This window comes from Arachis hypogaea, chromosome 13, assembly GCF_003086295.3.
Source record: "Arachis hypogaea cultivar Tifrunner chromosome 13, arahy.Tifrunner.gnm2.J5K5, whole genome shotgun sequence".
Taxonomy (NCBI): domain Eukaryota; kingdom Viridiplantae; phylum Streptophyta; class Magnoliopsida; order Fabales; family Fabaceae; genus Arachis; species Arachis hypogaea.
The window spans coordinates 111,798,823-111,870,911 of NC_092048.1; the positions used below are offsets into that span (position 1 = coordinate 111,798,823).

General features: G+C 39.5%; 1 protein-coding gene and 1 non-coding gene across 2 annotated transcripts; both read left to right on the forward strand.

Moving 5' to 3' along the window:
* Nucleotides 1-24,198: 24,198 nt before the first annotated feature.
* LOC140177674 (uncharacterized) lies at nt 24,199-24,522 on the forward strand. The gene has a single exon (XM_072210823.1). The coding sequence runs from the start codon at nt 24,199-24,201 to the stop codon at nt 24,520-24,522; it is 324 nt and encodes a 107-aa protein (XP_072066924.1).
* Nucleotides 24,523-51,142: 26,620 nt separating this feature from the next.
* On the forward strand, nt 51,143-51,250 carry LOC112739359 (small nucleolar RNA R71). The gene has a single exon (XR_003170297.1). It is a non-coding gene; the product is annotated as a small nucleolar RNA R71 (small nucleolar RNA).
* Nucleotides 51,251-72,089: the final 20,839 nt, after the last annotated feature.

Here is a 72,089-nt window from a genome sequence, read left to right on the forward strand (position 1 = left end):
TTTTCTGCTCGCTCCTGGACTTCGTCTAAGGAGGTAGGATACTTTTTTGATATAGATTGGCTAAAAGGTCCCTCTCGTAAGCCATTGATAAGCCCCATGATGGCGGCCTCTATTGGTAAACTTTGTATGTCCGTGCATGTTTTGTTGAATCTTTCTAGGTAGTTGCGGAGGCTCTCCTGATCTCCTTGCTTGATCCTAGTAAGCTGGGTACGTGCTTGGCCTTATCTTTCTGGATGGAGAATCTGGCCAGGAACTTTTTGGCCAGGTCATCGAAGTTTGAGATGGACTTCGGAGGTAAGTTGTCGAACCATCTGATCGCCATTTTCGTGAGAGTTGTTGGAAAAGCTTTGCAGCGAACCGCATCTGAGGCATCGGTAAGGTACATTCTGCTTCTGAAATTGCTAAGATGATGGTTGGGAACTGTAGTGCCATCATACAAAACCATATCCGGGAGCTTGAAATCTTTTGGGATTTTGGTCTTCATGATTTCCCTGGTGAATGGATCCTGTTCTTTGCGTGAATTTTCCTCAGGAGTGGTCCGAGGAGCTTTTGATTTGAGGTCGGCCTCTAATTGCTGTAGTTTTTCTTTTAGTTCTCGACGTCGCCGTACCTCTGTAGATCCTTTCCGATCTCCCGTTGTTGCTGGGTTTCTTTCTCAAGTTGCTTTAAGCGATCTTGAAGTGCTTCCATGGCTCCCGGATTTGGTGACTTTTTGTCCTCGTTTGATTCCGAAGTATCCTTTAGCGTAGTGTCCGCATTCTTGTGCGGTGTTCTGTTCTCCAGATCCGAGTCGTGGTCGTTGTCATGGCCGTCCGCCATGGTTTTGGGATGACTTTCAGGTTCCCCGGCAATGGCGCCAATGTTCCGAGGGTTACCTGAAACTGGAGGTCGATCTCGGATGAGATCTTTGTACTGGTCGGAGATGACGTGTCCGGCTGGCTGGTGGCGGCCGGAGATGTTGTGTCCGACTTGTTGGATTTGCTACACTGCTGATCTTTGGCCACCGGAGGGTGGGGGGTACCTGCAAGAAACTCCGATGCTTAAGTTAGCACGGGTATTAGGCAGGTTTTTATGTAGAATCAGAGTATGAGTTATACCTGGGTACTCCAGTGTATTTATAATGGTGAGATGTGACCTTTGGATAAGATAAGTTAGTTATCTTATCTTATCTTATCTTTATCTTTTGGGTTGAGGTCAGCGCATCTTCAACGGAACCGCCCTTCTCTGTAGGCCTGAACGACCTTTGGATTTGGGTCGTATTCCTTGAATTGGGCCCTTTTTGGGCTTTCCTGTCGATTTGGCCGAGTTCTTCGTAAAGAAGTCGGTCCGCTTGACCTAAGGAGGTCGGTCGCTTTATTACTGAACATCCCGGTTCGGACAGCTCGACCCAGGGTATGAACAACTTCCTCGTTAACTAAGTTAATGTGGGAGTTAACGTGGCTCATAGTGGCTTATGTGGGCTAATTCCAACGTTAGTGACAATGTTTGGTGTCACTAACGTTGGCGATAACGTGGCTTATTGGGGCTTGTGTGGGTTCCTTCCAACGTTAGTGACAATGTTTGGTGTCACTAACGTTGTCGACCACTTTGTTTTCTCACATTAGCTTCCACGTTAAGTAGGTTAGCGTGGAAGTTAACGTGGCTTATTGTGACTTGGCCAACGTTAGTGACAAAGTTGAATGTCACTAACGTTGGCTTCCCCTTTACTTCTTAACGTTAGAGGCCACGTTAACTAAGTTAACGTGGCCACTTATGAGCTTGGTCCAATGTTAGTGATAATGTTAAGTGTCACTAACGTTGGCTCCATTTCCTTTCTTCCACGTTAGAGTTCACGTTAACTTAATTAACGTGACTCTTAACATGGGCAATGATGGCTTCGAGAGCGTTATTGGCAATTACTTTTCTCATTAACTTTGCAAGTTACTCCCATTCCACGTTAGTGTTAACGTTAGTGTAACTAACGTAGCCACTAAAGTGGTTCTTCTTTGCTTCTTTTGTCCTGAAATCAAGCAATAAAGTGCATCAAAGTTCTAGTCCAAGTCATGGGAAATGCAACATCCAATTTGTCCTTAAATTCATGCAAAATCCTCATGAAATCATGTAAAGTGCACAATGTATGCTTGAATCAAGATGTAAGTGAATATCTACCCAAAACTAGCTTATTTCCTAAGGAAATGCATGAAACTACCCTAAAAACAGTAAAAAAAGGTCAGTGAAACTGGCCAAAATGCCCTGGCATCAGTGACCAAAAGGCTTGGAGGAAGGTTGAAGAAAGGGGATGGCAGCAATGGAAATGAAAGAGGCCACGCACCAGAAATTACAAAAAACGCTCCCAGCGACTTCTGAAGCCCTTTTTGGCCCAGATCCAAGTACAGAAAGCACAGATTAGAGGTTATAAAGTGGGGGAATGCATTCCTTCAAGGGAGAGTCTCCAATTATTTACTTTTGATGATTTAGATGTAGTTTTTAGAGAGAGGTTCTCTCAACTCTCTCTTAGGATTTAGGATTAGGATTCCTTTTAATTTTATTGCTTCAATACCAGGTCCAATATTTTCCTTTAAGTAATATCTCTCTTCTATTTTTAATTATTCCAATTCTCTTATTTGTTAATGTTCCAATTTAGCTTATGAATCTTCCCATGTTAAGATTTGAATGTTCTATTTAATATATTTTAAGGTATTTCAGTTTATAATTATTTTATTCTATTTATGAATGCTTTTAATTTAATTTAGATATTTTCTTCCTTTTGGCTTTGGTTAAGTAATTGGTAATACTTGAGTTGTCAAACTCAGCAGTGGTTGAAATTGGCAGATTCCTAATTGATCTAGATCGCTCTAAAGCTAGTCTTCCCACAAGGATTGACTAGGACTTGAGGATCAAGCTAATTAGTCCACTTGACTTAACTAAGTGGGATTAAAATCCAATTCTCATCACACCTGATAAGGATAACTAGGATAGAAATTCCAAATTCTTATACCTTGCCAAGAGATTCTATAGGTATTTATTTATTTTACTTGTCATTCAAATTACTTGTTCCTTACATTCAAAACCCCCAATTTACAATCTTCATAACCAGTAGTAAGAACATACCTCCCTGCAGTTCCTTGAGAAGACGACCCGAGGTTTAAATACTTCGGTTATTAATTTTAAAGGGGTTTGTTACTTGTGACAACTAAAATGTTTGTAAGAAAGGACGTTTGTTGGTTTAGAAGCTATACTTGCAACGAGAATTTATTCTGAATTCTAGACCACGCAAAAGTTCTCTCTTCAATCCCAAAGTCCAGTATGCAAATGGGTTTCTTCTCAAGACCCAGGGCAATCAACAGAGGCTATATTCAATCCAATTCCATCAAGGCCAAGGGCCCAAATTCAAGGCTTAATGATCATTAGAAGGAAGTGTGTAAATAGAAGCTAGTTTGATTTAGAAGGGACTTTTTATTTGACCTTTTTCTTCTTTTAGAAATTTCACTTGCAATTTTGAGAGTTTTTACTTTGATTTTGGATCTTAGAGAATTGGGAGGAGAATTGAGTTCTCTTCCTCTGGGATTTCTGGTTTTCTTTTCTGCAAAACTTTATTTGAATCTTAAGTGGAGAATTGAAGAAATTCTATTTCAATCTCACCTTGAGATCTTTTTGTTTATATTTTTTCTGTATAATTCTAGAAACTGAGATTTGAATCCAAATTCCATTTACTGCTCTCATCTTCTACGTCTCTTGCAATTTACTCTTCTACTTCTTTTTGCAATTGTTCTTGGTTGGATCAAGGAAGGACTTGAGATCTAGACTTGTTTTCTAGTCTCCTCCACCCCTGAGATCTTCAACTTTCTTTTAGTTATTACAACTAAGCTACATTTCACTTTTTGTTTGTCTTCTCAAGCAATTATTCTTCTCTTGTTCAGATCTGTTGCAATTTAATTCATCCTTTACTTTTCTGTTTAATGCCATTTTACTTTCTCTTGTTTAATTTCTGCAATCCCAACTCCCAAATCCTTTTATTATTCGAGCCATTTATATTTCTTGCACTTTAATCTTCAACCATTTACATTTCTTACAATTTAAGTTTCTTCAATTTACATTACTTGCACTTTAAGATTCGGCTCTTTTAATTTTTCCGCACTTTAAATTCTTGTCAGTTATCCCTCTCCCTTTAAATTTCTTGCAATTTAGCTTCTGTTGGATACAAATTACTCAAATCAACTCTTGTTCGCTTGACTAAATCAACCACCTAACTAAAATTGCTCAATCCTTTAATCCCTGTGGGATCGACCTCACTCACGTGAGTTATTATTACTTGATGCGACCTGGTACACTTGCCGGTGAGTTTTGTGTTGGATTGTTTTTCAAACATCAATCTTTCACCCACTTATTCATGTAAATTCCATGGTTTTACTGTTCTTTCCTTATTTTATGATATATGTGAGAACATGTTTCTTACGCTTTAAAAATATTAAAATTAATTATCCTTTATTACCATTTGATGTCGTGATCTGTGTGTTACGTATTTTCAGGTTTCATAAGGTAGGAATGGCTTAGAAGACAGAAAGGAAACATACAAAAATGGAAGGAAAGCACAAAAATGAAGTTTTGAAGAAAAGGGCAGCGACGCGAATGCGTGGACGATGCAGACGCGTGCCTTGAACAGAACGCAAATGACGCGTACACGTGACATGAAAAAACTCCAGAACACGCGAACGCTTGACCCACGCGCACGCGTGACGGACGCCACGTGTAGGAATCTGCAGAAAACACCCTCAGCGATTTCTGGACCCTTTTTCGGCCCAAATCCAAGCCGAAAACACAGAATATAAGCCAGAGAATGGGGAAATCAAAAGAGAGAACAACGAGAACAATTGACACATACATTTATATTCACAATTATTAGGATTTAGATGTAGTTTTCTAGAGAGAGAGGTTCTCTCCTCTCTCTTAGGATTAGGATTAGGATTTAGGATTTATGTTATGATTAGGCTACTTCTCTTCAATCACAGGTTCAATGTTCCTTTAATTTATTTTCTGCTTTATTTATTCTATTACTTTAATTGTTATTTATCTTTTCAATTTGGCTTATGAACTCCATGTTAGAATTGATTTCTTATTTAATACACATTGAGGTATTTCAGATTTATGATTGCTTTCTTTTATTTATTATATAAATAATTTAGATTTTTCCCATTTTGGCTTTGGTTGAGTAATTGGTAATACTTGAGTTATCAAACTCAGCATTTGATTGAGATTTATGAATTGCTGATTGAATTAGATCGCTCTAAAGCTAGTCTTTCCACGGGAGTTGACTAGGACTTGAGGATCAATTTAATTAGACCACTTGACTTTCCTTTATTTAGTAAAGGTTAACTAAGTGAGAGCAACAAACAATTCTCATCACACCTGATAAGGATAACTAGGATAGAAATTCTAAATTCTTATACCTTGCCAAGAGATTCTATAGTTATTTATTTATTTTACTTGTCATTCAAATTACTTGTTCCTTACATTCAAAACCCCCAATTTACAATCTTCATAACCAGTAGTAAGAACATACCTCCCTGCAGTTCCTTGAGAAGACGACCCGAGGTTTAAATACTTCGGTTATTAATTTTAAAGGGGTTTGTTACTTGTGACAACCAAAACATTTGTAAGAAAGGACGTTTGTTGGTTTAGAAGCTATACTTGCAATGGGAATTTATTCTGAATTCTAGACCACGCAAAAGTTCTCTCTTCAATCCCAAAGTCCAGTATGCAAATGGGTTTCTTCTCAAGACCAAGGGCAATCAACAGAGGCTATCTTCAATCCAATTCCATCAAGGCCAAGGGCCCAAATTCAAGGCTTAATGATCATTAGAAGGAAGTGTGTAAATAGAAGCTAGTTTGATTTAGAAGGGACTTTTACTTTGACCTTTTTCTTCTTTTAGAATTTTCACTTGTAATTTTGAGAGTTTTTACTTTGATTTTGGATCTTAGAGAATTGGGAGGAGAATTGAGTTCTCTTCCTCTGGGATTTCTGGTTTTCTTTTCTGCAAAACTTTATTTGAATCTTGAGTGGAGAATTGAAGAAATTCTATTTCAAACTCACCTTGAGATCTTTTTGTTTATATTTTTTCTGCATAATTCTAGAAACTGAGATTTGAATCCAAATTCCATTTACTGCTTTCATCTTCTACGTCTCTTGCAATTTACTCTTCTACTTTTTTTTGTAATTGTTCTTGGTTGGATCAAGAAAGGACTTGAGATCTAGACTTGTTTTCTAGTCTCCTCCACCCCTGAGATCTTCAACTTTCTTTTAGTTATTACAATTAAGCTACATTTCACTTTCTGTTTGTCTTCTCAAGCAATTATTCTTCTCTTGTTTAGATCTGTTGCAATTTAATTCATCCTTTACTTTTCTGTTTAATGCCATTTTACTTTCTCTTGTTTAATTTCTTCAATCCCAACTCCCAAATCCTTTTATTATTTAAGCCATTTATATTTCTTGCACTTTAAGTTTCAACCATTTACATTTCTTGTAATTTAAGTTTCTGCAATTTACATTACTTGCACTTTAAGATTTGGCTCTTTTAATTTTTTTGCACTTTAAATTCTTGTCAGTTATCCCTCTCCCTTTAAATTTCTTGCAATTTAGCTTCTGTTGGATATAAATTACTCAAATCAACTCTTGTTCGCTTGACTAAATCAACCACCTAACTAAAATTGCTCTATCCTTTAATCCTTGTGGGATCGACCTCACTCACGTGAGTTATTATTACTTGATGCGACCTGGTACACTTGCCAGTGAGTTTTGTGTTTGATCATTTTCCAAACATCAATCCTTCACCCACTTATTCATGTAAATTCCATGGTTTTACTGTTCCTTCCTTATTTTATGATATATGTGAGAACATGTTTCCTATGCTTTAAAAATATTAAAATTAATTATCCTTTATTACCATTTGATGCCGTGATCTGTGTGTTAAGTATTTTCAGGTTTCATAAGGCAGGAATGGCTTAGAAGACAGAAAGGAAACATACAAAAATGGAAGGAAAGCACAAAAATGGAGTTTTGAAGAAAAGGGCAGCGACGCGAACGCGTGGACGATGCAGACACGTGCCTTGAACAGAACGCAAATGATGCGTACGCGTGACATGAAAAAACTCCAGACCACGCGAACGCGTGATCCACGCGCACGCGTGATGGTCGCCACGTGTAGGAATCTGCAGAAAACACCCTCAGCAATTTTTGGACCCTTTTTCGGACCAAATCCAAGCCGGAAACACAGAATATAAGCCAGAGAATGGGGAATCAAAAGAGAGAACAACGAGAACAATTGACACATACATTTATATTCACAATTATTAGGATTTAGATGTAGTTTTCTAGAGAGAGAGGTTCTCTCCTCTCTCTTAGGATTAGGATTAGGATTTAGGATTTATGTTATGATTAGGCTACTTCTCTTCAATCACAGGTTCAATGTTCCTTTAATTTATTTTCTACTTTATTTATTCTATTACTTTAATTGTTATTTATCTTTTCAATTTGGCTTATGAACTCCATGTTAGAATTGATTTCTTATTTAATACACATTGAGGTATTTCAGATTTATGATTGCTTTCTTTTATTTATTATATAAATAATTTAGATTTTTCCTATTTTGGCTTTAGTTGAGTAATTGGTAATACTTGAGTTATCAAACTCAGCATTTGATTGAGATTTGTGAATTGCTGATTGAATTGGATCGCTCTAAAGCTAGTCTTTCCACAGGAGTTGACTAGGACTTGAGGATCAATTTAATTAGACCACTTGACTTTCCTTTATTTAGTAAAGGTTAACTAAGTGGGAGCAACAAACAATTCTCATCACACCTGATAAGGATAACTAGGATAGGATTTCCAGTTCTCATACCTTGCCAAGAGTTTTCTTTATAATTATTAATTTATTTTTCTTGTCATTTAAATTACTTGTTCCTTATTTCAAAAACCCAAAAACATACCTTTTTCCATAACCAATAATAAATCATACTTCCCTGCAATTGCTTGAGAGACGACCCGAGGTTTAAATACTTCGGTTATAAATTTTATTGGGTTTTGTTACTTGTGACAACCAAATTTTTGTACGAAAGGATTCTCTGTTGGTTTAGAAACTATACTTACAACGTGATTATATTTTCATAAAATTCTTTACTAGCAAGAATCCAATCGTCAAAATGGCGCTGTTGCCGGGGAATTGCAAACGTGTGCCTTATTATTGGTTATTGTAAATATTTTATTTTGCTTGTTTATTTGTTTTTATTTGTTTTTATTTTTATTAGCTATTATTAGTTCTCACCCCCGTCGCTTTGAGTCTGGTTCCAATGTTGTTGCAAGGAATGGAAATTATAACAGGAACATGCATCATGGTTAAAACAATCAAAGATGGACGGAGACACGAGGATCTGATCAACACTTTAGGCAACAACACTGGTGCACGAAATTGTGATCCTTAACAACGGCGCCAAAAACTTGGTGCTCGGAACGTAATTCACACACTTTGTCACAACTTCGCACAACTAACCAGCAAGTGCACTGGGTCGTCCAAGTAATAAACCTTACGTGAGTAAGGGTCGATCCCACGGAGATTGTCGGCTTGAAGCAAGCTATGGTCACCTTGTAAATCTCAGTCAGGCGGATTCAAATGGTTATAAAGTTTTAATAATTAAAATATAAATAAAATATAAAATAGGATAGAGATACTTACGTAATTCCTTGGTGAGAATTTTAGATAGGCATATAGAGATGCTTTTATTCCTCCTGAACCTCTACTTTCCTGCTGTCTTCGTCTAATCATTCATACTCCTTTCCATGGCAAGCTTTGTGTAGGGCATCACCGTTGTCAATGGCTACTTCCCATCCTCTCAGTGAAAATGGTCCAAGATGCGCTGTCACCGCACGGCTATTCATTTGTTGGTTCTCGATCATACTGGAATAGGATTCAGTAATCCTTTTGCGTCTGTCACTACGCCCAGCACTCGCGAGTTTGAAGCTTGTCACAGCCATCCCTTCTCGGATCCTACTCGGAATACCACAGACAAGGTTTAGACTTTTCGGACCTAAAGAATGGCCACCAATAGTTCTAGCCTATACCACGAAGACTCTGATCTCACGATCAGAAGGCTAAGAGATACACATTCAAGCTTGTTTGCATGTAGAACGGAAGTGTTTGTCAGGCACGCGTTCATAAGTGAGAATGATGATGAGCGTCACATAATCATCACATTCATCATGTTCTTGTGTGCGAATGAATATCTTAGAGAAGAAATATGCTTGAATTGAATAGAAAAACAGTAGTACTTTGCATTGCTTCATGAGGAACAGCAGAGCTTCACACCTTAATCTATGGTGTGTAGAAACTCTATCGTTGAAAATACATAAAAACAAGGTCTAGGCATGGCCGAATAGCCAGCCCCCATAAAGGTCAAGGATAGCATAAAACTAATCAAAGATCAGACTCCTAACATGATAGTAAAATGTTCTATTTATACTAAACTAGTTACTAGGGTTACAGAAATGAGTAAATGATGCAGAAATTCACTTCTGAGCACACTTGGTGTGTGCTTGGGCTGAGCATTGAAGCTTTCACGTGCAGAGGTCTTTCTTGGAGTTAAACGCCAGTTTGTAACCTGTTTCTGGCGTTTAACTCTGCTTTGCAACCTGTTTTTGGCGTTTAACGCCAGAATAGGGCAGAAAGCTGGTGTTGAACGCCAGTTTGCATCATCTAAACTCGGGCAAAGTATGAACTATTATATATTGCTGGAAATCCCTGGATGTCTACTTTCCAACGTAATTGAGAGCGCACCATTTGGACTTCTGTAGCTCCAGAAAATCCACTTTGAGTGCAGGGAGGTCAGAATCCAACAGCATCTGCAGTCCTTCTTCAACCTCTAAATCTGATTTTTTGCTCAAGTTCCTCAATTTCAGCCAGAAATTACCTGTTTTTGGCGTTTAACTCTGCTTTGCAACCTGTTTCTGGCGTTTAACTCCAGAATAGGGCAGAGAGCTGGCGTTGAACGCCAGTTTGCGTCATCTAAACTCGGGCAAAATATGGACTATTATATATTGCTGAAAAGCCCTGGATGTATACTTTCCAACACAATTGAGAACACGCCATTTTGACTTCTGTAGCTCCAGAAAATCCACTTTGAGTGCAGGGAGGTCAGAATCCAACAACATCTGCAGTCCTTCTTCAACCTCTGAATCTGATTTTTGCTCAAGTCCCTCAATTTCAGCCAGAAATTACCTGAAATCACAGAAAAACACACAAACTCATAGTAAAGTCCAGAAATATGATTTTTATTTAAAAACTAATAAAAATATACTAAAAACTAATCAAATCATACTAAAAACTATGTAAAAACAATGCCAAAAAGCGTATAAATTATCCACTCATCACAACACGAAACTTAAATTGTTGCTTGTCCCCAAGAAACTAAAAATCAAATAGGATAAAAAGAAGAGAATATACTATAAATTCCAAAATGTCAATGAAACTTAGCTCCAATCAGATGAGCGGGACTAGTAGCTTTTTGCTTCTTGAATAGTTTCGGCATCTCACTTTATCCCTTGAAGTTCAGAATGATTGGCATCTATAGGAACGTAGAATTCAGATAGTGTTATTGATTCTCCTAGTTCAGTATGTTGATTCTTGATCACAGCTACTTTATGAGTCTTGGCCGTGGCCCTAAGCACTTTGTTTTCCAGTATTACCACCGGAAACATAAATGCCACAGACACATAACTGGGTGAACCTTTTCAGATTGTGACTCAGCTTTGCTAAAGTCCCCAATTAGAGGTGTCCAGGGTTCTTAAGCACACTCTTCTTTTGCTTTGGACCTCGACTTTAACCGCTCAGTCTCAAGTTTTCACTTGACACATTCACGCCACAAGCACATGGTTAGGGACAGCTTGGTTTAGCCGCTTAGGCCAGGATTTTATTCCTTTAGGCCCTCCTATCCACTGATACTCAAAGCCTTGGATCCTTTTTATTACCCTTTCCTTTTGGTTTTAAGGGCTATTGGCTTTTTGCTCTTGCCTTTTGGTTTAAAGAGCTTTTGGCTTTTTCTGCTTGCTTTTTTTTCTTTCTTCTCTTTTTTTTGCCATTTTTCTTTTCTCTTTTTTTTCGCAAGCTTTTGTATTCACTGCTTTTTCTTACTTCAAGAATCATTTTTATGATTTTTAAGATTATCAATAACATTTCTCCTTTTCATCATTCTTTCAAGAGCCAACATATTTAACATTCATAAACAACAATTTCAAAAGACATATGCACTGTTCAAGCAATCATTCAGAAAACAAAAAGTATTGTCACCACATCAAAATAATTAAACTAGTTTCAAGAATGAATTCGAAACCATGTACTTCTTGTTCTTTTGTAATTAAAACATTTTTCATTTAAGAGAGGTGATGGATTCATAGGACATTCATAGCTTTAAGACATAGACACTTAAACACTAATGATCATGTAATAAAGACACAAACATAAATAAACATAAAGCATAAAACCGAAAAACAGGAAAATAAGAACAAGGAGATTAAGGAACGGGTCCACCTTAGTGAAGGTGGCGTCTTCCTCTTCTTGAAGAACCAATGGTGCTTTTGAGCTCCTCTATGTCTCTTTCTTGTCTTTGTTGCTCCTCCCTCATAACTCTTTGATCTTCTCTAATCTCATGGAGGATGATGGAGTGCTCTTGGTGCTCCATCCTTAGTTGTCCCATGTTGGAGCTTAATTCTCCTAGGGAAGTGTTGATTTGCTCCCAATAGTTTTGTAGAGGGAAGTGCATCCCTTGAGGCATCTCAGGGATTTCATGGTGAGGAATTTCCTCATGCTCTTGTTGAGGTCCATGATCTCTTGTGTGCTCCATCCTCTTCTTAGTGATGGGCTTGTCCTCTTCAATGAGGATGTCTCCCTCTATGTCAATTCCAGCCGAATTGTAGAGGTGGAAAATAAGGTGAGGAAAGGCTAACCTTGCCAAAGTAGAGGACTTGTCAGCCACCTTGTAGAGTTCTTGAGGTATAATCTCATGAACTTCCACTTCCTCCCCAATCATGATACTATGGATCATGATGGCCCGGTCTATAGTAACTTCAGACCGGTTGCTAGTAGGAATGATTGAGCGTTGAATAAACTCCAACCATCCTCTAGCTACAGGCTTAAGGTCCAGTCTTCTCAATTGAACCGGCTTGACTCTTGAGTCAACTTTCCATTGAGCTCCTTCCACACATATGTCCATGAGGACTTGGTCCAACCTTTGATCAAAGTTGACCCTTCTAGTGTAGGGGCGTGCGTTTTCTTCCATCATTGGTAAGTTGAACGCCAGGCTTATATTTTCTGGACTGAAATCTAAGTATTTCCCCCGAACCATGGTAAGCCAATACTTTGGATTCCGGTTCACACTTTGATCATGGTTCCTAGTGATCCATGCGTTTGCATAGAACTCTTGAACCATTAGGATCCCGACTTGTTGAATGGGGTTGGTGAGAACTTCCCAACCTCTTCTTCTAATCTCTTGTCGGATCTCTGGATATTCGTTCTTTTTGAGCTTGAAAGAAACCTGTTCCAGGGGTTACCTGAAACTAGAGGTCGATCTCGGATGAGATCTTCTGTACTGGTCGGAGATGGCATGTCCGGCTGGCTGGTGGCGGCCAGAGCTGTTGTGTCCGACTTGTTGGACTTGTTGCACTGCTGATCCTTGGCCACCGGAGGGTGGGGGGTACCTGCAAGAGACTCCGATGCTTAAGTTAGCACGAGTATTAAGCAGGTTTTTAGTAGAATCAGAGTATGAGTTATACCTGGGTGCTCCAGTATATTTATAGTAGTTGTAGAGTGACCTTTTTAGATAAGATAAGTTAGTTATCTTATCTTATCTTATCTTTTAGCGAGGTCAGCTTATCTTCAATGGAACCGCTCTTATCTCTATAGGCTTGGTCTGCCTTTGGATCTGGGTCGTATTCCTTGAGTTGGGCCCATGTTTTGGGCTTTCCTGTCGATTTGGCCGAGCTCTTTTGGGAAGAGGTCGTATAGTCTGACCTGAAGAGGTCGGTCGCTTTGTCGCTGATCATCCTGGGTCGGATAGCTCGACCCAGGGTATGAACAGTGCCCCTGCTCGAGCTCGGTCTTTCTTTTGGAGTTCGAGTCTTGGTTTTAGGACTTCGATCCTTCTCGGGTGAAGCTGAACTCGAGCATTTTGTCGACTTCCTCTTTTGTAGAACCTTTTTGAATGTAGAACGTTTTTCTCTAGAAGCGCGCGCTTTTGTATTAGCGCCTTTTTATGAGGAACGTGCGAGGGTTTAATTCCCCAATTAATTTGGCATTAATTGCCCCGTTTCCCTTAACTTCTTTATTTTTGAACTTTACACTCAGGAAACGGTTTCTCTTCTTCACTCTTTCTTCGTAACTTCTCCCTTTACTCTCTCGCTTTCTGTTTCTGGATTTGAGTCCATAGCTCCTTCCTACGACGCTTGCTTTGTTGCTGTTTTCGTGGAAGAGGGGTGATTCTGGATTTCGCCTTCCGTTTTTCTGCTTTCTTTTGCAGCTTTTCTTCCATTTTCCAGGTTTGGTTCTTCTTCCTTCCTTCCTTTACGCCATTTATTTTGAGAAAGTTTTGATTTTGGCTGGAGAAAGTTTGGATCTTTCTACCATTGCTTATGCCTGATCATGGTGTGTTCTGTAGTTTCTTTGCCTCTTTGCATGATTTTTCGCTTTTCCTGTTGCTTGCTGTTTTTAGGGCTTCTGCCTGTTGTTAGTGCTTTTGGTTTCGAAGCTTTGAGTGATACTTTTGTTTGATCCTAAAAAAGGAAGTATCTTTGACGCTTTCTACTTGTCGTGCTTCGATGTTTGGGGATGCATGCTTGTTCTTTACTGATAGACTGTAGGAAGATAGTGGTTTTGATGACTTTCTGTGCTTTTTGCATTTTGTCTTTCTCCTATGAAAATGCTCGCTGTTTGAGGTCTTCTATTCTAATTTTTGAGAGATGCTGGAATGTAAGCGGTAGTTTTTTCCTGAAACGGTGCTTTTTTACTGCCTCCAAAGGATGCCCCAGAACTTTGGTTTGAGTTTTGGGGTTTTCCTTTCCTTTTTGTACTTCTGTATCATATTAGTCGAGTTGTTTCACCCTTTGTCCGAGATGCTTTTTAGTATTCCATTCTTCTTTTCTTATTGTAGGATTAGTTGGTCTCATGTCTTCTCGCAATAACGTTGTAGAGATGTCTTCCCAGGTTTCTGAGGGCATGGCCGATTGGGTGGACTCAATGGTTCTTATGTGTGTCTCTTTGGTTGATTCCGAGTTTTGTGCGCAGCTTAGGCAGTTTCATAGGGTCTGTAGTAGTGCAGGTGATGAAAAGAATTATAAACTTGTCCCTCCCTCTTCTGAAGAGAGAGTTTGTTTCTCTACTCAGGTTGTTAGAGATCGCCCTTATTTTTATGCTTATGACTTCTTCTTTGGTCAGCTGGGTATCACCCTCCCTTTTACTGAACTTGAGACCAACCTGTTATGGTCCTGTAATGTTGCTCCCTCTCAACTTCACCCTAATTCCTGGGGTTTCATGAAAATTTTTCAATTGTTGTGTGATGGTTTCGGTATTCCTGCCTCGCAATCTCTCTTCTTCTATCTATTTGTTTTGACGAAGCCTGGAGTAGTAAAAAAGAAGGCAGCTTGGGTCTCCTTTCGATCTTCCCAGGGGAAGAAGGTCTTCTCCATGTTTGACGAATTGTTTCGCGATTTTAAAAATTACTTTTTCAAGGTCTGAGCTGTTGAAGGAGCTCGGCCCTTTTTTCTGGATGAAAATGATGAGCCCGCCTTTCCTTTGGAATGGCAAAAAGATGTGAGAGTGTCCAGATACACGTGGGAGATGTTGGATGAAACTGAGCGAGCTTTTGTGACCGTCTTGGAAGAACACTGGGGTCAACCTCCCCATCTTGATACAAAGAAATTTTTAACCAATCCTTCTCTTCTTCAAACCGAGCTGGGTATTTTGCGTTCCTGATTTTCCCTTTATTATCTGTTTATATTGCTTGTAAATGCCTTTCCAACTTGCAGCTTAATTTCTTACTGTTGTGTTTTATTTGCAGAGGCAATGAAGAATAATGAATCTATGAAGGCTTTTAAAAGAGCACAGAAGGCGACTGCTGCTAGAAACATCTCGGCCAAGGCGGCCGGGGAGAGATATTCCCAAGTGCATGTAAAGCCGTCCATGTCGAGTTCTCCTGGGGCGAGGAAGGTGATCCCCACTCCCCGAGTTCGTCTGGCTGACCCTCCACCAACTTCTGCCGCTCCTTCTGGCACTCCTCCCAATAAGAAACAAAAAACGGCTGAGCCTTTCAACTTTGATGCTCCCGACTTCAATGCGATCGAATTCGTGGATCAGCAAATCGGTCCCTACAGTGCTCTTCCTATGGACGATGTGTCTATCCTTCGCCATTTGGAATTTATGGCCTGAAACAATGTAAAAATGGCGTATATAGGGGCTGCTTTGTATCGAACTGCTCAGAATATTCCTCTTCATACCACCAAAGAGTTTATGGAGGAGGCGAAGCAGGAGTTCGACCGGATGAAGGTCCTTAAAGAGGAGCTAGAGGTAAAGGTTGCCAAGTTGGAGAAGGATTTGGAGAACGAGAAGGCAAATTCTCTTGCTTTGGGATAGCTACGTCTTATCGGGTGGTGATACGTCTGAGGGGGGAGCTGGAGAGTGCCCGGAAAGATTACTCTGAGCTTCAGGGTCATCTCGTTGGCAGTCTGACTGCTGCTTACGAGAACCTAAAGGAACAAGTTCGGGTTATTGCTCCCGAGGCCGACCTGACCCTCTTCAGCCTGGATAACATTGTCAGGGATGGCAAGATTGTCCCTGATGACGAGGATGATGATGTTGAACCTCCCCCTGTGTCCTCTGCCAAAGTGTCGACTTCTTCAGCTCCTCCAGTTGTAGCCGATCCGGATTGCCAGATTCTGAACAAGGAGGATGGAACTGTGGATGCTGTGCCTATTTAGACTCGCCCTCCTTCTCCCCCTAATGATGCTGCCAAGAAGGCTCCCGATATTTGCTAATTTCTCTCTGAACATTTGTGTAGCTGGCCCGGCTTGTGGGCTTTTAAACTCTTTATTATTTTGTTAACTGTTGACACTTTCTAGTCGCTTGCCTAGCAACTTTTATTTTGAAAAACAAAGGTAGCTTTCTAGCTTTTTGAGGTAGATTTTGGTGGCCTCTGAAGCTTTCTAACTTTTGTAGATTATATCACGCTTTTTTGCATTTAACTTGGTATCTCTTCTAGTTTTTGAGAGTGTTGGAATGTTGCGGCTCTGCCTTTTTGGATTGCTTTGTACTTATTGTTTGTAGCTTGGATCCTTTGAGGTTGTGGCTGTGTGGGTCCAACTTGTTTTTCGGTTTTCTCGCTTTTGCTTGTATCTTTAGCACTTTCATAACCAATTTCTTTACGTTAGTCCTCTTTCCAGTTATTTTTGTAGTCCTCTTTTTTAAATCTTTGCCAGATCTCTTTTTAAGGACTACTTTTATAACTTGGTTTTTGTAGGAGGCCGACTTCTTTATGTCGTTCTCTTCTAAGTTATTTTTGTAATCCTCTTTCTTGGACCTTTGTCAGGTCTCTTTCAGGGATTACTTTTATAACTTGTTTTGTAGGAGGCCGACTTCTTTACCTCGACCTCTTCTAAGTTATTTTTGTAATCCTCTTTCTTGGACCTTTGTCAAGTCTCTTTCAGGGATTACTTTTATAACTTGTTTTGTAGGAGGCCGACTTCTTTACGTCGTCCTCTTCTAAGTTATTTTTGTAATTGATGACAAGTCATCATATACCCTTTTTAATAGTCTTTTTCTTTATTTTCATTTGGTTTTATGCACTTTCTTGCATTTTAAGAAAGCAATTTGGAATGAAAATGCATAACTTCTTTGAATCAAACAACCACCATATAATTGATGCTAAATCATGAGGTTTAGGCCAAATTTAATTGCAGTTTTATGATTTGTAAACCTTGTGAATTTGGTGATACTTTGATTGGTTGTTTTGATTAATTGTAGGTGAAGAAAAGAAGAAAAGAAGAAAAGCGTGACCTAAGAAGCGTGGTTCAAGGAATAGAAAGTGTGGCCATCAAAGGAGAAAGTGTAGTGCAACAAACCATGGAACCCATTCCAAGAGCACCAAGCACTAAGAGAGCGCTACACTCACTTCCAAGGGACCAAGGCACAAAGCTCAGCTCACTTTGTGAGCTGAGCACAACACAAGGCCAAGAAATAAGGAAATGAGGAACCAAGCTCAGCTCACAAAGTGAGCATTATCGAGAGCGCTAGAGGAGAAATTCAAGAAAAATGATTTCCAAATGCATGCTCCAAGACTTGAACCCATGACCAAAGGGAAAGGGTGGAGGCGCTACTCTCATGGAAAATAAGCCAAAATTGGCCAAATGCACTCCCCAAGCTTCGAACCCCACACCTTGAGGAAGCAAGGAAGCAAGGCAACCAAGAAAAGGGGTAGCGCATGCTTCCCATGGGTTTCGAACCAAGGACCCTTCCTTGGATACACCAAAGCTCAGCTCACAAAGTGAGCTGAGCGCTACTTCTTGATGCATGGGGGCACATCTTGACACGGCCAGGAAAGGAGTGGAGCGCATGACACGGTCCAAGGGGCAGCACAACAAATTGGCACTAAGGCACCAATGCTCAGCTCACAAAGTGAGCTGAGCTCTCCCCTGATGCACCCCAAGACAGCAGCACGCTATCAATGCTTCCCCACACTAAGTGTCGAAGCTCAGCTCACTTTGTGAGCTGAGCACTCCCCTGGAAGCATATTACCCATGGGCTGAAAATTCAACCAAAAGTCCAATTTAATTCAAATCTTCACCAAATCAAAAGCCCATCCAAATTCCAATATCCAAGAATAGAAAGTGTATAAATAGGAGTTAGTTTGATGTAATTAGAGAGCTGAATTTTTATTTTGAATTTTTCTTTGAACTTTCATTTTTCATTTTTGAGCTTTTGTTTTTGAGTTTAGATTTCAGAGAACTTGGAAGGAGAATTGATCTCTCTTCTTCTTGGTTCTTGCTTGAACACTCTTTAATTTTCTTGCTTTGGATCTTTGGTGGAGAATTGAAGAAATTCTGTTTCAATCTCACCTTGAGATCCCTTGTTTATTTTCTTTCTGCATAATTGAATTTGAATTTCTGTTTACTGCTTCTTCATCTACTTTGCTTCTGCAATTTACTTTTCTTTACTTCTTTTGCAATTGCTCTTGTTGGATCAAGGAAGGATTTGAGATCTAGACTTGTTATCTAGTCTCTTCCACTCCTGAGATCTCAACCCCTTTTAATTTGCTGCAATTTAAGCACTGCTTTCTAGTTCTTTAAATTCTCAAGTCATTTTACTTTTCTGTTAAGATCTACTTCACTGCACTTCAATTTTCTCTTTTATGTTTAATGCCATTTACTTGTTTCTTGTTTAATTCCTGCAAGTCCACACCCCAATCCCTTTTACAATTCAAGCAATTTACATTTCTTGCACTTTAAGCTTCAGTCATTTATATTCCTTGCAAGTTAAGATTCTGCACTTTATTTTACATGCTCTTTAAGATTCAGTTTCTTTATTTTCCTGCTCTTTAGTTTGTTGCAATTTTCCCTTTCCCTTTTACATTCAAAGTAATTTAGTTTCTGTTAATCACAAACACTCAACCAATACTTGATTCGCTTGACTAAATCAACCACTAAACTAAAATTGCTCAATCCTTCAATCCCTGTGGGATCGACCTCACTCATGTGAGTTATTATTACTTGATGCGACCCGGTACACTTGCCGGTTAGATTTGTGTGTTTTGGTGGAAATTTATTTTTCACCAAAATAACTCATCAAGTTTTTGGCGCCGTTGCCGGGGATTGAAATAGGTTGACAATGATTAAGTGAGGTGGTAATCTAGATCAAGCACTTGTTCCCTTCTATTCTTTAAGTCTTTGACTAACACACTAACTGTTTGAATTTTTGCTTAAGCTAACTAAAACTTCATTCTAGCAATAGATTGAAGTATCACTGGTTGTGTTCCCTGTTATGTTGTTTGTATGTCAGGTACAGGGAGAGTTGTTCATGTTTTATCTGGAGTTGACCAAAGAACTCTAAGGAGATTGAGAAGAGCTGAAAGAGGGAAAAGTATTGTTGGTGAAGAAGAATCAGACGAAGAATTCCACGAGATGGAAGGAGATACATCCAATCCAGGAGAAGGAGTTAATAATCCACCACAACAGAGGAGAGTATTGGCTTCCTATACTTTTGCAAATGCTAGACATTGTGGAAGCAGCATTCTCACCCCTAATGTCAATGCAAATAACTTTGAACTGAAGCCACAACTCATCACATTGGTCCAGAACAACTGCTCATTTGGAGGAGGACCATTGGAGGATCCAAACCAACATCTATCTACCTTCTTAAGGATTTGTGACACTGTCAAGTCCAATGGTGTGAATCCTGAAACTTACAAGCTTCTGCTGTTCCCGTTCTCATTAAGGGACAAGGCCGCACAATGGCTTGAAACTTTTCCCCAAGGAAGCATCACTAGTTGGGATGACTTGATAACTAAATTTCTAGCCAAATTCTATCCACCCCAAAGAGTCATCAGGCTGAAAACTGAGGTGCAAACATTCACACAATTGGATGCTGAAAATCTGTATGAAGCATGGGAGAGATACAAGGCTCTGCTGAGGAAATGTCCACCAGAAATGTTCACTGAGTGGGACAAGCTACAGAACTTCTATGAAGGACTCACTCTAAAGGCTCAAGAATCACTTGACCATTCAGCTGGAGGATCGTTGCAACTAATGAAAACTGCAGAGGAAGCCCAAAATCTCATTGACATGGTGGCTAACAACCAATACTTCTTTGCTCATCAAAGACAACGCCAACCATCACAAAGAAGAGGAGTAATGGAGTTGGACGGAGTGGATTCAATCTTAGCTCAAAACAAAATGATGCAGCATCAAATTCAACAACAATTTGAGCAAATGACCAAGAGGATTGATAATCTCCAAGTTGCAGCAGTCAACACAAGCCAACCATCAACCACTTGGGAGCAAAATGAAGAAACTCAAGAGGAGCAACAGCAAGAGCAAGTCCAGTACATGCACAACCAAAATTTTGGACCAAATGAAGTATATGGTGATACCTACAACCCCTCTTGGAAGAATCATCCCAACCTTAGGTGGGGAGATAACCACAGTCAACCTCAGCAGCCATGGCAAAGAAACTCCACCCAAAACAATTGGAAAAACACAAACTACAACAACCAGGCCTCTAACCAAAACACATACAGAAAACCACAAAATACCTACCCCAACTCTAACCAGTACCCATCCCAAAACCAAACCTCTAACCAAAACACTTACCCTCAACCATTAACACCCCACACTCAACTCATTTCACAAGATTCTCAGAGAATTACCAACCTGGAGCTCCTAATGGAAAAACTGATGAAGAACCAAGAGATGACCACAAGGAACCAGGAAGCCTCCCTAAAGAATATGGAAAGGCAAATTGGTCAACTCTCCAAAAAGATCACCACTGAAAGGCCATCAAGCTCACTACCTAGTGACACTATTCCTAATCCAAAAGAGGAGTGCAAGGCAATACAGCTAAGGAATGGCAAGACCCTGGTGAGAAATGAAGAAGCAGTCAAGAAACCAAAGGAAAGTGACGAGAAACAAGACAAGGAAGAGAGGGCCAATGATGAAAAAGTGACAGCAAGCAAGCAAGCCTCAGAGGAGCTCAAAGAAAAAGAAGACCGGCCACAACAATCAAGAAAAGGGAAGGAAGCAATGGGGGAGCCAACCAAGGAACAAAGACAGGACATGAACTCCATACCTCCACTGCCATATCCTCAAAGATTCAGCAAAGAGACTAAGGACCAACACTTCCCAAAATTTCTTGAAGTCTTCAAGAAGTTGGAGATCAATATCCCTTTGGCTGAAGCATTGGAACAAATGCCTCTGTATGCAAAGTTCTTGAAAGAGCTCATCAATAAGAAGAGGAGTTGGCAAGAAAAGGAGACTGTACTTCTCACTGAAGAATGTAGTGCTGTGATTCAAGGAGGTATCCCACCAAAGCTCAAAGATCCAGGGAGCTTTGTAGTTTCATGCACTATAGGCAAAATAACCTTAGACAAAGCTCTCTGTGATCTTGGTGCTAGCATTAATCTGATGCCGTTGTCAATGATGAGAAAGCTTGCTATAGAAGAACTCAAACCTACCAGGATGTCTTTAGTAATGGCTGACAGATCAATCAAGACACCCAATGGCATTGTGGAAAACTTGTTAGTCAAGGTTGGGGAGTTTATTTTCCCCGCAGACTTTGTAATTCTGGATACAGAGGAAGAAGGAAATAATTCGATTATCTTGGGAAGGCCATTTTTAGCCACTGCCAGAGCCATTATTGATGTAGAGAAGGGAGAGATGATTTTCAGGGTGCATAATGAACACATGGTCATTAATGTCTTCAAATCAATGCAACACCCCCCCGAACAAGAGAACTACATGAAGGTGGATATGATAGAAAGTCTGGTAGAAGAAATGTTAGAAACCACTGGTCATGAGCTACAGGAAGAAGAAGCAGCAGAAATCTCCATTGAAGACAAAGAGAAAGAGAAGCCAAAACAGGAGTTGAAGCCCCTTCCCCATCACCTCAAGTATGTGTTCCTGGGAGAAGAAGAAACTTTACCCGTGATCATCAACGCTTCATTGAATATGGAAGAAGAAACAAGGTTGATTGCAGTATTGAAAGCTCACAAAGCAGCCTTGGGTTGGACAATTGATGATATCAAAGGCATCAGCCCAGCCATCTGTATGCACAAAATTTTGTTGGAAGAAGAGTCAAAACCTGTAGTTCAACCCCAAAGAAGGCTCAACCCAGCTATGAAGGAGGTAGTTCAAAAAGAAGTAATGAAGTTATGGAATGCTGGAATAATCTTTCCCATCTCCGACAGCTCATGGGTAAGCCCGGTTCAAGTCGTACCAAAGAAAGGAGGAATGACAGTCATCACCAATGAAAAGAATGAGTTGATCCCTACTAGAACAGTGACTGGGTGGAGAATGTGCATAGACTATAGGAGGTTAAACGAAGCCACAAGAAAAGATCATTTTCCTCTTCCATTCATTGATCAAATGCTGGAAAGATTGGCCGGCCATGCCTATTATTGCTTCTTAGATGGGTACTCCGGGTACAATCAAATCGTGGTGGATCCCAAGGACCAAGAGAAAACTGCCTTCACATGTCCATTTGGAGTTTTTACATACAGGAGGATGCCCTTTGGGCTATGCAATGCCCCAGCCACATTTCAGAGGTGTATGCTTTCCATTTTTTCTGATATGGTTGAAAAATTTTTAGAAGTCTTCATGGATGATTTTTCTGTCTTTGGCAATTCATTTAATACTTGCTTGCATCATTTAACCCTTGTTTTGAAAAGATGCCAAGAAACTAACTTAGTCTTGAACTGGGAGAAATGCCATTTCATGGTTACTGAAGGGATAGTTCTTGGGCATAAGGTGTCATGCAAGGGTATAGAAGTTGATAAAGCTAAAATAGAAATTATTGAAAAGCTTCCTATACCCGTTAATGTAAAAGCAGTGAGGAGTTTTCTTGGGCATGCTGGCTTCTACAGAAGGTTCATCAAAGATTTTTCAAAAATAGCAAAACCATTGAGTAATTTGCTGATGATTGACAACCCTTTCATCTTTGATGACAATTGTAAGCATGCCTTTGAAACCTTAAAAAGAAAACTCACCACAGCACCAATCATCACACCCCCTGAGTGGAACCTACCTTTTGAACTTATGTGTGATGCAAGTGACATTGCTATTGGTGCTGTGCTGGGACAAAAGAAAGATAAGTTGCACCATGTCATATATTATGCAAGCAAAGTGTTAAATGAAGCTCAGAAAAATTATACAACCACTGAGAAAGAACTTTTGGCAATTGTTTATGCATTTGATAAATTTAGGCAATACTTGATTGGGTCAAAAGTTATAGTGTACACTGACCATGCTGCTCTCAAGTATTTGATGTCTAAACAGGATTCAAAGCCAAGGCTCATTAGGTGGGTGCTGCTACTACAAGAGTTTGATATTGAAGTAAGAGATAGGAAGGGAAGTGAAAATCAAGTGGCAGATCATTTGTCAAGAGTACCACAAGACGCACATCAAGATAAACCACAGCAAGTAAATGAGAATTTCCCTGATGAGCACCTGTTCCAAGTTCAACAAGCACCTTGGTTTGCTGACATAGCAAATTATAAAGTAGGAAGGAAGATACCTCAAGAATTCTCTAAGCAACAAGTGAAAAAGTTAATCAATGAAGCAAGGAGGTTCTTATGGGATGAACCTTTTTTATTCAAAAGGTGTTCTGATGGAATGATTCGGAGGTGTGTTCATGAAAATGAAATGAGAAACATATTGTGGCATTGTCATGGTTCAGCATACGGTGGACATTTTGGACCAGAGAGAACAGCTGCAAAGGTATTACAAAGTGGTTTCTATTGGCCAACCATCTTCAAGGATGCCAGAGAATTTGTTCACCAATGCAATGAATGCCAAAGAGCTGGAGGGTTGACAAAAAGAAATGAGATGCCTCAGAATTTCATCTTGGAGGTAGAGCTATTTGACTTATGGGGCGTTGATTTCATGGGGCCCTTTCCCCCTTCCTACTCTTTCAGATACATCTTGGTGGCAGTAGAATATGTCTCCAAGTGGGTGGAAGCCATAGCCACAACCACTTGTGATGCGCAAATTGTTCTTCAATTTCTCAAGAAACATATCTTCACTAGATATGGAGTGCCCAAAGGTCTTATCAGCGATGGTGGCAGCCACTTTTGCAACAAACAGATGGAGAAACTCCTACACAAATATGGAGTAATTCATAAAGTATCCACACCATACCACCCCCAGACTAATGGCCAGGCTGAGCTAGCAAATAGAGAATTGAAGAAAATTCTAGAAAAAACAGTGGGAAGCACAAGGAAAGACTGGGCCAGGAAGTTAGAAGATGCACTTTGGGCATACAGGACAGCTTTCAAAACACCCATTGGAAAGTCCCCATTTCAGTTATTATATGGAAAATCATGTCACCTCCCTGTGGAGCTTGAACATAAAGCTTTTTGGGCCACTAGACTCCTCAACCTTGATTCTCAAGCAGCAGGAGAAAAGAGGATGCTACAACTAAATGAGATGGATGAGTTTAGACTGGAAGCTTATGAGAATACTAAGATATTCAAGGAGAGAGCTAAGAGGTGGCATGACCAGAAGATCTTAAAGAAAGAATTCAAGCCAGGACAGCAAGTGCTTCTGTACAACTCTAGGCTCAAGATCTTCCCTGGCAAGCTAAAGTCCAAATGGACAGGGCCGTATCTAGTAACAAAAGTTTTTCCCTATGGAAGTCTTGAGCTGCTAGATGAAGCTACACAGAGTCACTTCACAGCAAATGGGCATAGAGCAAAGCCTTATTTAGGAGGGCAATGGGACAAGGAAAAAGAAGTTCAATATCTGAACTGACCAAACACAGAGGATGTCAAGCTAGTGACGATAAAAGAGCGCTTGTTGGGAGGCAACCCAACCTGAGGTAGTTTTCCTTTCATAACTATTTTAATAAAAAGGTTAATTGGTTTATCTACATTGCAAGAAGCTAAGTTTGGTGTTGCACACCAAAACAATATAAAGGAGAATGAAGGATTCTAAGTTTGGTATTTCACCAAAATTCCATTATAAAACACATTCTCACTCTCTGCATAATGATGGCTTCAAGCATGATGGATGAACTAGTTAACTATTCTGCTATTTCCTAGTTTTCAGTTTTATTGCTTTTGAAAAAGAAGAAGAAAAGAAAAAGAGTTATTACGCATGGTTAATCTAATACATTGGCAAGGTACTAAGTTTGGTGTTCACACACCAAAGTGAGTTCAAGAGCCCACAAATAAGTCTTGCAGATTAGCTGAATACCTAAAGGAGTTGAAAAGCAAGCAACATTCGAGGAGTATGCAGGAAAATAGCCAACAAATCAGGGAACATCTGCATTATGACTTACAAGGAACAAACAGAAGGAAGAATGAAAAGCTGCAACCCAACAGGTTGTATTTATACTTGATCCTTGTTGTTGTGTAATGATTTAATTCAGAGAGTCCTTTATGTCTGGCTGGAATGATCATGTAGTTGCAAGTGGAAGTACATGTTGAAGAAAGCTATCTGCTTAAATTTTGCTTGAAAACTATCTGCATAATAATTGTCATCATCCATCAACTCGAATACTTTGTTTTGTTTCCCTTGCTGTTTGAATAAAAGAGAGATGTTTGATTTAGAAAAGTAATTGTTCAATGTTGCAGAAGTGAGAATAAAAGTTAGTGGTGGTATATGTGTTTGATTTAAGTGATAGCTCATAGAATAAATGTTGCAAAATGACTTGTTACTTAAAGCCTAAGCTAGTTTGATGCTGTGACCTCTCAATTATTGAAAGTCCCTTGAAAATAAATCAAAACAGAGAAAAGAGAAAGAAGAAAAAGCCAAAGAAAGTGGCAAAGAAACAAACAATAAGGCTAGACACCAATAGCTTGGACCCTAGGACATATGCCTGTGGTGTTTGTGTACTGGGATCTGCTTGGACAAGTAAGTTCTAAGGAGTATTTTAAAACTTGGCAACTTAGATCAACTGATTTGGGATTGCCAACTGAAAGTCCACAATAAAGAGCAACCTAGCTACAAAACATTTAGTGATCCAAAGAGATGCTGGGCATCAATGTTCCTAGGAGGAAAAAGTGAGCCATGTGTCTGTGGTGAAGAAATGTTGAGTAAAATAAGGCCAAAGGTCACTGCAACATTTGACACCAAGTCTTCAATAAGAAATAAGCTCTGTAATGCAAAAGAAAGAGGAAAAAACTAACAAGGGAATGAACAAAAAGTGAGGATTCATGGCAGCAATCTTAGTGAACTCTTAAAGGAACATTGTTTGTCTTGACAGCAAGTAATAAATGAGCTACTTTTGATCTGCATAAAGCCCCATAGACCAAGTTCAACTATCTGCTTAATAAGAACATATACACTTATCTATTTCATTCTATCTTCTCTTATGTTTGATGCTTGCTTGGGGACAAGCAAGTTTTAAGTTTGGTGTTGTGATGACAAGTCATCATATACCCTTTTTAATAGTCTTTTTCTTTATTTTCATTTGGTTTTATGCACTTTCTTGCATTTTAAGAAAGCAATTTGGAATGAAAATGCATAACTTCTTTGAATCAAACAACCACCATATAATTGATGCTAAATCATGAGGTTTAGGCCAAATTTAATTGCAGTTTTATGATTTGTAAACCTTGTGAATTTGGTGATACTTTGATTGGTTGTTTTGATTAATTGTAGGTGAAGAAAAGAAGAAAAGAAGAAAAGCGTGACCTAAGAAGCGTGGTTCAAGGAATAGAAAGTGTGGCCATCAAAGGAGAAAGTGTAGTGCAACAAACCATGGAACCCATTCCAAGAGCACCAAGCACTAAGAGAGCGCTACACTCACTTCCAAGGGACCAAGGCACAAAGCTCAGCTCACTTTGTGAGCTGAGCACAACACAAGGCCAAGAAATAAGGAAATGAGGAACCAAGCTCAGCTCACAAAGTGAGCATTATCGAGAGCGCTAGAGGAGAAATTCAAGAAAAATGATTTCCAAATGCATGCTCCAAGACTTGAACCCATGACCAAAGGGAAAGGGTGGAGGCGCTACTCTCATGGAAAATAAGCCAAAATTGGCCAAATGCACTCCCCAAGCTTCGAACCCCACACCTTGAGGAAGCAAGGAAGCAAGGCAACCAAGAAAAGGGGTAGCGCATGCTTCCCATGGGTTTCGAACCAAGGACCCTTCCTTGGATACACCAAAGCTCAGCTCACAAAGTGAGCTGAGCGCTACTTCTTGATGCATGGGGGCACATCTTGACACGGCCAGGAAAGGAGTGGAGCGCATGACACGGTCCAAGGGGCAGCACAACAAATTGGCACTAAGGCACCAATGCTCAGCTCACAAAGTGAGCTGAGCTCTCCCCTGATGCACCCCAAGACAGCAGCACGCTATCAATGCTTCCCCACACTAAGTGTCGAAGCTCAGCTCACTTTGTGAGCTGAGCACTCCCCTGGAAGCATATTACCCATGGGCTGAAAATTCAACCAAAAGTCCAATTTAATTCAAATCTTCACCAAATCAAAAGCCCATCCAAATTCCAATATCCAAGAATAGAAAGTGTATAAATAGGAGTTAGTTTGATGTAATTAGAGAGCTGAATTTTTATTTTGAATTTTTCTTTGAACTTTCATTTTTCATTTTTGAGCTTTTGTTTTTGAGTTTAGATTTCAGAGAACTTGGAAGGAGAATTGATCTCTCTTCTTCTTGGTTCTTGCTTGAACACTCTTTAATTTTCTTGCTTTGGATCTTTGGTGGAGAATTGAAGAAATTCTGTTTCAATCTCACCTTGAGATCCCTTGTTTATTTTCTTTCTGCATAATTGAATTTGAATTTCTGTTTACTGCTTCTTCATCTACTTTGCTTCTGCAATTTACTTTTCTTTACTTCTTTTGCAATTGCTCTTGTTGGATCAAGGAAGGATTTGAGATCTAGACTTGTTATCTAGTCTCTTCCACTCCTGAGATCTCAACCCCTTTTAATTTGCTGCAATTTAAGCACTGCTTTCTAGTTCTTTAAATTCTCAAGTCATTTTACTTTTCTGTTAAGATCTACTTCACTGCACTTCAATTTTCTCTTTTATGTTTAATGCCATTTACTTGTTTCTTGTTTAATTCCTGCAAGTCCACACCCCAATCCCTTTTACAATTCAAGCAATTTACATTTCTTGCACTTTAAGCTTCAGTCATTTATATTCCTTGCAAGTTAAGATTCTGCACTTTATTTTACATGCTCTTTAAGATTCAGTTTCTTTATTTTCCTGCTCTTTAGTTTGTTGCAATTTTCCCTTTCCCTTTTACATTCAAAGTAATTTAGTTTCTGTTAATCACAAACACTCAACCAATACTTGATTCGCTTGACTAAATCAACCACTAAACTAAAATTGCTCAATCCTTCAATCCCTGTGGGATCGACCTCACTCATGTGAGTTATTATTACTTGATGCGACCCGGTACACTTGCCGGTTAGATTTGTGTGTTTTGGTGGAAATTTATTTTTCACCAAAATAACTCATCAGTAATCCTCTTTCTTGGACCTTTGTCAGGTCTCTTTCAGGGATTACTTTTATAACTTGTTTTGTAGGAGGCCGAGTTCTTTACGTCGTCCTCTTCTAAGTTATTTTTGTAATCCTCTTTCTTGGATCTTTATCAGATCTCTTTCAGGGATTACTTCTATAACTTTTTCATTTTGGGCTGATTTTGTTATGTCGGGCCCTTCTAAGTTAAAGTAATCCTCTTTAATAGGGTTGGCCAGACCTCTTTCCAGGGTTTACTTGTAACTTGGGTTGACTTGGTCCGACTTCTTTAGGTCGGCCAGTCTTTAAGTTATTATTTAGCAATCCATAAGACCTCGTCAGGTTCTTTTTCGGATCACTTTCGATAACTTCTTACATTATTCTGTGTTCATCTTTGCCGATTTGTAGAAGGTGGTTGCTATCTTTAGATCATCTTTTAGGTGAATCGCGTTTTCACCTTTATCAGACGATTGTCTTTATCATGATCGTGCAGTGAAGTTGCTTTTCACTTTATGCCGATCTGTTGCTTTATAATCAGACGATGAATGCTTCAGATTAATGCATCTTGAAGACTTGTAGAATATCTAAAATATATTTTATTTTAAAGGAAAGGGCAAATATATACTTGTGGGAATTTTTCATCCCTTTAAGTCAGATAGTGTCTGAGTCTCAACTTGGTGCCTCATTAGAAAACCTTTTCAAGAAAAAGAGTGCATCCAGTAGTGAGATCTTTACTTTTTCTAGCTGTAGTACCTTCTTAGGTTGTAGGCGTGCCATGATCTGGGAAGCTCTCGTCCATCGAGTTTGGACAGTGATGACAAGTCATCTTAGCCTATTTTAACTAGTCTTTTTCTTTTGTTTTCATTAAGATTATGCACTTTCTTGAGCTACAAGCAAGCTAATTGAGTAGATTTTCATGTTTCCCTTGATTGAACCAACCATATATGAATTCATGCCATTTCATGAGGTTTTATGCTATATTTGTTGCATATTATGAAAGAATGAATATCTCATGATTTTGAGCATAGCTTTGATGTGTTTGGTTGATTAATGATAGGTGAAGAAAGCTTGGAGAAAGGTTGAAGCAAGAAGGAATGGCTAGGAGTGAAGAGAGGACAATGGAATAAGTGAAATTGAACCAGGAAGCAAAAAGCTGGACCTAAAGTTAGCATCAAACTTTTGCACAAACTTTTGGTTGAAAAGTTAGCCCCAACGTTAGCCCCCTAACTTGGAGGCTAACGTTGGAACTTGAAAATTCTCCTCTGGGCTTAAAAAGTTTGCGCCAACGTTAGCCCCCTAATTTTGAGGCTAACGTTGGCACATGAATTTCTCTCCTGGGCACCAAAAGTTTGCGCCAACGTTAGACCCCTAACTTTGAGGCTAACGTTGGCACATGAATTTCTCCCCTGGGCACCAAAAGTTTGCGCCAACGTTAGACCCCTAACTTGGAGGCTAACGTTGGCACATGAAAATTCAAGGGAGAGGAGCAAAAGTTTGCGCCAACGTTAGCCCCCTAACTTGGTGGCTAACGTTGGCGCCACAAGCACATTAGGCAAGGCCAACGTTTGGGTCAAAGTTAGACCCCTAACGTTGGCACCAACGTTGATATCAGCATATTGTGCTAGCTGATATGAAAAGTTGGAGCCAAAGTTAGACCCCTAACTTTGGCTCAAACTTTTGGTCCAACTTTTGCTAACCTCAAAACCGGTTCAATTGGTTCACTTTGGTTCTTCTCCAAACTTCAAGAGCAATCAACCAAGGCCTCTTTCAACCCAATTCCACCAAGAGCAAAGGCCCAACTCAAGGCTTGAAGATCATTTGAAGAAAGTGTATAAATAGATAGAATTCAAGTTCTTCGGGGAGCTTTCTTTTGGGAATTTTCATAATAGTTTTCGGAGAACTTTTGTTATTGAGTGAACTTTAATTTCTTTGTCTTGGGGAAGGAGAATTCACTTCTCTTCCTCTCAATTTTATTGTTTTCAATTTCAATTACACTTGTCTTGGATCTTGGATTGGAGAATTGAAGAAATTCTGTTTCAATCTCAATCTTGGATCTCTCTGTTTCTTTACTGTTAATTGAATTTCATTTCCGATTAATTGCTCTTCATCTATTCTCTTTTCAATTTACAATTCCCTTGCAATTGTTCTTATTGGATCTAGGAAGGCATTGAGATCTAGACTTAGTTTTCTAGTCTCTGGGGTCCTGAGATCCAAATCTCCAATTTACATTCTGTTTCTTGCTTTCCATGTTCATTTACTTTTCTGCTATAAGATCCGATCCAATCCCAATTCCCTTTTACTCTTCTGTTTGATGCAATTTAACTTTTCCTTGTTTAATTACTGCAAATCCACGTCCCAATCCCCTTTACATTTCAAGCAATTTACATTCCTTGCACTTTAAGATTCCGCAATTTACATTTCTTGCACTCTAAGTTTCTGCCATTTAATTTCTTGTTCTTTACGTTTCAGCAATTTATTTCTTGTTCTCTTTACTTCAATGCAATTTAATTTCTGCAAGTCACAAAACCATCAACCAAATCTTGATTCGCTTGACTAAATCAACCACTAAACTAAAATTGCTCAATCCTTCAATCCCTGTGGGATCGACCTCACTCCCGTGAGTTTTTATTACTTGATACGACCCGGTGCACTTGCCGGTTAGATTTGTGTGTTTTGGGAGAAAATTATTTTCCTCTAAAATATCTCATCAAGTTTTTGGCGTCGTTGCCGGGGATTGATTAGATTGACAATGATTAAGTGAGGTGGTAATCTAGATCAAGCACTTTTTCTTAATTTCGATTAACCCACTAACTGTTTGATATTTTGTTTAAACTAACTAACACTTCAATCTAGCAGTAAATTGAAGTGTCACTAGTTTTGTATTTCTCATGCTCTGCTTGTATGTCAGGTACAAGAAGAACCATACCCAATTTTCATGAACAAAACGAAAGAACTCTCAGGAGGTTAAGAAGAGCTGAAAGAGGGAAAAATATTGTTGGAGAAGAGGAATCAGACGAAGAATTCCAAGAGATGGAGGAACATTTAACCAATCCACCAGGTGGAATGGCCAACAACAATGGTCAACCCCAGAGGAGAGTCTTGGCTTCATATACACTTGCTAATCCAAGGCATTGTGGGAGTAGCATCCTTACCCCAAATGTCGATGCAAATAACTTTGAATTGAAGCCCCAACTCATCACCTTGGTGCAGAACAACTGTTCCTATGGAGGAGGCACCTTGGAAGATCCAAACCAGCATCTATCCACCTTCCTGAGGATATGTAACACAGTGAAGACCAATGGTGTGCATCCTGACAGTTACAAATTGCTGCTATTTCCATTTTCCCTCAAAGACAAAGCCATTCAATGGTTGGAGTCATTTCCAAGAGATAGCATCAACAACTGGGATGATCTAGTAACCAAGTTTCTTGCGAAGTTTTACCCACCTCAAAGAGTTATTAGATTAAAGACTGAAGTTCAAACATTTACTCAGATGGATGGAGAGTCATTGTATGAAGCATGGGAGAGATACAAAGCTTTACTCAGGAAGTGTCCACCAGAGATGTTTAATGAATGGGATAAACTCCAAAATTTCTATGAAGGACTGACAATGAAAGCTCAAGAGGCACTTGACTATTCAGCATGAGGCTCAATGCAACTCATGAAGACAGCTGAAGAAGCTCAGAACCTCATTGACATGGTGGCTAACAACCAATATTTCTTTGGCCATCAGAGACAACACCAACCATCACTAAGGAAAGGAGTGTTAGAAATGGAAGGGGTTGACACCCTCCTAGCTCAAAACAAGATAATGCAGCAGCAGATTCAAGAACAATTTGAGCAGATGGCTAAAAAGATTGATAGTTTACAAGTTGCAGCAGTGAATACAAGCCAACCATCAACCACATGGGGACAAAATGAAGAAAACCAGGAAAATCAGCAGCAGGAACAACCTCAATATGTGCATAACCAAGGCTCATGCCAAAATGAGGTTTATGGTGACACCCACAAACCATCCTGGAAGAATCATCCAAATCTCAGATGGGGAGATAACCACACCCACAGCCAGCAACCGTGGCAGAAAAACTCAAACCAAAATAACTCAAGAAACACAACTTACTCAAACCACGACCAGCAAAACGCTAATAATAATCAATACAAGAAACCACAAAATACATATCAACCACCCCACCACAATCCACAAACTCATCAAAATAGCATTTCCGCACCAACATCTAACCCCCAAAACTACCACACTACCCCTACAAATAACTTCCAGCAACCACATTCCACCCCCATCATACCACCAATAGACCATCATGAAAGTAGAATTTCAAGTCTTGAGGCAGCCATACAAGCAATTGCTCAGTCCACTCAAAGCTTGGTCAAAATGCAAGAGAGAAATGAAGCCACCATGAAGAGCCTTGAACGACAAGTGGGACAATTGGCCAAACAAGCTGAACGGCCAACCAATGTTTTCCCAAGTGATACAATCTCCAATCCAAAGGACAAAGGAAAAGCTACAAAGTGGGAGGAGTGCAAAGCAATCATAGTGGGAAGTGAAAAGACTAGGGAGAAGGAAGCCATCAATCAAGAAGAACACAACAGAGAAGTTCCACAAGAAGAGACAGAAGAGAGAAGTGAAGAGGAGAGAACGACCAAGAATGCAAAAAGCTCAAAGAAAGATGTGGACATCCTTGAAACACAGCTACAAGAGAAGAAGGAAGGGATGAAGCCATATATCCCTAAACTTCCATATCCTCAAAGATTCAAAAAAGAAAACGAGGATAAGCAATACTCAAAGTTCCTGAACATATTCAAGACACTCAGCATCAATATTCCGTTCTTAGAAGCACTTGAACAGATGCCATTATATGCCAAATTTATGAAAGAAGTGCTAACAAAGAAAAGACCCTTGAAGGAAAGACAGATTATTGAAATGACAATGGAGTGTAGTGCTATTCTCCAAAGAGGTTTACCAGAGAAGAAGGAGGATCCTGGAAGGTTTTATATACCTTGTACCATAGGAAACATAACTATTGAGAAATCATTCTGTGACCTTGGTGCAAGTATAAACTTGATGCCTCTATCTCTTATGAGGAAGCTTAAAATTTCTGAGCTGAAGTCCACACGAATAGTTCTCCAAATGGCTGACAAGTCCATTCAACGAGCACTTGGAATTGTAGAGAATGTGCTGGTAAAAGTGGGAAAATTCCTTCTCCCAGTTGATTTTATCATCCTAGATATGGAGGAGGATCCTAACACCCCCATCATCCTAGGGAGGCCTTTTCTTGCTACGGGCAGAGCACTGATAGATGTTGAAAAAGGGGAATTGTTGCTGAGAGTACATGACGAGCACCTAGCATTCCATGTTTTTAAAACCCCACATGAGCCCACTCAAGAAGAAGAGTGTATGGAGGATAAGGCCAGAGATCAAAGTTTGAAGGAGGTAGTCAATGAGTTAGCTCCAAGACTTCCGAATCCATGCTTAAAAGAAGTAGAGATGGTGCAACAGACCAAAGAAATCAAGGAGGAACTAGATCCAAAACCTCCAGATGAGAAATTCAACATCTCAGATAAGGAACCACCAAGGCAGGGGGTATCTTTTGAGAAAGAAAAGAAGGAGAGGCCAAGAGGGTGGAGAAACAAGAAGATCCCTACTGAAGGCTTTTCACCAGGGGATAAAGTAGTGTTAAACACCCAACCAATGAAGGTGTCCCCACAATCATCCGAATACTACACTGTAAACCGGGTTCTTTCACTTGAACACCTAGAGATCATCAAAGAGGAGACCGGAAGGAGGTCCACAGTAAGAGGAGAAAAGCTGAGGCACTATGATTTTCAACCCCCATGATCTAAGTAGATTGATGTCAAGCTAATGACAATAAAGAAGCGCTTGTTGGGAGGCAACCCAACCTGAGGTAGTTCACTTCTCATAGCTATTTCAAGAAAAGGGTTAATTAGACTTATCTATATTGCAAGGAGCTAAGTTTGGTGTTGCACACCAAAATAAATTAAGAGAGAATGAAAGATTCTAAGTTTGGTGTTCCACCAAATTCTCATTTAAAAGCACATTCTCACCTTCTGCATACATGGATGCTAGCTCCGAGTAATCAGATAAACTAATTAACCAATTGTTTACTTTTTAGTTTTTCTAGTTTTTATTGTCTTTAACAAAGATAGAAGGATTTCACATATAGTTATTTTGATGCATGAGAAAGGTGGCAAGGAACTAAGTTTGGTGTTCACACACCAAAGTAAGTTCAAAAGCCTACAAGAAAATTCTGCACACTAACAAGTTACCTAAGGGCTTGAGAAACAAGCAACTTCCATGAACTTTATAGGAATTCAATCACTCTCTTGGAAGGGTTACATACCATCAGCTGAGAGTAAGAAGAAGAAGCCACCAAGAGGTTGTATTGTCACTTAATTCTATCAGCATTGAATTGTTCTAATTTGGAAGTTTGAGAGTTACCATTGCAACAGTAACTGTTAGTTTAGTCATTTTGCATCTTGAGTGTTCTAGTTGAAATAAGTATGCTAGCTTAAGTATGTGCTTGTGTGTTCACTTAACAAAAAGCATGCTTTGTCCCCTGCATTTTCAATTCAATAAAAGAAATGTTTGAATGAGAAGTAAGATAGTCTCTGTTAGATAGAAGTAGAATAAAAGTAAGTGGTGGTATGTGTGTGATTGTACAATAGCTTACTTTTAGTGAATAAAGAGCTAGGATATCTCCTTCTAAGTAAAGAGTGGCCTACTGTCTATGAATCTCAATTAAATAAAAAAATTCCTTGGTTAGAAAGAAAAACAAAAAGAAAAAAAAAAGTTAGCCAAAAAGTGGCAGAACAAAAGGAAACAAAAAGAAACAAAGCTGGACACCAATAGCTTGAACTTTAAAATATATGCCTGTGATGTCTTTGTACTAGGATCTGCTTGGATTAGTAAGCTCTTAGGAGTGCATCAACACTCGGTGACTTGGGTTAACTAATCCGGGATCATCAGCTGAAAGTCGACTATCAAGAGCAACCTAACTACAGGGCATTTAGTAACCCAAAGAGGTGCTGGGCATCAATGTTTTAAGAAGGAATGTGAGCCAAGTGTCTATGGTGAATAATGTGTCAAGTATAAAGAAAAGAAAATGAACTTGCTACACATGACACTCAAATAAAGCTTATAAACAAAGTAATAGCCAAGGATAAAGGAATAATGAGAGGTCATAGCAGTATGTTACTTGAAGCTTGAAGGAGACTTTCTAGGCCTAGGAGTCAATAAGAAGTGAGTATTTGCATATCCACATAAAACCCCATGAACTATCAATAATACTCTGCTAGCATGAACTTCCTCTTCCATTTCATTCTTTCTTTTCAATAAATCTTTTCTTGCTTGGGGACAAGCAAGCTTTAAGTTTGGTGTTGTGATGACAAGTCATCTTAGCCTATTTTAACTAGTCTTTTTCTTTCGTTTTCATTAAGATTATGCACTTTCTTGAGCTACAAGCAAGCTAATTGAGTAGATTTTCATGTTTCCCTTGATTGAACCAACCATATATGAATTCATGCCATTTCATGAGGTTTTATGCTATATTTGTTGCATATTATGAAAGAATGAATATCTCATGATTTTGAGCATAGCTTTGATGTGTTTGGTTGATTAATGATAGGTGAAGAAAGCTTGGAGAAAGGTTGAAGCAAGAAGGAATGGCTAGGAGTGAAGAGAGGACAATGGAATAAGTGAAATTGAACCAGGAAGCAAAAAGCTGGACCTAAAGTTAGCATCAAACTTTTGCACAAACTTTTGGTTGAAAAGTTATCCCCAACGTTAGCCCCCTAACTTGGAGGCTAACGTTGGAACTTGAAAATTCTCCCCTGGGCTTCAAAAGTTTGCGCCAACGTTAGCCCCCTAACTTTGAGGCTAACGTTGGCACATGAATTTCTCCCCTGGGCACCAAAAGTTTGCGCCAACGTTAGACCCCTAACTTTGAGGCTAACGTTGGCACATGAATTTCTCCCCTGGGCACCAAAAGTTTGCGCCAACGTTAGACCCCTAACTTGGAGGCTAACGTTGGCACATGAAAATTCAAGGGAGAGGAGCAAAAGTTTGCGCCAACGTTAGCCCCCTAACTTGGTGGCTAACGTTGGCGCCACAAGCACATTAGGCAAGGCCAACGTTAGGGTCAAAGTTAGACCCCTAACGTTGGCACCAACGTTGATATCAGCATATTGTGCTAGCTGATATGAAAAGTTGGAGCCAAAGTTAGACCCCTAACTTTGGCTCAAACTTTTGGTCCAACTTTTGCTAACCTCAAAACCGGTTCAATTGGTTCACTTTGGTTCTTCTCCAAACTTCAAGAGCAATCAACCAAGGCCTCTTTCAACCCAATTCCACCAAGAGCAAAGGCCCAACTCAAGGCTTGAAGATCATTTGAAGAAAGTGTATAAATAGGATAGAATTCAAGTTCTTCGGGGAGCTTTCTTTTGGGAATTTTCATAATAGTTTTCGGAGAACTTTTGTTATTGAGTGAACTTTAATTTCTTTGTCTTGGGGAAGGAGAATTCACTTCTCTTCCTCTCAATTTTATTGTTTTCAATTTCAATTACACTTGTCTTGGATCTTGGATTGGAGAATTGAAGAAATTCTGTTTCAATCTCAATCTTGGATCTCTCTATTTCTTTACTGTTAATTGAATTTCATTTCCGGTTAATTGCTCTTCATCTATTCTCTTTGCAATTTACAATTCCCTTGCAATTGTTCTTATTGGATCTAGGAAGGCATTGAGATCTAGACTTAGTTTTCTAGTCTCTGGGGTCCTGAGATCCAAATCTCCAATTTACATTCTGTTTCTTGCTTTCCATGTTCATTTACTTTTCTACTATAAGATCCGATCCAATCCCAATTCCCTTTTACTCTTCTGTTTGATGCAATTTAACTTTTCCTTGTTTAATTACTGCAAATCCACGTCCCAATCCCCTTTACATTTCAAGCAATTTACATTCCTTGCACTTTAAGATTCCGCAATTTACATTTCTTGCACTCTAAGTTTCTGCCATTTAATTTCTTGTTCTTTACGTTTCAGCAATTTATTTCTTGTTCTCTTTACTTCAATGCAATTTAATTTCTGCAAGTCACAAAACCATCAACCAAATCTTGATTCGCTTGACTAAATCAACCACTAAACTAAAATTGCTCAATCCTTCAATCCCTGTGGGATCGACCTCACTCCCGTGAGTTTTTATTACTTGATACGACCCGGTGCACTTGCCGGTTAGATTTGTGTGTTTTGGGAGAAAATTATTTTCCTCCAAAATATCTCATCAGACAGTCTGTAGTAGCCCTTCCCAAGTACTTCTACGATTTGGTAGGGTCCTTTCCAGTTTGCTGCCAACTTTTCTTATCCTGGTCGAGTTGTTCTAATATCATTCCGGATTAGGATGAGATCATTTTCTGCGAAACTTCTCGGCACTACCCTTTGATTATATCTGGAAGCCATTCAACGCCTTAGTTCTTCTTCCCTGATCTGAGCTCTTTCTTGGATTTCAGGTAGTAGGTCGAGCTCTTCCCTTTGAAGTTGGGAATTTGCTCCCTCATTGTAATGAACCACTCTAGGCGATCCTTCCTCAATCTCTACTAGAATCATTGCCTCTATTCCGTATGCTAACCGGAAGGGGGATTCCTTTGTGGTAGAGTGTGGCGTTGTTCGATACGCCCATAGAACTTGTGGAAGCTCTTCTGTCCAAGCTCCCTTTGCGTCTTGTAATCTCCGATTTAACCTGGCCAATATGACTTTGTTGGCAGCTTCAGCCTATCCATTGGCTTGCGGATGTTCCACGGAGGTGTACTGGTGATTTATGTTTAAGTTGGCTACTAACTTTCTGAAGCCTGCATCTGTGAATTGAGTGCCATTGTCTGTGGTGATGGAGTGTGGAACCCCGAACCTTGTGACAATGTTTCTATATAAGAATTTCTGGCTTCTTTGAGCAGTGTCGTTGGCTAGGGGCTCTGTCTCGATCCACTTTATGAAATAGTCTACCCCTACTATGAGGAATTTAACTTGTCCTGATCCCTGGGGGAAGGGTCCGAGAAGATCAAGTCCCCATTTTGCAAACGGCCAAGGCGAAGTTACACTGATGAGCTCTTCTGGCGGGGCGATGTGAAAGTTGGCATGTTTCTGACATGGTGGGCATGTCTTTACAAATTATGTAGCTTCTTTCTGTAGAGTTGGCCAATAAAATCCTGCCCGGTGTACTTTTTTGGCGAGAGCTCGTGCTCCGAGATGATTGCCGCAAATGCCGCCCTGTACTTCTTCTAGCACTTCCTTTGTGTTGTTGGTCGGCAGACATTTTAGTAATGGTATTGAGATCCCTCTTTTGTACAGGATGTTGTTTATGATAGTATAGTACTGTGCCTCCCTTTTTAACCTCTTTGCCTCCTTTTCTTCTGTGGGGAGTGTTTCTGTTTTGAGGTAGTTAATTATGGGGGTCATTCATCCTTGGTCTTGACTTGTTACGGCTAGGACTTTTTCCTCTTCTGAGATTGACGGGTTCTGTAGCATTTCCTGGATGAGACTTCTATTGTTGCCTCCTGGTTTGGTGTTGGCTAGTTTCGAGAGTGCGTCAGCTCGGGTATTTTGTTCGCGGGGTATGTGGCGGATCTTATATTCCCCGAGTTGTCTGAGCTGTTCTTTGGTTTTATCCAAATACTTTTTCATGGTGGGATCTTTGGCTTGGTAGCTCCATGTTATCTGTGAGGTGACTACTTGTGAATCGCTGTAAATATTGAGTTTTTGAGCTCCAACCTCTTTAGCTAGCTTCAAACCAGCTAATAATACTTCATATTCCGCCTGATTGTTTGAGGCCGGGAACCCGAATTTAAGGGAGAGCTCAACTTGGGTTCTTTGGTTGCTTTCTATTATCAACCTGCACCGCTTTCAGTCTTATTTGAAGAACCATCCACATAGAGATTCCATTCTGTGGGGATTTCTGGGGCATCTGTGAATTCTGCGATGAAGTCGGCCAGATACTGTGATTTGATGGCCGTCCGAGCTTCATATTGGAGGTCGAACTCGGATAACTCGACTGCCCATTGTAAAATTCTGCCTGCTAAATCAGTTTTCTACAATATTCCTTTTATGGGATGGTTAGTTCGAACCTTAATTGTGTGAGCCTGGAAGTACGGGCGAAGTCGTCGAGATGTTAGAACGAGAGTATAGGCAAAATTTTCTATTTTCTGGTAGTTCAACTCAGATCCTTGTAGCGCTTTACTAATGAATTAGACAGGTTGTTGCCACTTTCGTCTTCTCTGACTAGTGCTGAGGCTATTGCCCGGCTTTCTACTACGAGATATAATATGAGCGGTTCTCCTTTTCGTGGCCGAGATAGGATAGGTGGCCGTCCTAAGAAATCCTTGAAGTCTTGGAAGGCTTGTTCACATTCTGTTGTCCATTCGAACTGCTTTCCCTTTCTTAAAGCAGCATAGAAGGGGAGAGATCTTATCGCTGATCCTGCTAAGAACCTGGATAGGGCGGCCAATCTCCCGTTGAGTTGATGTACTTCTTTGACACAGGTTGGGCTTTTCATGTTGAGTATGGCTTGACATTTATCCAGATTTGCTTCAATTCCTCTTTGTGTGAGCATGAAACCTAAAAATTTGCCCGCTTCTACTGCAAAGGTGCATTTTGCGGGATTGAGTCGCATGTCATGCTTCCTTATAGTGTCAAACACTTGAGCCAGGTCGGATAACAATGTCTCTTCACTTTGTGTCTTTATCAACATGTCATCCACATAGACTTCCATGATTTTCCCGATATGATCTGAGAAGACTTTATTCATTATCCTTTGATAAGTAGCTCCCACATTCTTGAGACCGAAAGGCATCACAATGTAGCAGTAGTTTGCTTTCGGCGTTAAAAACGAGGTCTTTTCTTGATCTGGTGGATACATGGGGATTTGGTTGTATCCCGAATGTACGTCCATAAATGAGAGGTATCTATATCCGGAGGAAGCATCAACCAGAGCGTCGATACTTGGGAGTGGGTAAGGATTTTTTGGGCAGGCTTTGTTAAGATCGGTGTAATCGGTGCACATTCGCCACTTCCCATTTGATTTTCTCACCAAGACGACGTTGGCTAGCCATAGTGGGTACTTGACCTCTCTTATGAATCCTGCCTCCAGTAATGCTTGTACCTGTTCTTCCACAGCTTGGGATCGCTCTGGCCCAAGTTTTCTTCGTCTTTGCTGTACTGGCCGAGATCCTAGATAGACCGCCAACTTGTGGCACATTAGCTTGGAGTCTATGCCTGGCATGTCTGCGGCTTTCCATGCGAAGAGATCGACATTATCTCGTAAGAATTGTACCAGTAATTCTTTTGAGTCTCCTCTCAGGATCGTGCCGATATTAGTCGTTTTGTCTGAGGTGTCTCCGATCTGAACCTTCTCTATCTCACCTTCTGGCTACGGACGGAGCGCTTCTCGTCTCTGAATTCCGCCAAGCTCAATTGTGTGGAATTCTTCTCCTCTGCCTCTGAGGTTTAAACTTTCATTATAACAGTGGCGTTCCATCTTTTGATATGCTTTTATTGTGGCTATCCCCTCTATAGTTGGGAATTTCATGTATAGAAATGGAGTCGAGACTATTGCCCCGAGTTGATTTAGTGTGGTCCGACCTATTAGAGCATTGTAGGCTGAACTCACGTCGACCACAATGTAGTCTATTTTGAGTGTTCTGGATTGGTTCCCTTTTTCGAAGGTTGTATATAGTGATACGTATCCTAATGGTTGTACCGGGGTATCTCCCAGTCCGAACAGACTGTTCGGGTATCCCTTAAGTTCCTTGTCTTCTAGGCCGAGCTTGTCGAAGGCAGTTTTGAATAAGATGTCGGCGGAGTTTCCTTGGTCTATTAATGTGCGGTGCAGATTGGTGTTTGCCAGTATGATGGTGATGACCATGGGGTCTGTTCATACCCTGGGTCGAGCTGTCCAAACCGGGATGTTCAGTAATAAAGCGACCGACCTCCTTAGGTCAAGCGGACCGACTTCTTTACGAAGAACTCGGCCAAATCGACAGGAAAGCCCAAAAAGGGCCCAATTCAAGGAATACGACCCAAATCCAAAGGTCGTTCAGGCCTACAGAGAAGGGCGGTTCTGTTGAAGATACGCTGACCTCAACCCAAAAGATAAAGATAAGATAAGATAAGATAACAAACTTATCTTATCCAAAGGTCACATCTCACCATTATAAATACACTGGAGCACCCAGGTATAACTGATACTCTGATTATACATAAAAACCTGCCTAATACCCGTGCTAACTTAAGCATCGGAGTTTCTTGCAGGTACCCCCCACCCTCTGGTGGCCAAGGATCAGCAGTGTAGCAAATCCAACAAGTCGTACACAACAGCTCCGGCCGCCACCAGCCAGCCGAACACGTCATCTCCAACCAGTACCAAAGATCTCATCCGAGATCGACCTCCAGTTTCAGGTAACCCTCGGAACATTGGCGCCGTTGCCGGGGAACCTGAAAGTCATCCCAAAACCATGGCGGATGGCCATGACAACGACCACGACTCGGATCTGGAGAACAGAACACCACACAAGAACACGGACACTACGCTAAAGGATACTCCGGAATCAAACGAGGACAAAAACTCACCAAATCCGGGAGCTATGGAAGCACTTCAAGATCGCTTAAAGAAACTTAAGAAAGAAACCCAGCAACAACGGGAGATCGGAAAGGATCTACAAAGAGAGGTACGGCGACGTCGAGAACTAGAAGAAAAACTACCGCAATTAGAGGCCAACCTCAAATCAAAAGCTCCTCAGACCTCTCCTGAGGAAAATTCACGCAAAGAACAGGATCCATTCACCAGGGAAATCATGAAGACCAAAATCCCAAAAGATTTCAAGCTCCCGGATATGGTTTTGTATGATGGCACTACAAATCCCAACCATCATCTCAGCAATTTCAGAAGCAGAATGTACCTTACCGATGCCTTAGATGCCGTTCGCTGCAAAGCTTTTCCAACAACTCTCACGAAAACGGCGATCAGATGGTTCGACAACTTACCTCCGAAGTCCATCTCAAACTTCGACGACCTGGCCAAAAAGTTCCTGGCCAGATTCTCCATCCAGAAAGATAAGGCCAAGCACGCACCCAGCTTACTAGGGATCAAGCAAGGAGATCGGGAGAGCCTCCACAACTACATGGAAAGATTCAACAAAACATGCATGGACATACAAAGTTTACCAACAGAGGCCGCCATCATGGGGCTTATCAATGGCTTACGAGAGGGACCTTTTAGTTAATCTATATCAAAAAAGTATCCTACCTCCTTAGACGAAGTCCAGGAGCGAGCAGAAAAATACATCAACATGGAAGAGAACGCTCGGCTAGGAGAAATCTCAAAATCTGGGGCCTCCTACCGAGACAAAGACAAGGAATCCAAAAGGAAAGAAGATCGACAGGGTGAGAAAATCAAAAAATACCACAACTACACTCCTCTCAAAGCATCCCTGGTCGACGTGTACAAAGAAGTCTGCCGTACAGAAAAATCCCCCCAGCACGGCCACTCAAAGGCAAAAGGGGAGGAGAAAACCGGAAGGAATATTGTGAATACCATCGAATTCGAGGGCATTCTACCAACGAGTGCTTCGACTTGAAAAATATCATAGAAAAATTGGTAAGAGAAGGAAAATTAGATCGATTTCTGGCCACCCGGGATCATGACCAAAGAAAAAGACGGAGAGACGAAGATGATGGACGAGCTGAACGGTCACCTCGGACACCCGAAAGACACGTCCACATGATACACGGCGGATTCGCAAGAGGTGGGATCTCCAAATCGTCCCGAAAGAGATATCTCAAAGAAGTATATCATGATGAGGGAAAGGAGGAAGCACCCGACATCCCGACGATAACATTTACTAAAGAGGACGCATCCGGCATCATCTCGGGACACGACGATCCCATGGTCATCACTATTATTCTGGCAAACACCAATCTACACCGCACACTAGTAGACCAAGGGAGTTCTGCCGACATCTTATTCAAAACAGCCTTCGACAAGCTCGGTTTAGACGAAAAGGAACTTAGAGCATACCCGAACAATCTGTTTGGACTAGGAGACACTCCGATACAATCGCTGGGATACGTATCGCTACACACTACTTTTGGAAAAGGGAACCAATCTAGGACCCTCAAAATAGACTACATTGTGGTCGACGTAAGTTCAGCCTACAATGCTCTCATAGGTCGGACAACACTCAATCAACTCGGCGCAATAGTCTCAACTCCGCATCTATGCATGAAATTCCCAACTACAGAGGGGATAGCCACGATAAAAGCAGATCAAAAGATGGCACGTCGTTGTTATAACGAGAGCTTAAACCTCAAAGGCAGAGGAGAAGAGTTTCATACAATTGAGCTTGGCGGAGCTCAGCGTCGAGAAGAACTCCGTCCGCACCCAGAAGGTAAGGTAGAGAAGGTTCAGATTGGAAACACCTCGGACAAAACGACTAATATCGGCACGGTCCTAAGAGGAGACTCAAAAGAATTACTGATACAGTTCTTACGAGATAATGTCGACCTCTTCGCATGGAAAGCCGCAGACATGCCAGGCATAAACCCTAAGCTAATGTGCCACAAGTTCGCTGTCTATCCAGGATCTCGGCCGGTGCAGCAGAAGCGAAGAAAACTCGAATCAGAACGATCCCAAGCTGTGGAAGAACAAGTACAAACGTTACTGGAGGCAGGATTCATAAGAGAAGTCAAGTACCCACTATGGCTAGCCAACGTCGTCTTGGTGAAAAAATCAAACGGGAAGTGGCGCATGTGTACCGATTACACCGATCTCAACAAAGCCTGCCCAAAAGATCCATACCCACTCCCAAGTATTGACGCTCTGGTAGATGCTTCCTCCGGATATAGATACCTCTCGTTTATGGACGCCTATTCGGGATACAACCAAATCCTCATGTATCCACCAGATCAAGAAAAGACCTCGTTCTTAATACCAAAGGCGAACTAATGCTACATCGTGATGCCTTTCGGTCTCAAGAACGCGGGAGCAACTTATCAAAGGCTAATGAATAAAGTCTTCTCAGATCACATCGAAAAAATCATGGAAGCCTATGTGGACGACATGTTGATAAAAACACAAAGCGAAGATACATTATTGTCCGACCTGGCTCAAGTGTTTGACACTATAAGGAAGCATAACATGCTACTCAACCCCGCAAAATGCACCTTCACAGTTGAAGCAGGCAAATTCTTGGGTTTCATGCTCACACAAAGGGGAATTGAAGCAAATCCAGACAAATGTCAAGCTATACTCAACATGAAAAGCCCAACCTGTGTCAAAGAAGTACAACTCAACGGGAGATTGGCCGCCCTATCCCGATTCTTAGCAGGAGCTGCGATAAGATCTCTCCCCTTCTATGCTACTTTAAGAAAGGGAAAACAGTTCGAATGGATGACAGAATGTGAGCAAGCTTTCTGAGACTTCAAGGAGTTCTTAGGATGGCCACCTATCCTATCTCGACCACGAGAAGGAGAACCACTCATATTATATCTCGCGGTAGAAAGCCAGGCGATAGCCTCAGCACTAGTCAGAGAAGATGAAAATGGATAACAACCCGTCTACTTCATTATCAAAGCACTACAGGGATCCGAGCTGAACTACCAGAAAATAGAAAAATTTGCCTATACTCTCATCCTAACATCTCGACGACTCCGCCCGTACTTCCAGGCTCACACCATTAAGGTTAGAACTAACCAGCCCATTAAAAGAATATTGCAGAAAACAGATTTAGCAGGCAGAATTCTACAATGGGCAGTCGAGTTGTCAGAATTCGACCTCCAATATGAAGCTCGGACGGCCACCAAATCACAGTATCTGGCCGACTTCATCGCAGAATTCACAGATACCCTAGAAACTCCCACAGAATGGAATCTCTACGTGGATGGTTCCTCAAATAAAACTGGAAGCGGCGCAGGCGTGATAATTGAAAGCAACCAAGGAACCCAAGTTGAGCTCTCCCTCAAGTTCGGGTTCCCGGCCTCCAATAACCAAGCGGAATATGAAGCATTATTAGCTGGTTTGAAGCTGGCTAAAGAGGTCGGAGCTCAAAAACTCAACATTTACAGCAATTCACAAGTGGTCACATCACAAATAACAGGGAGCTACCAAGCCAAAGACCCCACCATGAAAAAATATTTGGATAAAACCAAGGAACTACTTGGACAAATCGGGGAATATAAGATCTGCCACATACCCCGCGAACAAAATGCCCGAGCTGATGCACTCTCAAAACTAGCCAGCACCAAACCAGGGGGCAACAATAGAAGCCTCATACAGGAAATGTTGCAAAACCCGTCAATCTCGGAAGAGGAAAAAGTCCTGGCCATAACAAGTCAGGACCAAGGATGGATGACCCCCATAATCAACTACCTCAAAGAAGGAACACTCCCCGCAGAAGAAAAGGAGGCAAAGAAGTTAAAAAGGGAGGCACAGTACTACACCATCATAAACAACATCCTGTACAAAAGAGGAATCTCAATACCTTTACTAAAATGCGTGCCGACCTCCAACATAAGGGAAGTGCTAGAAGAAATACATGGCGGCATTTGTGGCAATCATCTCGGAGCACGAGCTCTCGCCAAAAAAGTACTCCAGGCGGGATTTTATTGGCTAAGCAGGGGCACTGTTCATACCCTGGGTCGAGCTGTCCGAACCGGGATGTTCAGTAATAAAGCGACCGACCTCCTTAGGTCAAGCGGACCGACTTCTTTACGAAGAACTCGGCCAAATCGACAGGAAAGCCCAAAAAGATCCCAATTCAAGGAATACGACCCAAATCCAAAGGTCATTCAGGCCTACAGAGAAGGGCGATTCCGTTGAAGATGCGCTGACCTCAACCCAAAAGATAAAGATAAGATAAGATAACTAACTTATCTTATCCAAAGGTCACATCTCACCATTATAAATACACTGGAGCACCCAGGTATAACTCATACTCTGATTCTACATAAAAACCTGCCTAATACCCGTGCTAACTTAAGCATCGGAGTTTCTTGCAAGTACCCCCCACCCTCCGGTGGCCAAGGATCAGCAGTGTAGCAAATCCAACAAGTCGGACACAACAGCTCCGGCCGCCACCAGCCAGCCGGACACGTCATCTCCGACCAGTACCAAAGATCTCATCCGAGATCGACCTCCAGTTTCAGGTAACCCTCAGAACAGGGTCGTCGTGTCCCGAGATGATACCGGATACGTCCTCTTTAGTGAATGTAATTGCAGGGATGTCGGGTGTTTCTTCCTTTCCCTCGACATGATATACTTCTTTGAGATATCTTTTGCGGGATGACTTGGAGATTCCTCCCCCTGCGAATCCGCCGTGTATCATGTGGACGTGTCTTTCCGATGTACAAGGTGATCGTGCAGTTCATCCGATATCTTCGTCCTTTCGTCTCTTTCTTTGGTCGTCATCTCGGGTGGCTAGAAACCGATCTAGTTTTCCTTCCCTCACCAATTTTTCTATGATGTTTTTTAGATCGAAGCACTCGTTGGTGGAGTGCCCTCGCACTCGATGATATTTGCAATATTCATTCCGGTTTCCTCCTCCTCTTTTGCCTTTGAGTGGTCGAGCTGGGGGTATTTTCTCCGTATGGCAGACTTCTTTATATACGTCGACTAGGGATGCCCTGAGAGGGGTGTAATTGTGGTATTTTTTTATTTTCTCTCCTTGTCGATCTTCTTTCCTTTTAGATTCCTTGTCTTTATCTCGGTAGGGGACCCCGGATTTTGAGGTCTCTCCTAACCGAGCGTTTTCTTCCATGTTGATGTATTTTTCTGCTCGCTCCTGCACTTCGTCTAAGGAGGTAGGGTACTTCTTTGATATGGATTGGCTAAAAGGTCTTTCTCGTAGGCCATTGATGAGTCCCATGATGGCGGCCTCTGTTGGCAAGCTTTGTATGTCCATGCATGTTTTGTTGAATCTTTCCATGTAGTTGCGGAGGCTCTCCCGATCTCCTTGCTTGATCCCTAGTAAACTGGGGGCGTGTTTGGTCTTATCTTTTTGGATGGAGAATCTGGCTAGGAATTTTTTGGCCAAGTCGTCAAAGTTTGAGATGGTCTTTGGAGGTAGGTTGTCGAACCATCTGATTGCTGTCTTCGTGAGAGTTGTTGGAAAAGCTTTGCAACGAACGACATATGAGGCGTCGGTGAGGTACATTCTGCTTCTAAAATTGCTAAGATGATGGTTGGGATCTGTGGTACCATCATACAAAATCATATCCGGGAGTTTGAAGTCTTTGGGGATTTTGGTTTTCATGATTTCCCTAGTGAATGGATCTTGCTCTTTGTGTGAACTTTCCTCGGGAGTGGTCCAAGGGGTTTTTGATTTAAGATCGGCTTCTAATTGTAGGAGTTTATCTTTCAATTCTCGTCGCCGCCGTACCTCTCTTTGTAGATCCTTTCCGACCTCTCGTTGTTGTTGGGTTTCTTTTTCAAGTTGCTTTAAGCGGTCTTGAAGTGCTTCTATTACCCCTGGATTTGATGAGTTTTTGTCCCCGTTGGATTCTGGAATATCCTTTAGCGTAGTGTCTGCGTTCTTGTGCAGTGTTCTGTTTTCCAGATCTGAATCGTGGTCATTGTCATGGCCTTCCGCCATGGTATTGGGATGACTTCCAGGGTCCCCGGCAACGGCACCAATGTTCCGGGGGTTACCTGAAACTGGAGGTCGATCTCGGATAAGATCTTCTGTACTGGTCGGAGATGGCATGTCCGGCTGGCTGGTGGCGGCCGGAGCTGTTGTGTCCGACTTGTTGGACTTGCTGCACTGCTGATCCTTGGCCACCGGAGGGTGGGGGGTACCTGCAAGAGACTCCGATGCTTAAGTTAGGATGGGTATTAAGCAAGTTTTTAGTAGAATCAGAGTATGAGTTATACCTGGGTGCTCCAGTGTATTTATAGTAGTTGTAGAGTGACCTTTTTAGATAAGATAAGTTAGTTATCTTATCTTATCTTATCTTTTGGGGAGGTCATCTTATCTTCAATGGAACCGCCTTTATCTCTATAGGCTTGGTCGGCCTTTGGATCTGGGTCGTATTCCTTGAGTTGGGCCCATATTTCGGGCTTTCCTGTCGATTTAGCCGAGCTCTTTTGGGAAGAGGTCAGATAGTCTGACCTGAAGAGGTCGGTCGCTTTGTCGTCGATCATCCCGGGTCGGATAGCTCGACCCAGGATATGAACAAAACCTCAGGGATCACTTTTTTCTTGGCCACAACTTTATAGAAGTGGTCTTGATGGACCTTTGAGATGAATCTCTCCATCTCCCATGACTCAGAGGTGGAAGCAATTGCCTTCCCTTTCCTCTTTCTTGAGGTTTCTCTGGTCTTAGGTGCCATTGATGGTTATGAAAAAATAAAAAGCTATGCTTTTACCACACTAAACTTAAAATGTTTGCTCGTCCTCGAGCAAAAGAAGAAAGAAGGAGAAGAGGAAGAAAAATAGAGGAGAGGGAGAGAGGTGTGTATTCGGCCAAGGGGAAGAAGAGAGGGTTATGTTGTGTGAAAATGAAGAAGGAATGAGGGGTTTATATAGGAATGGGGAGAGGTTTAGGGTTCGGCCATTAGGGTTGGGTTTGGGAGGGAAAAGAGTTTGAATTTTGGAGGTGGGTGGGGTTTTTGGGGAAGAGAGGATGGATGTGAGTGGTGAAGAGGTGATGGGAAAGAGTGATTGAGGTGATTGGTGAGGGGTATTTGTGGAAGAGAGTTATGAAAATGTGTGAAGAGGGGAGAAGAAAATGTGGGGATCCTGTGGGGTCCACAGATCCTGTGGGGTCAAGGACTTAACATCCCTGCTCAAATTAGGCGTGTAAAACGCCCTTAGCATGCATGTCTGGCATTAAACGCCAGCTTGCTGCTTGTTTTTGGCGTTAAACGCCCAAATGTAGCCTGTTTTTGGCGTTTGTTTCTGGCGTTTAACGCCAGCTTGATGCTTCTTTCTGGCGTTAAATGCCAGTTTGATGCTTCTTACTGGCGTTTAAACACCAGTAAGTTCTTCCTCCAGGGCGAGCTGTTTTTAAAGCTGTTTTTCATTTTGTTTTTGATTTTTTAGTAGTTTTTGTGATTCCACATGATCATCAACAAAATAAAACATAAAATAACAATAGAAAATAAATAGATATAATTAAATAACATTGGGTTGCCTCCCAACAAGCGCTTCTTTAATGTCAATAGCTTGACAGTGAGCTCTCATGGAGCCTCACAGATGTTCAGAGTATTGTTGAAACCTCCTAACACCAAACTTAGAGTTTGAATGTAGGGGTTCAACACCAAACTTAGAGTTTGGTTGTGGCCTCCCAACACCAAACTTAAAGTTTGACTGTGGGGGCTTTGGTTGACTCTGCAGTGAGAGAAGCTTTTCATGCTTCCTCTCCATGGTTACAGAAGGAGATCCTTGGGTTTTAAACACAAGGTTGTCCTCATTTAGTTGCAGGACCAACTCTCCTCTGTCCATATCAATCACAGCTCTTGCTGTGGCTAGGAAGGGTCTTCCAAGGATGATGGATTCATCCTCATCCTTCCCAGTGTCTAGGATTATGAAATCAGCAGGGATGTAAAGGCCTTCAACCTTTACTAACACGTCTTCTACTTGTCCATAAGCCTATTTTCTTGAGTTGTCTGCTATCTCTAATGAGATTATGGCAGCTTGCACCTCAAAGATCCCAAATTTTTCCATTACAGAGAGTGGCATTAAGTTTATTCCTGACCTCAGGTCACACAGAGCCTTCTCAAAGGTCATGGTGCCTATGTTACAGGGAATTAGGAATTCACCAGGATCCTGTTTCTTTTGAGGTAATTTCTGCCTATCCAATGCATTTAGTTCATTGGTGAGCAAGGGAGGTTCATCTTCCCAAGTCTCATTACCAAATAGCTTGGCATTCAGCTTCATAATTGTACCAAGGTACTTAGAAAATTGCTCTTCAGTAATGTCTTCATCCTCTTCAGAAGATGAATACTCATCAGAGCTCATGAAGGGCAGAAGGAGGTTCAATGAAATCTCTATGGTCTCTAGATGAGCCTCAGATTCCATTAGTTCCTCAAAGGGAAACTCCTTATTGGTCACTGAGCATCCCAGGAGGCCTTCCTCACTAGGATTCACGTCCTCCTCCTCCTCTTTGGGTTCGACCACACCAAGCAAGGTAATGGCCTTGCACTCTCTTTTTGGATTCTCTTCTGTATTACTTGGGAGAGTACTAGGAGGGATTTTAGTGACTCTTTTACTCAGCTGGCCCACTTGTGCCTCCAAATTTCTAATGGAGGACCTTGTTTCATTCATGAAACTTAGAGTGGCCTTAGATAGATCAGAGACTATATTTGCTAAGTTAGATAGGTTCTGCTCAGAATTATCTGTCTGTTGCTGAGTGGATGATGGAAAAGGCTTGCTATTGCTAAACCTGTTTCTTCCACCATTATTAAATCCTTGTTAAGGCTTTTGTTGATCCTTCCATGAGAAATTTGAATGATTTCTCCATGAGGGATTATAGGTATTTCCATAGGGTTTCCCCATGTAATTCACCTCTACTATTGGAAGGTTCTCAGGATCATAAGCTTCTTCTTCAGAAGATGCCTATTGAGTACTGTTGGATGCGGCTTGCAATCCATTCAGACACTGAGAAATCATATTGACTTGCTGTGTCAATATTTTATTCTGAGCCAATATGGCATTTAGAGTATCAATTTAAAGAACTCCCTTCCTCTGAGGCATCCCATTACTCACAGGATTCCTTTCAGAAGTATACATGAACTGGTTATTTTCAACCATGTCAATGAGTTCCTGAGCTTCTGCAGGTATTTTCTTTAGGTGAATAGATCCACCTGCAGAATGGTTCAATGACATCTTTGATAATTCAGACAGACCATCATAGAATTATCCAGGATGGTCCATTCTGAAAGCATGTCAGAAGGACACTTTTTAGTCAGTTGCTTATATCTCTCCCAAGCTTCATAGAGGGATTCACCTTCTTTCTGTTTGAAGGTTTGAACATCCACTTTAAGCTTGCTAAGCTTTTGAGGAGGAAAGAACTTGGCTAAGAAAGCCGTGACCAGCTTATCCCAAGAGTTCAGGCTATCCTTAGGTTGAGAGTCCAACCATATTCTAGCTCTGTCTCTTACAGCAAACAGGAAAAGCATAAGCCTGTAGACCTCGGAGTCAACCCCATTGGTCTTAACAGTATCACATATCTGCAAGAATTCAGTTAAGAACTGAAAAGGATCTTCTGATGGAAGTCCATGAAACTTGCAGTTCTGTTGCATCAGAGAAACTAATTGAGGCTTTAGCTCAAAATTGTTTGCTCCAATGGCAGGGATTGAGATGCTTCTTCCATGCAAATTGGAATTTGGTGCAGTAAAGTCACCAAGCATCTTCCTTGCATTGTTATTATTTTCGGCCATGTCTCCTTCTTTTTCGAAAATTTCTGTCAGATTTTCTCCAGAGAGTTCTGCTTTAGCTTCCCTTAGCTTCCTCTTCAGAGTCCTTTCAGGTTCAGGATCAACTTCAACAAGATTGTTCTTATCCTTGTTCCTGCTCATATGAAAAAGAAGAGAATACAAAAGAAAATATGGAATCCTCTATGTCACAGTATAGAGATTCCCAATGTAGGTATAATGAGAGAAGAATATAGGAAGGAAAAGATAAGAATCCAAACACAGAGGGGAAGAGTGGGTCCGAATTCTTGGGTGAAAGAGAAGTGTTAGTAGATGAATACATAATTAGAAGGAGATGAGAGAGGGAAGAATTAAAAAATAATTGAAAAGAAAAGAAAAATATTTTTGTTTTTAATTTAAAAATTAAAGTTAAAATTCAAAAATTAAGAAAGAAAAATAAAATTAAATCAAATTAACATTTAAAACAAATAGTTAATTAAAAGGGAATTTTGAAAAAGAGGAAGGTGATTTTTGAAAAGTAGGGAGAGAATTAGTTAGGTAGTTTTGAAAAAGATAAGAATCAAACAAGATAAGATTAATTGAAAAAAAAAAGATTTGAAAATCAATTTTGAAAAGATAAGAAGTTAGATAAGAAGTTAGAAAAGATTTTGAAATTGATTTTGAAAAAGATGTGATTGAAAAGATATGATTGAAAATCATTTTGAAAAAGATTTGAAAAGGAAATTAAAAAGATTGGATTTTTGAAATCAAAGTTGATTACTTGACTAACAAGAAACTTGAAGATATGATTTTAAAATTTAAAGATTGAACCTTTCTTAATAGGCAAGTAACAAACTTAAAAACTTTTGAATCAATCAAATTAATTGTTAATAAAGATTTTGAAATTATGAACAAGATAAGAAGAAGATTTTTGAAAATCAATTTGAAATTTTCGAAAATCATAAAAGAAAAATGAAAAAGATTTTATTTTTGAAAAAGATTTGTAAAAGATAGAATTTTTAAATTGAAAATTTGATTTGACACATAAGAAACAATTAAATTTTAAAAACTTTTTGAAAAAGTCAATTCAAATTTTCGAAAGTTTATGAGAGAAAAAGGGAAAGATATATTTTTTTTATTTTTTGAATTTTAATGATGAGAGAGAAAAATATAAAATTGATGCAAAACATAAAAATTTTGGATTAAAATAAAAGATACATGCAAGAACACTATGAGTGTCAAGATGAACACCAAGAACATTTTGAACGTCAAGATGAACACCAAGAACTTATTTTTGAAAATTTTTAATAAAAGAAAAACATGAAAGACACCAAACTTAGAAATTTTTAATTTTTAGACATTATGAAAGCAAAAGTGCATATGAAAAACAAGAAGCAACATACAACAAGAAAATATGAAGATCAAACAAGAGAATTCATCAAGAACAACTTGAAGATCATGAAGAATGCAATACATGAATTTTCGAAAAATGCAAGAAAGAGATAAACATGCAATTGACACCAAACTTATGACTTGACACTAGATTCAAGCAAGAAACATCAAATTATTTTTGGTTTTATGATTTTATAAAAATTTTTTTGGTATTTTTTTCGAAAATTAATTGAAAAAAAAGAAAAATAAGGATTTCAAAATTTTTAATAGGAATTCCAGGAATATTGCAATGTTAGTCTAAAACTCTGGTCCAGGAATTAGACATGGCTTACTAGCCAGCCAAGCTTTCAGTGAAAGCTCTGGTCCAAAACACTAGACATGGCCAATGGCCAGCCAAGCTTTAGCAGATACAAATCAGACATACAACAGCTGATACTTCATTCAACTTGCTTCTGTCTTGATGAGTGGAAGCCTTGGTCCAAAAGAATTAGACATGGCTTTACAGCCAGCCAAGCTTCAACATATCTCGTGAAACTCTAGAATTCATTCTTAAAAATTCTGAAGCCATAAAATAAATTTTTTTTGAAAAACTTTTTTTTTCGAAAATAAGAAATAAAAAGCTTAAAAATAAAATAAAATTACCTAATCTGAGCAACAAGATGAACCGTCAGTTGTCCAAACTCGAACAATCCCCGGCAACGGCGCCAAAAACTTGGTGTTATTGCCAGACCAAAAACTTGGCATTGTTGTTGCCGGAAACAAATGCGAAATTGTTGTTCGTTCCCTCCCCGGCAATGGCGCCAAAAACTTGGTGCACGAAATTGTGATCCTTAACAACGGCGCCAAAAACTTGGTGCTCGAAACGTAATTCACACATTTTGTCACAACTTCGCACAACTAACCAACAAGTGCACTGGGTCGTCCAAGTAATAAACCTTACGTGAGTAAGGGTCGATCCCACGGAGATTGTCGGCTTGAAGCAAGCTATGGTCACCGTGTAAATCTCAGTCAGGCGGATTCAAATGATTATAGAGTTTTAATAATTAAAATATAAAATAGGATAGAGATACTTATGTAATTCCTTTGTGAGAATTTCAGATAAGCGTATAAAGATGCTTTTATTCCTCCTGAACCTCTGCTTTCCTGCTGTCTTCGTCCAATCATTCATACTCCTTTCCATGGCAAGCTTTGTGTAGGGCATCACCGTTGTCAATGGCTACTTCCCATCTTCTCAGTGAAAATGGTCCAAGATGCGCTGTCACCGCATGGCTATTCATCTGTCGGTTCTCGATCATACTGGAATAGGATTCAGTAATCCTTTTGCGTTTGTCACTACGCCCAACACTCGCGAGTTTGAAGCTCGTCACAGCCATCCTTTCCCAGATCCTACTCAGAATACCACAGACAAGGTTTTGACTTTCCGGACCTCAAGAATGGCCACCAATAGTTCTAGCCTATACCACGAAGACTTTGATCTCACGATCAGAAGGCTAAGAGATACACATTCAAGCTTGTTTGCATGTAGAACGGAAGTGTTTGTCAGGCACGCGTTCATAAGTGAGAATGATGATGAGCGTCACATAATCATCACATTCATCACGTTCTTGTGTGCGAATGAATATCTTAGAGAAGAAATAGGCTTGAATTGAATATAAAAACAGTAGTACTTTGCATTGCTTCATGAGGAACAGCAGAACTCCACACCTTAATCTATGGTGTGTAGAAACTCTACCGTTGAAAATACATAAAAACAAGGTCCAGGCATGGCCAAATAGCCAGCCCCCATAAAGGTCTAGGATAGCATAAAACTAATCAAAGATCAGACTCCTAACATGATAGTAAAAAGTTCTATTTATACTAAACTAGTTACTAAGGTTACAAAAATGAGTAAATGATGCAGAAATTCACTTCCGGGACCACTTGGTGTGTGCTTGGGCTGAGCATTGAAGCTTTCACGTGCAGAGGTCTTTCTTGGAGTTAAACACCAGTTTGTAACCTGTTTCTGGCGTTTAACTCTGCTTTGCAACCTGTTTTTGGCGTTTAACTCTGCTTTGCAACCTGTTTTTGGCGTTTAACTCCAGAATAGGGCAGAGAGCTAGCGTTGAATGCCAGTTTGCATGATTTAAACTCGGGAAAAGTATGGACTATTAAATATTGCTGAAAAGCCCTGGATGTCTACTTTCCAACGCAATTGAGAGCGCGCTATTTGGACTCCTGTAGCTCCAGAAAATCTACTTTGAGTGCAGGGAGGTCAGAATCCAACAGCTTCTGCAGTCCTTCTTCAACCTCTGAATCTGATTTTTTGCTCAAGTCCTTCAATTTCAGCCAGAAATTACCTGTTTCTAGCGTTTAACTCCAGAATAGGGCAGAGAGCTGGCGTTGAACGCCAGTTTGTGTCATCTAAACTCGAGAAAAGTATGGACTATTATATATTGCTAGAAAGCCCTGGATGTCTACTTTCCAATGCAATTGAGAGCGTGCCATTTGGACTCTTGTAGCTCCAGAAAATCTACTTTGAGTGTAGGGAGGTCAGAATCCAACAGCATCTGCAGTCCTTCTTCAACCTCTGAATCTGATTTTTGCTCAAGTCCCTCAATTTCAGCCAGAAATTACCTGAAATCATAGAAAAACACACAAACTCATAGTAAAGTCCAGAAATGTGATTTTTATTTAAAAACTAATAAAAATATACTAAAAACTAATCAAATCATACTGAAAACTATGTAAAAATAATGCCAAAAAGCGTATAAATTATCCGCTCATCAAACACCCTCCAAAGTACCATGGACGACGACCATTCAACAATGCATGTCGAGACAATAGTTATGGTGGACCCCTTCATGACAACCATCACCCACCAAATTACTATGGTCAAGAGCCATTCCGAGGTGCGTACCAAGATGATAGATATGGTGGACCCCCTTGTAGTTACCAACAAGCCCCATCAAATGCCTATGAACCACCTCCTCAACATAGTTTTGAACCACCATACTCACAAGTCCCCTACCAACATTCACCTCCATATGACCCTAACCCATATCCACCTTAATTCCAATCCAATTACTCCCAAGAACCACCACTTCCCTATGCACCATGTCCATATCCATCAGCCCAAGAATCACGGGAGCGTCTCAAGAAAACAGTGGAAAAATTTCATGCAACCCTTCACCAACTGGATCAAGCAATTAATCGATTACCTTCCCGACGTTCGGACAGTCAAGGAACCCCCATGGCTTCATGTGGACAATCTAATGAAGAACTTAGCATGAAGGAGATACTGGAAACTCCAATGGACAGTAAGGAGCATGACTTTGTGCTGGAACAAGTGGAGGAAGCTAAAATCATCGAAGAAGAAGAATTGGTTGAAGACTTAGGAGATGCTAAACCTCCATGGGAGTCCAGAATTGTGGAGAATTCCGTCAAGAAATTTACAATTGATGCTAAGGAGGATAGTGCACATCCCCCAAAGCAGGTATCTTATGAGGAACTGAACGGAACAACTCAAGAAGCGAGTTTCCTTGATAATGATAATCATGAGTCAAGTTCTCCTAGTAATGAACTTGCATCCGCAAGTGAATTCTTTGAGACTGAAGAATCTTTCCCAAGTGAATACGAAGATGATGCGGAGGTAGACTTCTCTCAACCTCCAAATTATGACTTGAGTGATAAGGAGGATATCGAAGACTTTGATCAAGACGTGGTTACAGTCGAAGAAGTTTGCAGAGAAGTGGAGGAATTCACAGAAGAATACAAGGGAGTAGAGCTTGTGAAACCCCTGGAAACACCTTTTCCAAGGCCATTACCATCCAATACAAACTTCAAGTGGGTAAAATCCTTAGCCTTTCACTACAACAAATATGGCCTTTAGCAACGCCAAATTTTGCAACGCCTTAAAGCCGTTCTCTTAGATAGTTTTAGACAACGGTTTTTTGTAGTGTTACTGTTGAATTCAATTTTTCATTATTTTATAGTAACAAATTAAAACCGTTCTCTTTGACTATTTTAAAGAACGGTTTTATAACCGTTACCATTATTTATTTTTAAGCAACGGTTTTTTTTGTTGTTTAAAGAATTGTACAAAAGAAACGCATTAAAACCGTTGCCAAAATGCTACAGTTTAAAACCGTTCTATTAGATGGTCTTAGACAACGGTTTTTACAATGTTGCTGTCGAAGTTCATTTTTTCATTACGCTATAGTAACAAAATAAAACCGTTCTCTTTGACTATTTTAAAGAATGGTTTTACAATCATTACAACAATTGTTTATGAAACAACTATTATCTAATATTATTTAAATAATTATACAAATTAAACAATACCAATAAAAATTATTTCAGATAATTATATAAATTTAAATTATTTTTTTTATAAATACTGAATTTATAAAATACTCAAAAACTATTGTTATAAATAAATAACAAATATTATTTTAAAAAAAGTAAAATTAAAATAAATTTATAATAAATATTATATATTATTATTATAAATTATAAAAAATATTATATTTTGAAAATATAAAGTTAAAATAAATTTATAATAAATATTATTTATTTTTGTTATAAATATATAACAAATATTAATATAAAAAAATAAAATTAAAATAATTTTAAAATGAATATATTATATATCTATTGTTTATTAATTTGTTTTTCACAAATAAGCACAGCAAATAAGAAAGCCATTAATCACTCTTCCCCTTCTCTTCGAAACCGCGAAGAAGCTCTTCCTCCCTCCACCGTAACGTCAATCCTAACCCACGCGACGTCGTCGAACCGCAGCTCATTAGGATGTAAGACCCAAAACTTTTGAAAAGCCTTATTCTAAATTGATTTCAATTTATTTATTCATTAAAGATTTTAATTTTGGAAATTATTTAATTAAAGCTAATTAAATTAAATTTTGATAATTAAATTAGAATTTTTGTATAATTTTATAATTGTTGAATAATTTTCTATATTTGAACTATAAAATTTAATAATTACAAAATAATAAGAATTTTGTATAAAGTGATTTAAAGAATTAAAATTTTGGAATTTAATATTTTAATTTTTATAAATAAAGAAAATTAATTACATTATCTCTAATTATTAAATTAGAGTATTTATTTAAAAATAATTTATAAATTAATAATTAAATAATATTTTCACAAATATTATTAGTGAATTAAAAATTAATTTTTGATTTTCACTCCTAATTTTAGTAAAACTATTGAACTATCCCTAATCCTATATCCCAAATTGAAACCTAATTCCAAATCCCTAACGTAATTTCCCTTTCCCAGCTGCCATTACCCCCTTCTCCTTTCTGAAACCCCAAGACACACACATGCACAGAGATGGAGAAGAGAGAAAGAGAGGGCGCCAGCGGAGAAGAAGAGGGGAGGGAGCCGCGCCACCACCATTCAGCTCGTCGCGCCGCTGCCACGGTGCCGTCGTGGTCGCCGAGAAGAGAAGAGAGGGAGAAGAGGAACGCAGCCAGTAGCCAGGGGTAGTCGCCGTCGCCGCCTTGGAGCCATCACCGTCGCCGAGCCGCACGTCATCACCGCTGCGAATCGCGAGCAGAGGAGAGGGATAGACGCGTTCGCGAGGGAGCTGCCGCCGTGGAGAAACTCATCGCTGCGACCGTCGCAGCACCGCCATCCTCGCGCCAGTCACCGCCGTTGTCAGTAATGACACCCGTTTCCGCCGTCCGCGCCTCCGTTGCCATTAGAATCGCACACCGCTGCTGGAAGGATTTTCGTTGCCATCGTTGAAGCGAACGAGAGAGAAGGAGACGTGGAAGGAGGAGCCGTTGAAGCGAGCTTGCTGCCGTCACGTCCTGCCTAGCCACCGTCATCGAAGCCTTATTGCCGTTGATTAAGGATGTTATCGTGGAGCTCAAGGATAACGCGCAGAAGTTGAGTGGAGTTGTCCTTCCATTGCTGAAATCATTCTTCGATTTCTGTCCCGTACTGCCTGGATCAATTCACCATTTTGCCCGCCTCCGTTCCAGTGGGGTTTGCTGTTCTTCATGGTGAGACTGAATTTGTTTTGCTTCCTTTACCATGATAATTTGTTTTAGTTTCACCTAAAAGTCATTTTAGTTTCACCTAGAAGTTTCATTTGAAGTAATTATTTTAAAAAGGTTTAATTTTAAAAAGGTTTATGTATTTGGTTCTTTTTTCATACCGAGTTCATGTATTTTCACATATCTAGTTCTATTTTCATTATTATTAGTATTATATATGTTTTGGCATTTGAATTATCCTATGATTGAAGATGTTAAAGTAGGACTCGATAATACTTTCTGTTTTGCTGTGCTCTGAGAACACTGCATCTGTGTTGATCTTGAGGCATTCTTTGGGCAGTGGCCTCCACTTTATTGGTATGGTTCCTCTACTGGCTTTGATTCTATTTGCTCTGTGGTATCCCTGGCTTTCTCGTATTCTGTTTCTTGTACTCTAGCTTGGATTGTAGTGCTTAGAGGATCTGGTTTTAGATTGTGAAATATTGCTGCATTTTTCGTCTTCCATATAGCCCAGATCATGTGCCCCATGCTGCTCCATCTGTCATCCCCCTCTTCTTTGCTCCCTTCCTTGATAATACTTTCTGCTTGCATTAGCTATTCCCATCTTGAAGGACGAATGCTACTTTCAACTGGATCATTTATCTTCATTCTTGCTGGTATCGTGAAAAGATATTATCATTCCACTTTTAATAATATAACTTAAATTTGATAAAGTTTTTGGTATAAATGTGATTTTTATTTTGAAAAAAAGGTATTTTCTAAATAAAAATGACATTATCAATTTGAGAGTATCATAATAAAAAATGCTATTTGTTTTATTTGATGGAACTAGTTAGTAGTTAGCAGTGACCTGGTTGAAGGTGAGAACACGGGTCAATTCCATGAATTTCAGGTTATTAATTTATCGTATTATTGTCTTAAGTAAAGCATAAAGTCAGTATTTTGCTTCTGTCCTTGATGGTGGTGTAGTCCTGCTATTGTTATTAATTAAATTCAAATATAAGATTCAGAGTATTTTAACCACTCTTTCTATTCTTGCCTTTTTCCTTTAATTACTTGCATTAGATATAGAGGTAGCATACTTAGCATGAAAACTTGCAGGTACCTTGTGCATTTGGGCTATGAGGTAACATATGTGTGGAATTTCACTGAAGTTGATGACAAAGTAACCCCTTTCACCCTTCGTTAGTATTAATATTGAAAAGTTTTCTTTGTAATCCAAAATATAACTGCATGCTTCTGTTTCTGTCAATTATAATTTGTTTTATGTGATTTTAAAAAGTTAGCTATGTATTTGTGTATATTTATGCATTTTTTCAACAAAAGAATGAGTAAGCAAAACTATTAAATTTATCATAATAGAATAATTAAATTTGTTATAGTTGAGTAATAAAATTTATTTATATCAGCTTAGTCATTATTTACAAACAGTAAATACTTTTTTTTTAATGAGTGATTTTTGATATGTATGTAGCATGATCATTTAACACATCGATTAATTCTCTCGTTATGTGTTAGGCGAACATTGGTCATGGAATATTTTCTATGTCTAAGATGGGATTCAAACTTCCAACTTCTTAGTTAAAGAATCATAATAAGTAATCAGATTACACGTATGTGGTTAAATAATTAAGAACTTTAACTATGTGAGTTAGAAACTGAAACAAAAAGAGTTGAGAACCTATGTTTGGTGTTAAATGTGTGGTTTCAATAGCATTATTCTACCTAGAAAAAGAAAATAGGGACTTAAAAGGATGTGGCAATATGCATGATAACATGTAGTAAAGGACTAAAGGGATTTTTCTTTCTGTTTTTTTTAATGCTCAAAAGGGGGATTTAGTAATAGTTTCCTTCTTTCTACTGTGCTTAACTGCTTATCCATTTTTTTAGTACATAAATTTTCTTTTGGGATAACTGAGGCAACTCTATTGCCAACCAGTGTGTGGTTTTGACCCTGTTCAGGTAGCAATACAAGCAAATTTATATAATGTTGGGCAGTTGCAATTTTTAACACATATTCTGATCTGTATTGTTTGGGTGGGTGCTAAAAAGTCTTGTTTTCTTAAGCAGCAACATGCAACTGAGAAAGCAACATTAGAGAATAAGGTTGATGTGATGCAAAAAGAAGTAGATGAACTAAAATCGCTTGTTAAGATGATGCTGCAACAAAAAAGGTCAAGAGTGGACCTTGACATGTTAGCTGCTTAATTAGGAAGCACTTTAGGCAATCCGAACAATGATGCACATGAAGAGGTATTATTTGTTGTTAAAATTTTTATATGTTATCATATCTTAAATAATGGTTGATTATTATGATGTTGATTCAATTGTTTTGTGTATCTAAATAGAAGAATGTTATAATATATATGTTTGTCCTCTCTCTCTCAAACATTTTTATTTAACATTATTAGTATTAAAGATGTGTAGTTTTATATTTGATTTATTTATTTTTTTTGTTTACAGAAAAACTATGTTAAAGGGAAAATCGAACTTGATTAAGGTCAAATTTTTAAAAGCAAATGTTATAGAGTAAAAGTCATGAACTTGTGGACATGATGACTATTTGCTACTTAGCTATTTCAACTCTCTTTTGTTATTATATTTTTTGCAAACTTAGATGATATTGTGGATCTTACAACAATTTTTATAAGTTAAATTTGATGGAAAATGTTCAATTATTTTTCTTTAGTGACTTGATTCAAATAGTTTAGATTATTTATTGACACTAAATAATTAAAAAAAACTGAAATTAATTTCATTCATGAGAAAACTATTGTAAACAAAAAATTATATATTACAAAAAAATCGTTTTCAATAGTTACAAAAGACAATGGTGTTAAAACCGTTGTCAAAGATGACTACATAATAAAACCGTTGCCAAAACACGACTCCAACAGTAACGTTTTAAAACCGTTGCCGAAAATGATATCAACTGTAACGTTTTAAAACCGTTGTCATAGATGGCTATAAACTGGCAACGGTTCAAAAACCGTTGCCGAAACCTGGCACCAACGGTAACGGTTTAAAACCGTTGGCTATGTGAATAATAAAACGACAACAGTTTAAAACCGTTGCTTATCCAGTTACGGTTTTAAACCGTTGTCATGTTAATAGGAACGGTTCGAAACCGTTGCTTATTGAGTAACGGATCAAAACCGTTGTTTAAAATTTTTCGTCAAAACCGTTGTCTTAGGCACTAACTGTGGCAACAGTTTTTCTGTTACCGTTGCCTTAGGTAAAAAACCGTTGCCTTTGAGCATTGGTAACGGCCGCATATACCACAGGTCAAAAACCGTTGCCAAAGCGTTGCCTAAAGTTTTGGGAACGGTTTTTCAATCTACGGCAACGGTTTTTGACCGTTGCGAAAAGCCTTGTTTGTTGTAGTGTTTATCTTTACTTTTCCACTTGAATATGGTTTGCTTGAAACAGATGGCCAGCTTAGAGCTCTTTACGGCTTTAAGAGTAAAAGAGAAATGGTTCGCACTCAGAGCTTGTATGCAAGATTCCATGAAGTTCCACACTTCAATTTGAGGTGCAAGGATTGGTTTTGAGTTCGATTGAATAGGTCTCGGAAGATATTTGGTCATCTTAGTGAGAATTCAAATTCCGTACCGCCCGGTTGGAACAATATAGATAAAAACGAAAGCGGTTACAAAAGCAAGGTTTGGGATCCTGGAATATATTCTGACGTTCAACACCCCGGGAACCTGAACACCTGTTTGAATTTACTCAAAGGATTTATATGCCTAGTTTGGGACCCCGAAGGCTGTTGGCATTCCAAATAGTGGTGGAGATTTTTAGATGAATTCAAGCACAAGCCACCATAATAGGGAGCTCAGCAATTGTCCAACTTAATGACTTTAACCAAAAGTGCTAGGTGGGAGACAACCCAGCATGGTATTATTGTTCCTTTTTCACTTTTAATTTTATTTCGTTTTGTTTGTTTTTAAGTTTTATTTTATTCTATTTTATTGAACCTGGAATTATTCATAACATCCATATCGGCATTGCATTTTGCATCCTGCAAAAAAAAAAAGAGAGAGCACCCCACGCGTGCGCATGAGCCACGCGTGGGCGTCGATTGCAAATCGACGTAACAATCCAATGCCCAGAAAGTTGGGTTGGAATCGTGCGGCTGGTATGCATTAGGCACAATTTGGGCCACGCGATCGCGTAGGTGACGCGCACGCGTCACTTTCATTATACCTCTCCCACGCGTTCGCGTCAGTGACGCGAACGCGTCACTTTCACTTCACACACACCACGCGAAAGCGTGGGCGATGCGTAAGCGTGGAAATATTTGTCCCCCTAATTGGAAACAGAGAGTTACACCAAAGCGATGCTGGAATTGTGCGTTTAGTACAATTCTGAGCGACGCGTACGCGTGCCCCATGCATACACGTCACTTTCATTATCTCTCAATCACGCGATCATGTCAATGATGCGTTCGCGTCATTACCTTTTCGCCTCAATCATGCGATCGCGTGACCCACGTGTTTGCGTGGATTCGAATCCACTAACACCACCCACGCGAAATCCTAACCCTTTTTGCGTCACTTTTCCCCCCAATCCCCCTCTGCACTCTCTCTTCTCCTCTCCTCAACCACCATACCACCACCATCACCGACTAGGACCGCCGCCACCACCATCGCCAACCCAGACCGCCGCGCCACCCTCACCAGAATCAACCCCCCCTTCTCTTCTTCTCCCTTTCTTCCTCCCCCACCACTCTTCTCCCTCCACGACCCCAGCCCCATACCCGAGCCGCCCCAGTCCCGCCGCCACCACTGAGGACCTTCGGCCGACCGCCACCCCCCATAAACCTCACCCTCCTCCAGCCGCATACTCAAACCGCCGCCTTGCCGCCACGCAGCGCTGCTACTACCACAGCACCACCATCTCCCTGATTCCAATTCTTGTTCCTCTGCACACCAGGTTCCACCAAACAGCGATTCCTCTTTCTGTTAGTTAGTTAGTTTTTTGAATTATGTTAAAATTAGGATAGTTAGAGATGCATGATCGTAGTAGATTTTAGGTGGTTAGGTAGCTAGAATGTAGTTAGTGGATTTAGGCCTGATAATTGCACCGTTCTTGTTAATTGTTTTATCTATTTTACAATTTTGAATATGTTGTGATGATGATGATGTTCATATGCTGTTCTTTATTATTCTTTGATGCAGATTGAGTTTGTTTATTTTGAATTCATGTGAATTACTATTTGTTACTCTTTTCTGCACTATTTTATTTTTATATGAACTGTTTTTGCTGTTGTTTATTACCCGGGAATATCCAATTTTTAGACAAAATGTTGCCCAATTTTTTTTTAAGCAAATTGTTTCACTCAACTACCATTCATGAATTAGTTTTGGAAATTTCAAATTTTGCACTAAATGGTTTCAACCAAAACAATTCATGAATGCACAGGCTAGCTTTCTTATTCTTTCTGATTCCCTTATTCATTAAACAACATTATTGATGATTTCACTTTAATTTTGCATTTCTTTTCTATGATTAAATCATCAATAATCTGCAATATTTACTTGAATTTGAGTTACTTGTTTTCAAATTTGTGCAATTTTAGTTAATTGGGAACCAAAACACCATGCCACTTACTTTAACTTCATTTTTAACTCTTAACTACTTTAACTTTCTAACTTTTCTATTAGCTTTCAACTAACCACTTTCAAACCACTTCAAGGCATGATTACTGTTTTTCCTTATTAACAAGAATTCCGCATATAATAAATTTTGGATTGTGATTTTCATTGTCAAACTTTTAACTTGCATACAATCCAACATTTTACATCTCTTTAACCGCCTTCATGCTTTTATTGCCACTTTATTCCTCTTTTGCCCCTCTATGCAACATTGATAAAATCCTATTTGCTTACCTATTTTCTTGCTTTAATTCTTAAACTGTATCCTGGAATTTCTGCCTTTCAGGATGTCTGACCCTAAAAGCAAAGGAAAGGGCAAAGCAACCACTGGCAAAAGGAAAAGAGGAGAATCCTCTACCTCTATTTTGGATATCCTCCATGATGATTCTTGGCGGGAAAAGAACTTTACCCCGCAGGAAAAGGCTGATCAGCTACTGCCTGCCACAGACCCTGTCAAGTTTGCCAATAGATACTGTGAGCTAAAGTATCCAGTTTTTACCACTTCCAGGAACCTATACCTGGAAAGGACCCTCAAAATTCCAGAAGAACTCAAACAATATACTTCAGAACAAATTAAACAGAGAGGCTGGTTCTTCTTGGAAAGAAACTTGACTGAAGTCAACTCATCTTGGGTCAGAGAATTCTACTGTAACTACTTCAAAACGTCCCTGGATGCAATATAGCTTAGAGGAAAGCAAATTCTGATTACTGAAGAAGCCATTGAAGAAATCCTCCAACTTCAGCCTAAGTCAGATCAGCCAGACGGTTACCAAAAGGCTGAGGAGGATATGAGATTCATGAGATTTAACTGGGACGCAGTCAAGAGGACTATAGCTCTTGATCCTACTGTCCCATGGGTCATGAGCAAGTCCACAGTGGCCCCAAAGGGAATTAAGCTCATTTATCTGAATGATGAGGCTCGGCTTTGGCAGCAGATTTTGAGTAACTACGTGATGCCGAGCACTCATGAGACTGAGGTGCCAGCTGCCATGATTACCCTCATCTGGTGTGTGATGGAAGGAAAGGACTTATATCTTCCTCGCTTTATCCGGTATTACATGGCCAGGGTCCGTGTTAGAGGCACTTTGCCCTTTCTCTACTTGATTACTCAGCTAGGCCGCCGGGCTGAGGTGTCCTGGGAGATTGCTGATGAACATCCAACCGCCGCAGACTGCAAGAAGATTATCCCTCACAGCAGGAAGTTCCAGGCCTTGGGCTACCGACCTCCTTTTCTTACTGACTCTGCTAAGGCAGCCACATCTTCTGCTGCTCCTTCAGCACCTACTGCCCCAGTCACCACTACTGCACCCTCACCTGCCTCAGAGCCCATCTACCACCTTGTGCATCGCCTATTTGACCGGTTGGACCAGATGAAGCACAGCAACCAGCGGTGATATGAGAGATCTGAGCGTCGCAGCAAGCGACGCTATGAGCACTTAAAGTTGATGATCCGATCCGGCAGTGACATCCCCTCCGAGTCTGACACACCATCGGAGCCATCTAATGCGGAGGCGGACAATCACGAGGAGGAGGCACATGCAGAGGCTGAGCAGGGAGGACTTGAGCAAGCTGCACCACGTCATGAGGAGCCCCATCAGATACAGCCGGTTGATCCAGAGATTCCTCTACGGACAGAGCCTCCGCTTCAGCAGGCAACCCTCCGACCCTCATATAGACTGCAGAGCCTCAGACCACCACAGAGACACCTACAGCACATCCTTCCAGAGATGCCACTTCTTCACACACAGTTTGATAGAGCATCGAGGACGATGCTATTATTTAAGTGTGGGGAGGTTGCCATCTCTGGCAAACTTTATTTTGGTGAACCACTTTTCAGACTCTCTTTTATCCTATTTTGTTTATTTTCTGTATTTTTATTTTATCTTATCTTATTTATCTTTCAGTACTTGCACATTTTTCTTTTACTGTATTTTTGCATTTTTCTTAGATATTTAGTTTATTTTAGTTTGCACTTTTAGTTTATTAGTTGTGATATAGAATATATGGATTAATTAGTTTAGTTTACCCTTTTAGCATAAGATAACTGTGTTTAATTGAAAATAAAAGAGTAAACTAGAAACTTTTAGTTTAACAGAATCACAACAATCCACACACACACTATATATATATATATATATATATATATATATATATATATATATATATATATATATATATATATATATATATAATAAATGTTGGTTAATTGACAACATTTTTCAAGGAAAATACTAAATTTTATAAAAGCCATTTCTAAGATTCACATTGAGTTGAATAGAAACTCTTGATTTCTACTTGCATGACATACATAACTGATATATGGTTTTTGAGCTAAAGAACATACAACCCATGAGTTTTTGAGCTTAATTGTATGGTTACATTCAACCATAAATTTCATTCCTGTGTGTTTCGCACTTCTTTTCTATGCTTGTAATCTTAACTTTGTTTCAATCTATATGTCCAATATAGAATGTAGATACATACATGCATGTGATTGAGGCCATTATTTGAATTTTTGCTCACTTATCCCAAATAAGCCTAACTCCTACATCACCCTTGTTAGCCCCCTTGAGCCTTTTAATCCCCTTTTGTTCTATAACCACATCACTATCCTTAAGCAGAAAAACAAATTAAAAATCCCAAGTTGAATCCTTGGTTAGCATAAGATAGAGATTTTGTATCCACTAAGTGTGGGGAAATGTGAGAACATGGGTTGATAGGAAAGGTATTAAATTAAGAAATTAATCAAAAATCTTGGGAGCCAATTTAAATTAAAATACCATGTGCATTGATATATGTTGTGTTTATGTTTAAAAAAAACCCTTTTTAATCATATAAATAAATAAGGGGATAAAATTACCCCAATAGTAAGTTTAGTGAAGAAATCAATGCACATGAGGTAAAATCAAAATAAAGTTGGTACATGGGTATGTAATAAGAAAGTGGGAAAATTGGGAAGACCAGGATAATTCTAAATTTTTATAGAGAATGTATATGTTAGATAAGATCTTAGACTAATCAGGGATTCAATTTATAGCTCACTTAGCTTTATATATATCCTCACCTTTATCTTGGCCCCATTACAACCTTCAAAAAGATCTCATGATGTTTGTATGTATACATTATGTATTTTTTGATTGGTTAGATGAAGAACAAAGTTTTAGAAAGCATGAATAGAAAAGAATAGAGTAATTAACCCCAAACACTGAGTGATTAGAGAGTAAACACAAAAATCCAGTGAGAGTTCAATAGCTCATCTCCATATATCCCTGTTTAATTGTTAATTGTCTTGCAAGTTTGTGAATTCCTTTAACTCAACTCAATCGTGAAAGTGCTTTAACATGACTTAGGCTTGGCTATGCATATATGATTCCTTGAAAATATAAATCAATTTAACCACATGTAAGCTCTGTATATATAGGTGAATGATAATTAGAATTGCATGACTCATTTAGGTAGCTTGCATTTAGAATAGATTGCATTGCATAAGATTCCACCATTCTACCTTCACTTTTTTTCTCATGGATTTAGCATGAGGACATGCTATTGTTTAAGTGTAGGGAGGTTGATAAACCCCTACTTTATGATGTATTTTGTGGTCAATTGAGTGTTTTTATTGATCCTTCACCCACTTATTCATGTAAATTGTATGGTTTTACTGTTCCTTCCTTATTTTATGATATATGTGAAAACATGTTTCCTATGCTTTAAAAATATTAAAATTAATTATCCTTTATTACCATTCGATGCCGTGATCTGTGTGTTAAGTATTTTCAGGTTTCATAAGGCAGGAATGGCTTAGAAGACAGAAAGAAAACATACAAAAATAGAAGGAAAGCACAAAAATGGAGTTTTGAAGAAAAGGGCAGCGACGTGTACGCGTGGATGACGCGGACGCGTGCCTAGAGCAAAATAGCAGTGACGCGTACGCGTGGATGACGTAGACGCGTGCCTTGAACAGAACGCAAATGACGCGTACGCGTGACCGACGCGTACGCGTGACAAGGAAAAACTCCAGACCACGCGAATGCGTGACCCACGTGCACGCCTGACAGATGCCACGTGCAGGAATCTGTAGAAAATGCCCTCAGCGATTTCTGGACCCTTTTTCGGCCCAAATCCAAGCCAGAAACACAGAATATAAGGCAGAGAATGGGGGAATCAAAAGAGAGAACAATGAGAATAATTGACACATACATTCATATTCAAAATTATTAGGATTTAGATGTAGTTTTCTAGAGAGAGAGGTTCTCTCCTCTCTCTTAGGATTAGGATTAGGATTTAGGATTTATGTTATGATTAGGCTACTTCTCTTCAATCACAGGTTCAATGTTCCTTTAATTTATTTTCTACTTTTATTTATTCTATTACTTTAATTGTTATTTATCTTTTCAATTTGGCTTATGAACTCCATGTTAGAATTGATTTCTTATTTAATACACATTGAGGTATTTCAGATTTATGATTGCTTTCTTTTATTTATTATATAAATAATTTAGATTTTTCCCCTTTTTGCTTTGGTTGAGTAATTGGTAACACTTGAGTTATTAGACTCAGCATTTGATTGAGATTTGTGAATTGCTGATTGAATTGGATCGCTCTAAAGCTAGTCTTTCCACGGGAGTTGACTAGGACTTGAGGATCAATTTAATTAGTCCACTTGACTTTCCTTTATTTAGTAAGGGTTAACTAAGTGGGAGCAACAAACAATTCTCATCACACCTGATAAGGATAACTAGGATAGGATTTCTAGTTCTCATACCTTGCCAAGAGTTTTCTTTATAATTATTAATTTATTTTTCTTGTCATTTAAATTACTTGTTCCTTATTTCAGAAACCCAAAAACATACCTTTTTCCATAACCAATAATAAATCATACTTCCCTGCAATTGTTTGAGAGATGACCCGAGGTTTAAATACTTCGGTTATAAATTTTATTGGGTTTTGTTACTTGTGACAACCAAATTTTTGTATGAAAGGATTCTCTGTTGGTTTAGAAACTATACTTACAACATGATTATATTTTCATAAAATTCTTTACTAGAAAGAATCCAATCGTTAGGGCTTTTTATATTATGTATTTAGATATATATGTTCACTTTCTCTGATTTTGTATAAGAACATGTTTTATCCCTCCTACACTACAAAAAAATATGATTAAAATGGCACTAATATTAAGGCAGTTTAATATAACCGCCGTATTATTCCCCCATTTCAATATTTTACTCTTATGGCATAATATCTACGCTAAAAGCACTATATTTTGACATTTGTTATACCCGCCACTCTCTCCATTTGTTTTATTACTTTTTTAATAAAACTAAAAGAGCATATCAGTGAGAGGAAGTGATGTTTTTAAACATATCAGAGTGAGAGTATACGAAACCTTAACAATCGCGCCACCATTCATCTCCACAGTGAAGCCATTGTTGCCTCCGATTGAGCTTTTGCGACTTGATTCTTCGGTCTCGATCTGAAGTTTGCCACCGCCATAAGCGACGTAGTTATTGCTAGCCTCCGATTGTGCTTCTGCGATTTGGTTTTTCTTCTTTGTGAATTACTAATTACTAATTTGATCTACTTCATCTTCTTATTTGAATTTTTCTAATTAGATCTTCATATTTTTTGATCTGGTTCATGTCTTTAAAGCTGACGAATCTATTGCTAATATATTCCCAATCGCAGATTTTTAGTTTTGTAACTGATTTTTCATTTCAGATCCATTTTCTGATTCTCAATTTTTGTTTCAATGTATCGATTAGCTTCCAAGCTAGCCTCGTCCATCACTTCGTCGACCTCAAGGAGCGTTGTATGAACAATTACACTCTCCTTCTCCATTCTTATTTCTTCCGTTTATACGAATTACAATCTTCATTTTTGTTTACGTTGCTGGAACAGATACGCTACCGCAACAACATTAGCGAGCTTCTACAATTTGGTTCCGCCTTCTCTTCACTTTTGTGATTACGTCCTTGCTCTCACCGTCGAGAACTTCCTCGAGCGCCACCTCCAGACTCTCTTCTTCACGGCCGGCATGGCCAAGTCAATCCACCATGCCAAGGTCCTGATCGGCCAGCGCCATATTAGGTCTTCCTTTCTTCTTTTCACTTTTGTCTGAAATTTAGGGTTTTTAAATTCCTAATTTAATACCAATTGTTGTTTGCTTTTGCTTACTGTCAAATTAAGAATCTAATTTCCTTGATTTCTAGGCTTTTGATAAAATTTTCTAACATCAGATTAACCTCTCTGTATAATTGCTCTTAGATATATAACATTAGTATTACTGAAGATATAAGATCATCACAATCATATAGAGTGGTTTAGTTTAGTCTAAGTAGATAAAAAAAATTCACTCAAAAATCTAACCGGAATGCCTTACTAGGTTAAAAACATTTTGAAAATATTATTAAATTTTGTGATTATAGAAGATCTGTTCAATATAAAATTAGGCGGATAATTCCTTCTGAGTATTTTTGTTTGCTTGAAGTAGGAGATCTTATGTTATGTTTTCGTTCCTTTTTTTTCAGGAATAAATGGTCTTGATATAGGCCGTGTTTTCCAATGCAGAAAAATATCCCTATGACATTGACAAATAATCAGGTATTTTTGTAGCTCCATTTTACTTTATAGCAATATCTTTGATCATAGTCATAAATGCTTATGATGATATCAAATTCTAAATGCCGAGGGGTTTCGCTCCTAAAAGCTTAAGTTGTTAAGGCACATCATTGGTTTTAAATCAAGTTTCCTGCATGCTCCTCAAAATTTACTTTGTTTGGCTTGAGGAATGGATAATTCGACTTTCATAAGGAAGTGGAGTCAATTGCAGTCATATAGACACTTTAACTGTTAGGTGAAGGCATAAGATTATTTTTATATTTATAACACCATTTTATTAGTGGATAAGGGTTAGTTTGTAGGATTATTTGGTGGCGAAGAGAATCGATGATGGTGAGCTCATCAAGAAATTCCATGTAATGACTGTGATATTGTATCTTATGCATTTGTTCTCCAACTTACTAAGGAATTTACCATTCTACTTGTTTATTTTCTTGACTCAGCTTCTGCTCTTGTGATCGAAACCATGGAGGCTTTGACTGTAGCATTGAAATTGTAACTCATCAAGGTACTTGCTAACCAATTCTACTTGTTTATATTTGCGCTCTTGATGCACGAAAAACTTGTCTCTCAACAAATCTCCCTTCGGCAAGTGTACCGAAGTTGTCGTCAAGTAAAAACTCACAATAGAGTGAGGTCGAATCCCACAGGGATTGATTGATCAAGCAACTTTAATTAGAAGAATGTTCTAGTTGAAAGAATCCAGGATTTGGGTTGAGAGTTGTAGAAAATAAAATGGCGGGAATGTAAATAACAGAAAAGTAAATGCTAGAATTAAAGGACTGGAAGTAAATGACTG

Excerpts from the sequence above, each read along its gene's own strand:
- LOC140177674 (XM_072210823.1), top strand. The coding sequence starts at position 24,199 with ATGGATGAGTTTAGACTGGAAGCTTATGAGAATACTAAGATATTCAAG.